The sequence below is a fragment of the Megalopta genalis genome, unplaced genomic scaffold (genome assembly GCF_051020955.1).
Source record: "Megalopta genalis isolate 19385.01 unplaced genomic scaffold, iyMegGena1_principal scaffold0022, whole genome shotgun sequence".
Classification (NCBI taxonomy): domain Eukaryota; kingdom Metazoa; phylum Arthropoda; class Insecta; order Hymenoptera; family Halictidae; genus Megalopta; species Megalopta genalis.
The window spans coordinates 1,034,167-1,106,255 of NW_027476092.1; the positions used below are offsets into that span (position 1 = coordinate 1,034,167).

General features: G+C 39.3%; 2 protein-coding genes and 1 long non-coding RNA gene across 3 annotated transcripts; 1 reads left to right on the forward strand and 2 right to left on the reverse strand.

The window, feature by feature from the left end:
• The first annotated feature begins 14,630 nt into the window (after window positions 1-14,630).
• On the forward strand, window positions 14,631-16,545 carry LOC143260866 (uncharacterized). Its single transcript, XM_076527453.1, has 4 exons — window positions 14,631-15,059; window positions 15,143-15,177; window positions 15,245-15,719; window positions 15,817-16,545. Exons 1-4 carry the CDS (start codon window positions 14,631-14,633, stop codon window positions 16,543-16,545), a joined length of 1,668 nt encoding a protein of 555 aa, XP_076383568.1.
• An 8,209-nt stretch (window positions 16,546-24,754) lies between these two features.
• Window positions 24,755-26,344, reverse strand: LOC143260867 (death-associated inhibitor of apoptosis 1-like). The gene is made up of 4 exons (XM_076527454.1): window positions 26,330-26,344; window positions 25,404-25,532; window positions 24,986-25,338; window positions 24,755-24,912 (listed from the first exon to the last, which is right to left on the reverse strand). Exons 1-4 carry the CDS (start codon window positions 26,342-26,344, stop codon window positions 24,900-24,902), a joined length of 510 nt encoding a protein of 169 aa, XP_076383569.1. The 3' UTR covers window positions 24,755-24,899.
• A 21,919-nt stretch (window positions 26,345-48,263) lies between these two features.
• On the reverse strand, window positions 48,264-55,961 carry LOC143260869 (uncharacterized). The gene is made up of 2 exons (XR_013035134.1): window positions 55,749-55,961; window positions 48,264-51,005 (listed from the first exon to the last, which is right to left on the reverse strand). It is a non-coding gene; the product is annotated as an uncharacterized LOC143260869 (long non-coding RNA).
• Window positions 55,962-72,089: the final 16,128 nt, after the last annotated feature.

The window sequence follows — 72,089 nt, forward strand, 5'->3', positions numbered from 1 at the left end:
AGTACGAGAACATTATGCAGGCTTACTTCTTGACCCTTCTTATGGACGGTATCTGAAAAATACTTCATTTATTCTTAAAAGTTTGGAGCATTAGGAGAAATAACAGTTTTCACAGGTGATTTCATAGACTTTTATTTTTGCTATTAAAACAGATCAAATACGTAAATTGCTATTGCCTTAAAAGAAATTACTACTTATATAATTGTATGATCGCGAATATTTTATAATTCCTACATGGAATAATCTCCATAGATATTGATTCTTGTCTCTCAATTTATTCTCTCTCAGTGATCTACTAAGAACACCTACCCTATTTCAGTGAACAGTGGATCGCTATCTAAATCTACAGCGATTCATACACATTTAATTTTTTTAATTTAATTAACATTTTGAAGATCTCGATAACTTGTATGCATACTAAAAATTTCATCGAAATCGGTTCACGTCGATATGAACTACGGAAAATTAAAAATTCCAAAACATCGTAGTTTTTTTATAACTTTCGACCGATAACTGTAAGAAATCTCGGAATTTTGCATTGTGTAATTGTTTGTAGTTCCTAACAATGTTATTCGATGAAATTATCGATTAATTACCGAGATCTTTGTTTCTTTCTTTATTTCTTATATTTTCATTATTGTCTCAGATAAAAACGTTGTCATTTTTTCATTTCGTAATCATCTTATCGAATTGCAAATGTTTAAAACAATTTTTTAGTCATTGTCCAGTAAACTAGTTCCACCATCATTCCAACAAAATTTTGATCGCTGAGCCTAGTTAAAAGAAAGTTTCCCGTTTTAAAAAGTGTACAAAATACGTTTCATCCACTATAGATGTTTGAAAGATTTAGTTCCGACGTGATGTCAACACCTATTGCCGATCGCTATATTTTATTAGATTCTAATCAGTAATTATTCAAAAGACCGTATATAATAGATACGATTCAGTGTTTCGACCGTTTCAGTATAAATCTGCAAAATTTACCCTGATGAAATGCTTAAAGTAGTCGAAGGGTTAAAAACGAGTAAGAACGAATATTTTATCTTATTATTAGTCGCGAGCTTGTCTGCATGTCCATATATATATACGTAGCATGTTGACTATTGAAATTTCTATGAGAGGTATTTTTCTGAAAAACATTCAACGTATATTTATCTTATCGGCCGCCATGGATGTTGAAAAGCTAAAAACAACCCTTATAATTTGGAAATAGAAAGTACATTTAATTTAATTTTTGGTCATCGATGAGAAATCATGGTTTGCAAAAGGTGTAATGATTGCACACACTAACTAAATCATATTCACAATATGTTCTTTCGCGAAGGAATATGACAATTTTTTCACATTTGGCGACTATTTGGCGTCGAACTTACATATCTATCTACCGCAATAGCCGCGTTGTGTCATAAACCCGGAACACTAAATCCATTCCAATTGTTCCTTAGCACGTAAACATAAATGAACAGTTTGGTAAGAAGAGACACGATTATTCGAGCTTTTTGGCTCGTCGTTTTTGTAGTCGCCGACTGTCAACAACTATAAGAACGAGTTGTCGGGTTCTCAAATTGTCCATTTTTGTTTACAAGCTGAGGAATAATTAGAGAGAATTTTCTGTATTTCCGAAGAGTTATCTGAAATCGAGCGCGTAACAGCATCCGAAGCTACGAAAAATTAATCTAGAAGAATTCCCGTGATATTGTCGAACGCCGCGGTGACTGCACGGCCATGCGAATAACAGTCCCATCTTCTCCAAGATAAGACCTGCTTGGGGAGAGGTCGGAACACGACGGAAGATTTGTGGATCATCCGTTAAGAAGGAGCTGACTTGGAAAATGTAATGTTCGGTGAAATCCAATCAACGTACTTCTTCTGCATGAAAATGAAAGCCCTTAACGGGGTTGTTAGGTATTACCTCGAATGTCTCGTGACTCGATCTATGACAACACGGATCATCAATCGGGTAACGAGGGGTAGATAGCAACAGGATTGCCAGGGATGCTTGCAACTTTTGTCATTGGTCGTGTTGCGTTGGTCGACTACACTGCCGTGTTCAACAGTTCATCCGTAACGTCACAAATGGAGGCAGATGACATTTGAGTGAACCCCTGGCAACCTCGGTTCAGGAACGAACTTCCAAAACACGAGAACACTTACATATAGCGAGGAGATTGCATCAAATTGGATCCGATTGTCCAAAATTAGTTTGGTGGGCAATATTTCGGCGACACGGGAATCAATGTGTCCGCGATCGACTGTTTTAGGCCCGATTCGGGCCTTACAAAGCCAGATTTTAACGCTTTACAGGCCGCACAGTTTTTCCTGGATTAAACTGCTATTTTACAAACAAACAAAATTATAATTAAAGCATAACTTGTAAATCAACAATCAATCGCCCCAGGTAAATGCTTTCACAAATATTTAAATTTAAGGAATTCGTAACATTAAATAAAAATGCATGTACCTGATGGAAGATTAAAGAAATAGAGATAATTTACGATTTCGCACTCGTTCTCAGTATTTTCGGATCCGATTCGAAGTAGTCAAACTCTTTTCGTAGCAAGACGAAGAGTACCTCGAATTGCGATAGGATAGAAGGAATTTAGAAAATAGGAATTATTTATTATACGTGTATCTTGTATACTTCACTCGTATGACGGACGAAATTAAATTTAATAAATACACAAGTAATATTTACACTTCTTTCAATCACTCACAACACAAGTATTGCGGGTAGAATTGATTCAAGCACAGTAGAGCTAACACGAACAGCGAAGTACATTAATTAGCATGATGATCAGAAAAAAAACACGGTACAAAATCGAATGACCGTAGCACATTTGCATATATTGTCTACGAATTTGTCATGCGAGAGAGAGATTGAGTGAAAGAGAGAGAGAGAGAGAGAGAGAGGGAGGGAGAAAGCGGCAGGGGTCCGTGAGCAGAGATAGCAAGGATCAAGAATACAAAGTGCAGAGCGCAGGAACGTGGAAGTCGCGAGGCGATAAGTCGACTGGTCGCGTGGTGGCTTGGAAGTAGATGCTCAAACGAATAAGCCTTCCAGGACTCGGGGTTTAGCAAGCGTGGAGGCACGTCTCGCCCCTACGACACTGCCCGTTCCCGGAAGGGAACGTTTCACGAGGTTTCGTGTGGTCTCCGTCATGCACGAAAGATTTCCTCGGGGACTTTGCGTTGAAAGGAGAAGTGTTGTGATCAACGATATCTAACGTCTTCGTCTAGCTTGGGGATTCCGGTATGATTCGCGACCTTGGTTAAGAATACAGATCCTATAATTTCGAAGGACTCGGGAATCCTCGCAGTGTCGGCGCTTGCGAGCCGACTTTCCGTTGGCCGTCGCCGCGCTTTCGTGCACCTCCCGTTATCGTAGGCGGAGTCGACGGTTAGATTATAATGGCGACCTACACCTGTGCTTTGGTAGTCACGGATTTGGTGCCTATCTATCGTACTGTCGCCCCGGGGAAATTACTACAACTGCTCACCGCGGATATAATAATCTAAACATTGTAAAAGATGCGAGTATTGGGTGCAGCCGCGTGGCTGCGCAACGTGAAGCAATTACTCGATTAAAGTCTGATTTAGAGTCTACTTTCGTGCCTTAAAAATGTCCGCGAAATCCGCCAGCGGTACGGGTAACTCTCCCCTATTCCCGTGATCGAATCCTAGACCACTATCCTGTAGATCTATCTTGCGCCAATCGGTTACTGACGTAGCCGCAGTAAAAAGTATCTCGCGTTTCGTGTGGCACTCTTCTGGTGCCGGGCGTACGGACTTGATATCGTGCGTCACGTCGGATTTCTCGTGAACCAAATTTTGTGGCCTAAACGTCTTAAAATTCCGGAGTCGCATCGGTCCGCGTCCGGGGACTCGCATAGGTCAGGGCAGCATCACTAGTTATTAAACACTATATTATTATAAAAATTATAAAGATGTACAAAATATATTTAATTACATATTAACATTGTCTTTATATATAACTATTAAACACTATATAATTATAATAATTATAAAGATAGACGTCCTGCTCTATCGAATCGAATACTTGTTGCCAATGGTGACATCAACCCTATAACAGTTGCATTCACATTTCACAGTACGTCTGAATGCAAATTTCTTTTAACTTCAGTGCAACTCAATAGAATTATGCGGACATTATATGTCTGGTCGAAACCGCTCCTGATTGGTCGAGTCACTGTACCGAAACAGTCACCGAAGCGTGAAGCGTGATCACGGCTATATATACTGAAAATTTTGACAAATGTGTCATTTGACGCCTTGTATCTATTTCAGCAAGATGGAAAACTTCAGGACTTTCCTTGATGTGATCGGAGTGCTCGACCCTAACAAGGTAGATTTTATTTCCGTACTTCCACCAGAGGTGTCGCAGTTGATCCTACGTATGTTGGATCCTCGGTCCCTGTTTTGCGCTGGTAGAGTGTCAGGTAAGTGGTTGAATGTCTGCAAGGATGATCCTGTCCTGAAACGAACCGCAAAACACTATAAGCAGCGCATAATACAGAGACAGTTGCACCTCATGTACAAGCCCGACCAGGTACAAGGGGGACTCTGTGCTGCGTTCGAATCAATGAACAAGTCACGGAGCATGAACTTTCGATATCTTTTTTACCATGTGATAGTGATAATTTTAAGAAAAACGCTGTTCATTTTTATTTCAGAATATCTGAATAATATTTACGAACTTTTCGGACCCGAAATAATAATTAGTTTAACCGTGACAGCCGTTTTAATTTTCTGGTGTGCATGACACCTCATGTGTACCATATGAAATTTTTATGCAAGGTGTACACAGTGAAGATTAACAAAGTTCGCAAATGATATTTTAATTTAAATAATTCCGTGTCCGAACATAATTCAACGAATGATTTGCAAAGCTGATTTAATAATAAATAATCGCGATAAGGGACGTAAAGAATTTGTTTATTAGAGAAATATGAAAAATATTATCGATAAGAAACTGACCCATTGAGTTGAGGATGCATTTGCTGACTCGTACGCACTGATCTCGTACAACGAACAGCTGATCCCAGGTCGATGACCGCAATATTCAAGGTATACTGTCGGAGGAACCTCTGGTATAGTTACTTACGAAGTTCACTCACACTGCACTGTCACCAAACACTGATCAATTAATTAATCACTGATAATCCGAATCACTTGTTGATAGTACGAAAAATCACTGAGACTCGTTCGCTGATAATCGTTTATTCGACGCGTTCGTTCGGGAGTCGACGTTTCACTGCCGAAAAATTCAGGTCTCGGCCGTGGGCCCTTGTCCTTCGTCGTTCGGCCGTCCGAGAAAATGAACCAGATGTGCAGAGACGTAATCTACGGCCGACCCGTTGTCACAAAATGATACCCGATACCATTTTCCTCAAACGGCCGTTAATTACGTTCTAAAAGCGCAGAATACCGTCGGTGACAGCGGGTAGTACTACAATACTACGAAGAAAGTATGAACTGCTCAGATTGTCCTAAAAAATTGACAAATTTTTAAGATGAGACGCGATTATTCGTGCCTTGCGTTCTGTTTTTACTGTTATTTCTGAGTTTTCGAGCGCAATCGAGACAATTCTTATGCGCGACCTCAGCGCGAATTAGGGTGAAATTATTGCATATGCCTTTAAATAATATAACTATAACTTTTAATAAATATAACTATATTACAGATAATGATATATAACAATATTATAATATAATACAATATTATTATAATATTTTATAGTTACGAATTGTTAACGATAAATAAAAACGAGCGGCAACGCTCAAATAATCGTATCTCCTCTTTCTAAATTGTTCGCTTCTGTGGACCATCTGTGCGTCAGTTAGGGAGACATTACTGTACGTCGTTCGAAAGAATGTATTAGTGAAGTTATGCTATTCGGAGAACAGATGCCTCTATCCGACGGATATTCGACAAGCCTACGCGTTCGACGGACAGTGTGAAGAAACAGTTTACCCTATTTTTCGATCAACCCTAGAATTTTAAGCAATCTTGGAGTAAGAGTAATCGAACGGCAAAGAAAGAACGACACCGTTTAGATACGCAACAAATGGGTTGCAGATGTGACGACGAAGAACAATGGCTATATAAATACAACGGTAATGTTCATGAGGCAATGAAACCAATATCGAAGCAAATGTTAATTTGTCTCGATGGCTCTGTTCAGAAAAATGTCACGAAAACATGGGACAATAGCCTAAAGAAAGCAGGTATAAGATCGCGAAAAGAGCGCACTTGGTCATCCGTGATCCGCCGGCGCAACCCCCACCCCCACCCTCCGGTAAAACTCATTACCGAGATACTTTATCATAGCGAAAAATGCTAATCGTTGATTGGTGCGCACTTCGGCCACAAAATATGTATAAAGATGGCTCAAAAAGGAAAAGTACCAATTTGATTATCAACTGTCGTTGCGAGTGGTCACGTACATTTAAAGTTCCGCAGTTCTGACTCTCATCGAAACAGATCGTTATAGTTTCTTACGAGTATTATTCGCGTCTAGTGTCAAGTGTTGCTATCGGTGACGATAAATAGTGATATATAAATTGTGAGAATTATGGCACCAACAAGGAAATCGGAGAGACTGCAACGCTTGTATATCTTAAGGAAACTACGAAAATTGTCTTCTGTACAAACTAGAGGGAACAGTAGAGCTGGCTTCGGAACGGTCCAGCGTATTCAAAGAGTTGCGTCAAGAACTCCTGGGCTTGCGAATATAAATATACGCAAACTTAAACGACCAAGTATAGCAAGTCCGCAATACGATCAAGTAGATACAGAGTTATTGTCGTGGATCGAAGAAAGAAGAACACGTGACGAGCGCGTAACCAACAATCAAATATTAAAAAAGGCAAGGGAACTGAGAGAAGATTTGCTATTGTGTTCGCGATTTGGTCCGAGTCGCGAGTGGTTGCAACAATTTAAACAGCGTCATGGCATAGAATGGGAAATCATGTACAGTTATCAAGATGTAATTAATGATAAGTATGCAGTTAATTTTAAAAGAATGTTACTGCAGGAAAACTTAAATTTAGAAAATGTTTACAATATGGACGAAAGCGCGTTGCTATGGGACACGCTTCCAAAGGAGATATCGTCTGCAACGGAAGAAAATTCTCTTAGCGGACACACGCGGAAAAACAAAAGTATTACAATTGGCTTATGTGTAAATGCGGCTGGCACACATAAGCTTAAGCCTCTTGTAATTTACGAATTGAAAGAAACAAGAACTGTGAGAGACAAGATTGCATTACCTACATTATTTAAATCGGTGCCGAACGCACGAATGACCAAAGCATTATTATTCGATTTGTCCATCTGTAAAAAGATATCATGCACAGAGAGGAATATCTGGATAAGTAATTCTATTGTTGGACAATTCCGAAGCCCATAAAATTCTTCAACCGATGGAGCGAGGGATTATGGGGGGAACGAAAAGAATTTTCCGTCATGAATTCTTGAAACGAGTTTTGGAGTGTAATGCAGAGATGAATAATTATGATTTTGATTGCAATTACACGTTTAAAGTCTGCATGCACATCTTATCGCCTTCCTGGGTATCAATTAGAATGGGTTATATCCAATATGCATGGAATAATCTCATTAATCCTTCTAACTTTTCTATTCGGTCAAACCTAATAAATATGGAACCTGATTGGTCAGACATAGTAAATGCGATAACAGGGAAACAATGCACCATGACACATGTTAGAAAATATTTATTAGAATGTGACGAGGAAGAAAAAAGAAATGGAAACGAAGTACAGAGAGAACCTGGTGAATCTGATTTTTATGATAACAGTACTATGAGTGCTGAATCACTTATCCGGGGGGGGGAGGGTATCTTATCCGGGAATTAAAAATGATTATTGAAACTACCCCACCTGACATACAAAAATGGACGGGGTTAGTAATATTACATATCATGAGGAAGGAGCGACCATATAAGTAAGTACATACCTATTCATATAATGGTAAAAATTTTTCAACCAATTTGAAAATATGAATTATTTACAAATTAATTTTTCTTTTTTTAGGTTATTGGTTCCTAAAAGATGCAGGAAAACCATCGCCTTCGACCACAGCTATTCCAAGGATGATACGCAACGGAACGATTCGTTGCAAAATGCTATTTTCCACGTACCTAATTATAAACAATGTCAATGAAGATTTTAATATTGTATATATTTAATGTTGATATTAATGTTGGAATCGAATGAATTTCATAGTAAATGTTGAATAAATAAATGTACATAATCAAAATTATAACGTGTTCGATCTTATTTTTATCGGAAATACCTGTCCAAACTGCATTGCGCGCACTGTCAGCAATATGTAAAATAAAAGATCGGTGTTAAAATGTTAAAATTAAAAAAAGTTATCTCATTGTATTATGGAATTCGAGTCAAAGAAATCGCGGCACACGTGTTCACTGACTTCGTAGAACATCGGCTTAGAGAGAAAATCAATGAATTAGAGGGCCGTGACAATGTCATAGCGCGAATCCCAGAATACCGAAGTTCGTCAAATCCCGGAGAAATTACGGTATTTGTTTTCTATGATAACGTTACACAAACTTATAAACGAAACACACGAATAGTTAAAATTTTCGAAATTGATTCTATCAAAGCAACACGTTTTATTCAACATATTTTATATTTTCAATTCTTTGCAAAAAATCGCAAGCTTTCAGATTGTATTACCCTTGGACCATATATGGTCTAAGATATTGTCAATGGGGTGAGAACCTACGTATAGTATACAGTTTACAGGATGTAGCGAGATTAATTGTACAAGTAAAAATATGATTCTACATGTTATTTAAAATAAAAAGTGTAGAACATTTTTATGCCGCATGTATAAGCATTTTCCTAATAGAATTGTAGTTTTATAACTGCATTTCTATTTTATAATAGAAAGAAAATGTGAATTTATTATAAATCGAGATCGTAACCATAAGTACTGGACAGTGAATTGTATTCTAATACACGTGGTTCAACGAATGGTCCTATTCCATTCATTCATAACGACGCTTTCGCCAGGAAAATTTGATTTTATAATTTTTATCAATTTTTGCATGTAAAATCATCTCGCGTTCTACCATAACACAGGATCCACCATATCTTCATTAATTTCTTTCCAATATACTTACCAATTATGTGCTATTGAAGAAACAAACTTATGCGGATGTACATATCTAGTTTACACCCTTATTTATACATTTGCCTGTTGTAATCCCCGTTTTCTCACATTTAGAATAGAGTTAGCAAAGTTTAGTCTAGCAATAGCACAAACTACACTACACGTAGAACAACAAAATCTTTGTTCAGGACATTATGCTGTCAAATTGGCAATTACTAACTTATTTTTGGTTTACATAAAAAGAACTTAAATAAAAATATAACGAAGAAATAATTATTCCAAATATGTAAAATCTAGTAAAAGCGAAAAGTATTATTGTTACACTTGTTATATCGTTAATTAATATTCTAAAAGTTAATTAATCCAATATTTCGTTAAGCACTTTGAGCAATATTGATTTTTAAAAAAACGTGTCCCTAAACATTTGATTTATTTGAAATCAGGAATAATATATTCAAAGTTCTTGAAAAATGTTCTCTGTACCGGATAACAAATAGATGTTCCTATACAAATAACACTTTAGACGTGTTGTGGAATGTGTGTGATATGCACCCCCTGTGAATGTGTCCTGGTGGCTTGCAGACTCAGACCAGGAGGATCATTCTCACAACTCTGGCCGTCTTAACATCAGAAAGCTATTAGGTAAGAGTTTGTTAAAATAACGAACATTATTGTTGACTTTTTACGTTTTCACAAGAATTTACAAAATATGACAACACTTGCTTTCTTTGCATTAGTTTAATTATTTAACCATGAATGAGCATTATGAAAAGTAGTCTGTTTTTTCAGAATGTAGAGTATTAATGTTAAATTATTAATGTTATCATCGGTTACATCTCTGTAATAATTTCATTCGCATACGATAGCAAAGACTATATTATTGTTTCTCTCAGAACTAGTTAATGTAATCTAGAATTTGATTTATATTCGTTTATACAATAGAATAGTGTAACCGTACATCTAAAGCTAAAGAATTCGTAGACTAACTTGGTCTAAATTGTAAATTAATGTTTAAAAATTCTAGTTACAATTAATCTTGTTAATCAACAAGAAATACGTCGATACTTTTATTGTATATATATCCAGGATGGAATGTTTACACAGGAATACTTGAATGTCGCTGTTAATTATAATTATACATATGAAAACATCGTTTGAAACGAATCATGATTTTCCTTCTTTTGTAAAGTTTCAAAGTCATCTATGTTCTTTAAATGTAGAAACCATATCATTTACTTCCATAGTCTTACAAGTATTATTGCTACGCTAAACTCTAGTAAAATTGATATTAATTTGCTCAGAACAATGAAAGATAAAAGTGTTACCATGAATTACACATAAATGAACAACAAAAAATAATTTTCTATTTTGGAAAGGCATAATGTCGAAATGATTTTCCTCTGTTAGACTTCGAGGCTGGTGAAGACGGGGATGATAGTAGTGGCGGTGGAAACTCCTGGCGGGAAGAACTTCAACGTCGCTATCAGCAAGAGAACGATTTCCTGGCCGAATTGCGTGCACGTAACGTTAATATGACGCAGACACCGTCGGCCACTCCATCCAGCGAGCAAGAACAAGAAAGAGGCGAGAGAGAAGATGCGGATGGAGAAAAGCAGGAAGAGAACGAATTCAACTGGACAGAACCTGTGGAGCGATGGGTTAATCGATAAGTTTAATTTAAAAGTATTTATATGTACTTGAATAACGGCTTAGAAACTGCTATCTAATCGAAACGCAAATAAATTATTATAGCACCATGAGCTATTTATAATGAGCATATATCTAGGTGTTAGTGTGAAATAACTATAAACATTCGTATTAGACTTTGGACAGTATTTAAAACTTAAAAACTTGCATTTTCAAAACAATACTTTTAATCAAAAGAATTGTCAGCTCGGTGAAAACGAAACGCCATTATAGTAATATCACCGTATCAATTTTAAGGGAACCATCAGATCAATAACATTGTTTGTAGACGAACCGAACTTTTTATCAGACGTTTACAATATTTATAAAATGCGGAGAGGTCGTTTGTTGCTTTCAACGTCATTGTATCATCGCTAAGTACCTACACAGATTAATTGCAGTCGCATATATGAATTCCAATCCTTTTCTATTGCAGGAGAATGTATCGTTGTTTCTTTCTTCCTACGTTTACATTCACATATTATTAAACGTTGTAACGCTCTAAATGATCCACACCACCATTGCACATAACACATCTATGGGCCTAAACAGATAAGAACCGATATCATACTTAGATTAGAGATATAGAGAAAACAAAAACTTCGTTTGCTTGTTCAAGGTTAAATCATTTGTGTAAGTTTCACACACACACACAAATATAATAACGAAGAGACGTTTTTCTTTCAACACTAAGTGCTCAATAAGAAACTTTTTAGTCTACAACGTGTAGGTGAACGAAATAGACAAGAAATTTTGCACAAATCAAATGTTTGACCAAACTTTGTATAAGAAGGTAAGTGAATGTAATTAATGGACTTTTTAAAATATTTAATAAAAGGTCTTTCCGTCCTTCCTTTGGGCCGTGTTCCTCCAGTGCCTCTGGCCTTGCTGTCACCTGGGAGACCATCGTGTCCAGCCTCACCCCATGGTTCATCCACATGAACAGGTTCCGCTGCCTCAGGATTGGGGGTGCCTCTTTCCTATGCAACCACTTTTATCCTCCCTTCTCTCTTCTTCTAAAATCAGCTCTGACTCTAGTTTCGTGTTTCTTGTTCCAGAACCAGATTGGAATATGTCTCTCTAATTGACACTCAGATTGTCCACAGAACTGGACACTTTGGGAAGAGGAGATACGATTATTCGAGCCTTGCAGTTAGTGTTTATAGTTACGAATTGTCAACAACTATAAAAAACGAGCTACAATCTTAGCGTCAGTAAGGGAGACATTACTGTACTCTTGAACTTCGCTGTCCACAATACTCATTTGCAGTTATTGTGAGTTCGGTGCAACCTCCAGTTCCTTGTGGATCCAATCTTATGAACCCAAGCTTCAGCTGGGAGTCATCCTCGCCTTGGACCCATGACCCAAAGTTCCACTGCTCTGGGGAATTATCATAATTATATTTCATGTTGTCTATATCGAACCAGTGAATTCAAACAGCCCTGCAGGCTGGTTCAGACACAGTAATCCAGTCGAGTGACTAGTAATGAGTCAAATGTACTCTATTCTAAGTTACTAAATTACTCGACTAAATTGCTGGCTGCGTTTGAACCAGCCTTTATAGATGAAGTATAATACTTGGACACACACACACACTCCGTAGTAGTAGTAGTAGTATAAGTACTATAATACTTGGACTCTCACCTTTTCTGAGGTGTCCAGTACGGTTCAATCATATTCAGCCATCCGTTGTTCACCCAAATGCTCACCTACCCACGTCATGGTCTTGTAGATATACATTGCGGTCCTAAAATTGTGGTACTTCTGGTTAATGAGGGAATCCTGAGGTTGATTGAAGTAGTTTTTTCCTTTAGAACCAAACTACTATAATCATAGTGCTCAGAGATGTGTTGCGGTCCATGGCAGCAGCTGCTAGAGGCACGTTGGACACGAAACCATAAATATAAATCGTCTTCACCGGGTTGATGAATTTTTACATTTTTACATTGTAGGAGATGTTTTGGGGTGAGAGGGAGGGATAGACACATCGTATCGGTTTCTCTCTGCCGCTCGATCGTTTTTCGTCATCGACGAAACGTGGTTTTTTGGAGTGTGAGAGAGAGGTGTAGACGCGTCCCAACGGTTCTCTCTCTCTCTCTCTCTCTCTCTCTCTCTCTCTCTCTCTCTCTCTCTCTCTCTCTCTCTCTCTCCTCCGCACGGTCCGCTATGAACGAAGCGCGGTTTTTGGAGTGTGAGAGAGAGGTGTAGACGCATCGCAACGGTTTCTCTCTCTTCGGCACGGTCCGCTATGAACGACGTGTGGTTTCACATTTCGTTTGGATTGAGATAGAGGGGTAGATTCGTCGAAATTTAACTATCTAGCGTTTTCTTATCGCGCGCGCATTTTTGAGAGAGATAGAGAGGGGTAAAAGTAAAAGATTTAATAACATATTTATTTGAGAAAGAATCCAAGCCATAATCCCAATAGGTTGTTGAAAAAAGAAACTTTAGCCTCGGACAAAAATTAATCTATAGTTTACTTTGGATCGAGATTCGAAAATATTAGCTTACGTTTCCGCCCGGTTCCGTCAGCGCGTACCGACGGTAATGTAAACTATATCTAAGATACCGCGATATGCCATCGGCGGTTGCATTTTTACATTGTAGGAGATGTTCGGGGGGGGGGGAGAGGGAGGGTAGACGCATCGGTTTCTCTCTTCCGCAGCATTTTGTAACGAGTCTGCACACGTTTTTTCTACAGCGGTCTTCTTGTCTTATTGAAATTTAATTATGCTGCATTTTCTTATCGCGCTGAAACAGTGGCGATGAGAATGCCGAACCGCGGAGCAAAGGGAGTTAAGGCTTTTTCGCGAATTTGCGGTTTCGAATCCCGGATAACTCTCGGACGCGTTATCTTCCCACGGTGTCAGTTTTCTCATCTTATTGAATTTTCTTTCGCTAAATTCGCTATTCAGTCGCGAATCGTTATGGAAGTTTGTTCGTTTGCAATATCCATCGCGAGCATGCCGTCCTTGAACACGGTGTTCATAATTTTTCGGATTCGACAGAACGGATTTTTAGCCGATATTGCAACGTTCTTTCGTGCAACGTTTACGCGATACTAGATACCATCGGGATGGGAGAGAGTCGCAACGGTTGGTTGATGCAAAGTTTAGTTAAATTTGTTAAAACTGGTAATTTAACCGAAGACGTTAAATTGAAATTGAAAAATTTGCTTCGTAAGCAAATTTTCGTAAGATGACGCAAGTGTGCAAGGATATGTTACAATTATTGACTCGTATGTCGACGTAGATCCGAACTGTCGACGAGTATCGCGAATGGACGAAATCGTACATCGAGTGTTTGCGGTTGCGTAGAAAATACATGAACATCGAGAAAATAAACCGAGGATCCACGAGTGTAAAATCGAGCTTACTCTCGATCGTGTGTCGCATGAAAACACTGAACGCCGCGCTGTGTCATCGGTTTTCGTCTCGCGTTGGCAGAGGTTTGTACGGAAGCGTTGGCGCGAGAGCATCGACTCTTCGTTGGGAGAACATCGAGTCGGCGTTTCAGAATCGCATATCGACCGGCATCGTGATCAACGTCGAACATATCGATCCGCGTTATTTCTTGCAACACGCGAAGCGAATAGTTACGAGTCGCGTTACGGAACTCTTGAACGATCATTCGTTTTTGAAAGTGAACGTAGTATTGGAGGTGAAATTTGTGTTGCGCGACGAGGTTTCGGTGAAAAGTTTTAAAACGCGAAACCTCGCGCTCTTCCGATCGTCCAATCTACGTCACTGATACGCGAAAGATTTTATGCCTACGCTTCTGGCCTCGATCCAGGAGTTTCAAGAACGGGACAGCGGATGGGCGTTGTCGAAGATCTTGCACTTGATGGTGAATTCTAACAAGTATCAACCATTGCAAGTAGGTTGCGGGATACCCGTGCCCCGAGCAGTGCAACTGAAGAGAGTCATCGTCAACATGAACAGTAAGGACGACGCGTGTTTCTATTGGGCAGTGGTGTCAAGTCTGTATCCAGTTAAAGATCATTCGTATCGCGCATCATCCTATCTGCATGACAGCGATGTGCTCCGTACCGAGGGATTCCAAATGCCGGTGTCGTTCAAAGACATACCGAAGTTCGAAGAGGCGAACGACGTTTCCGTGAACGTGTTCGAATGGGATAGGAAACGAGAAAGCTGTCAAACATTGCAACCAACCTCGAGGAAACGGGAGAAACACGCAAATTTGTTGTTTCTACAGGATACGATAAATTTGTGGAATTATTACGTCAGTATAAGGAATTTATCCCGTCATGTTTCCAGCTCAGCACGCACCATCATAAGTATATTTGCAATCGGTAAGTACTGTACTCGAATTTATTTTTGTTTCGAAGAAGAAAATTATAGCATGGCTTTCTCTTCCAGGTGTCTGCAATATTTCAGATCGCAGGAAAAATTGGACATTCACGTCGTCGACTGCGGTCGAATGAACGAATGCGCTTTGATCCTTCCGACGGAAGACGACAAGTGGCTGAAGTTCAAGAACCACGCGTATAAGAAACCGGCACCGTTCGTTATCTACGCAGACTTGGAATGTCTGCTGGAGAAACAGAAAGATCAAGGTCATGGAACTTGTCGCAGATATCAGCATCACCGTGCCTTCAGTGTAGGCTACTACCTTCATTGTCGATACGACAGCTCCCTGTGCGAGTATCGGACTTATCGCAACGAGAAAGATTGTATCGCGTGGTTCGCATCGGAGTTTTACAAGTTGAGCCTTAAATTGCAGCCGGCGTTCGATCGGGCGGTTCCGATGGCTACAATGACTGTCGCGCAAATTTCGGAATTCCATACCGCCACGCATTGCCACGTGTGCGAAGAACCGTTAGGCGATCGTGACGTATGAGTGCGCGATCATTGTCATTTCACGGGCGCGTATCGTGGTCCGGCACACAACAATTGCAATTTGGGCTATCGTTCTTCGTTCGTGGTTCCAGTTTTTTCACAACTTGTCCTGCTACGACGCACACTTCATCATCAAGGAGTTAGCTAACGCGTTCGAAGGTAAAATAGATGTGCTACCTCTTACGAAAGAGAACTACATTTCTTTTACGAAACACGCGAAGAACGTGGGCAAATCATGGAAGAAACATATAAAGTTCCGATTCGTCGATTCCTTCAAGTTTTTGAACTCCAGTCTGGACAAGCTGTCGTCGTCTCTTGACAAGAGCGATTTGCGGATCTTGAGGAATCAATTCGGGCAAATTTGTGACGACGATTTCCATCTGCTAACCAGGAAAGGTGTTTTCCCGTACGACTACGTAGCGTCCTACGATAAATTAAGCGACACCCGTTTACCGCCGCGCGAAGCATTTTACAGCGAGCTGTACGACAGCGAGATATCCGATGTCGACTACCGCCACGCGAGCGAAGTTTGGTCACGTTTCAACATACAAACGTTAGGGCAGTACAGCGACCTGTACTTGAAAGTAGACGTGCTGTTGTTGGCGAACGTGTTTGAAAATTTTCGCGAAATGTCGCTCGATAATTACAGCCTCGATCCAGCGCATTATTACACGTTGCCCGGTTTCGCGTGGGACGCGATGCTCACCGACATGGACATGCTTTTGTTCGTGGAGCGGGGATTACAGGGTGGGTTGAGTCAATGTTCGCATCGTTACGCGCGCGCGAATAACAAGTACATGTCGATGTACAATTGGAACTAATCGTCCACCTATCTGATGTATTTCAACGTTAATAATTTGTTGGGCCATGTCGCAACCTTTGACGCCCAGAGGTTTCCGATGGGTCGACGATGCGAGTGATTTCAACGTCGAATCTCCGTGCCTATCGTCAGCCCCGTCGGATACATTTTAGAGGTCGACTTGGAGTACCACCAGGCAATTCACAATTCTCACTCAGATTTTCCGTTTTGTCCGATTCACGAAGTTAGAGCGTCGCAAAAGAAATTGCTAGCAATGGTTAGCGACAAGAACCGTTACGTTCTCCATTATCGATACCTCCAGCAACGTTTGAAGCATAATTTAAAATTGAAGGGAATCCATCGGATACTGGAAGCTATCGAGCTGGTTACGTGCTTACATAGATTTAAACGCAAGATTGCGCGCCAGCGCGAACACAGATTTCTCGAGGAATCTGTTTAAACTGATGACACCGCGGTTTTCGGAAAGACGATGGAGAACGTGCGAGATCGCGTGAACGTGATGTTGCTCTCGCGATGGAGCGGTCGACATGGTGCAGAACGTTTAATATCCCGACCAAATTTCCACAGCTGTACCGTATTCTCCGAGGATTTTATTGTGATTCAAATGAAACAGCTTTCCATTAAACTTTATAAACCCGTTTACATAGGCATGTCGGTGTTGGACATGTCGAAATTACGTTTGTACGACTTTTTGAAAATTTTGTACACGGACACGGATAGTTTGATTTATCCGATTGCTTGTGACTATGCGTACGAGACGATAAAACGTGACATTGACCGACACGATACCAGCAATTATGATAGAGACAACGCGCATGGTGTTCCAATCGCTAACAACAAAGTCATCGGATTGATGAAGGACGAGAACAGGGGCAAAATCATGAGAGTTTGTGGGTCTTCGCTCGAAAATGTACCCGATTCAGGTACAGAACAAAAACGATGTGAAAAAAAATTAAAGGAATTAGGACCAACGCGACGATCAAAAGTATAACTTTTGACGACTATGGCATGCCTTTACGATCACTTGGAAAAGTCGGTTTGCATTAAATTGATAAAATCTGTAAAGCATAGCGTGTATTCGATATCGCAGATGAAGTTAGCGCTGAGTCCGTACGACGATAAACGCTACATTACCAGTAATTCGATCTATACTCTTCCTTGGGGACATTACGATATCGCTAGGAGAGAGAAAACGGTTACTACTCCATGATCTCATCCAACTTTTCCTCCATCTGACGAATTCCAAGTTGCGCGCGCACTCATTTATACGAGTGGAACGGGGACGTATACGCTTCTTAATCTTGTGTGTAGGGAGGGGAGGCAAAATGGTTGGATAATTGCATATAAAAACTCAAACATTGCGAACAGCGAGTACTGCGTTCTACAGACAGCTCATTGCACAGTCATTCATCGGTGTTATTATTATATACGTACATACCATGTTAAATCAAACCGATAATTTTGTGTAAAAAAATGGATTTGACAACAACTTCAACGACGATGACGACGACGGTGGTGGTGCAAACAAACGAAAAAACTATGGGTAAGTAAAAAGCATTCCTTTGGGTAGAAGGAATTACGAGTTATGAAGGTAATGTGGTTTTTTTATAGACACTTCACTCCAATGAAACGAACGTTTCAGCAGCAGCAGCTGCCGATACGATGCAACGCGCGAATCTTGGGTAGAAGATACTCCATAGCTGGCAACTATTTCAAGTTCCTCGAAATTTGCGTGCGAGTGGATGAAAATATGAGCATCGAATTCATCTTGTGGGACAATCGTAGAGCAGAGATTTCTTTTTCGATGTCTACGTGGAAACTGCTGATAAAAACTAGAGATTATATAAACAGTTGCTTCGACACGGACAAGAAGGAGAAACGAATCGACTAGAATTTATCGTTACAGATAGTTAATTTTAATGAAATGAATCTAGTCAAGTTGTTCAATTTTCCTACATCGATCTATGTTACCAAACAGACGATGTATAATTTGTACATATTAGAGTTATGCATCGATCATATGCATTCATGGTTACTGGAAAATATTCCGGAAATTCGGGATAGATTCGTAAAGCTCGTCGATATTGTAAGAAGTATCGAGAATAGTAATAATAAGAATAACGCTGCCGCGATTATCGCAAACGAATCGTTCCAACAAAATTGTTTAATCGATTGTGAACTGCTATAGCTCTATGTTTAGATTCAATCGTGTGGAAAGCTAATCGTTGAAAGTGTGGGAGAGACGAATCATTTTACGTTTATTTCATTTCCTTTTCTACGCAATACTTTTTCCACTAAATACACGTCGGCATACTTGGCAGCGCGCATCTCGTGTTCGTAAAATCCCCCGGCGATAGGTCTGTTCTTTGAGTCGGTCAACAGGTATGTGACGGGATTGGTTCGCTTCATCGCAATGATCCTAAATACTTCCGTCGTCTACGTGCTTATGCGCACGTAGTCGCCAACATTGAATTTCGCAGGACCGGCGATCTTAACGTTGCTGTAGACGGTGGACAAGAGAGTCTTCGCATTTTTACTGGTCGCATACGGATTGTACGGTGTTTTCGATTATTATAATTTTCTATCAATGCGGGAAGCTCGTCGATCCATCGATACTTTCCGCTCAACGAGAAGAATTTCCACACGTTGTTCTTCAGCGTACGATTGAATCGCTCGACTATGGATGCTTTCATGGTGCTGTACGTGGAATAATGTTTGACGTTCTGTTTTCTCAGATATTCTTGAAAATCTTTATTGTAGAAATCTTTCCCCAAATCGGTCTGCAATTTGTTCGGTATTCTACCGTACTTTCTCAACACCGACGCGAAAGCTTTGCACACGTCGTTGGCATTTTTACTTTTCAGAGGGACTGCCCAAGCATATTTGCTAAATGCATCGATTATTGTGAGAATGTATCGATGTCCTCTATTATCTCTAGCATATCGTTGAACCTCGACGATGTCGGCTTGCCAAAGACCGTGAAGTCCTCGCACGATCACTCGCCTGCGTGGGAAGAAGCGTCTCGCTGGAGCATGCAGTTCGTTCACCAACTTTACTTTCTCATCGCTCATGATTACCACTGATACCTCTCTCTCTCTCTCATTCATCTTTCGACTTCGCATCCATTTTCCCAACCTTCAGGGCTAAACTCTTTTTACGTATGTCGTCACTGGTCTTGGCTATTTCTTTGGTGATCACGGCTCGCCGGTTTTCCTTAGACCGACGCATATCGAGCGGTACGATACGACTCCGACGACTCTTGCGGTCCAAATGAGCCTCCGATCACAGCACGATGAATTCGTTAAATCCACGCCGGTAACGACCACGATTCGCAGAGCTGTCTTTGCCGATTACGATGAATCCATACTTGTTTCGCCAACACCTTCTACAAAGTGTGTTGAACGTTTCGAACGACATATCTGTATTCACATGATCCTAATGAACATGTCGCAGATTCGTGACATCTTGATTGAATAGAATCACTAGATTCGCAATGTCGTGAATCAAATGTTTGGGTATTCTCGCGTACGATTGCGACTGTCTGCCCATCGCGAAATATTCTCTCATGGCATCCTGTTCGTCGCAAGCAACGTCGTCAAAGATAAATATTGAATTCGGTCGAGCATCTGCCGGGGGAATCACGTCCGCGTTGTCCGAGTAGGCAAAATAACCTACATCCCCCACGAACGAGAGCAAGTTGCTCAAGTATTGATGCTTTGGTTGACGCAGCGATTTCGAATACACATACACGTTTGCGAATCGCAGCCCATTCGGACTCTCCAACAGACTAATCATAACGTTCGTTTTACTTGTTATGAGCCGAGGGACAGGCAGATTGGGTGGCCGGAGGTTGCATGCAATTGGAATTTTTGGTTGAGATGCGTTGACCAGCCGATGTTTATTTCGACACGGGTGGCTACCTTCAAGGAGGTAAGGATGAGGTGCGTAGACCAGCCGATGTTTATTTCGACACGGGTGGCAACCTTTAAGGTTATGATAAGGTGTTTGGAGAAATTGATATTAGGGTGCCTCATAACTTTGTTAGAAAAGAAATAAAGATATACCTCGAGCGGTGAAGATATATCTTGGTGGGTTATACCAACTACTGGTTAGAAACAGGAGATGGAAATGATTAAACTTGAAACCAAGGAAAACTGGCAAAAACTAATTTATTACGCGTTGGGTTTTACAACTGTATATAGTGTTCGCGGACTCTAACGCGCTCTCAGCTTTTCGCACTGAATCGGCGGGGGCTTCTGACTTGATGTCTATTTACCTATTAGATTGCTCGAAGGAGAATTGAAACTCGATCTTACTAACGTTTCCGCGACGACGAATGACTCGAAACTAGCCCGATTCCAGGTCACGTTTGGGTCCTTTATATAGTCAGATTTTCTGTGGAATAAAGGTAGTGGGGGTGGTCCTATGTGGTCCGATTCCAGAAACGTTCGAGGTACTCGAATCGCGATATACAAATGAACCCCCGGCTGGCTGGCGCCAGCCTTATATGCCTTCAGGAAGGAATATAAAAAATTCGTGGGAAGATTCTCCGTACATTACATAACACATCCTGACGGGCCGCTTATCACGCACCGTATAGTACTCGTTAGCAACGATCCGTGTTTCCGAATTATCTCATCGCGGTCGTCGAACGTGCGGCAGGTCGGAATCCAGATATCAAGGACTGTCGTACGAAACGCATGCCCCCCTCGCTCTGTTTTCTAGTGATAAAATTCCCTCTCGAACGACAAAGTATTTATACGAGAGCTCGAACATCATAGATATCAGTCTCCCCGTATTCCAATGATAGAGCGCATCTCCATGTAAGCTGACGTACACACATTTTTTCATTTTTCGTAATCAACAGAAAAATGAAACCAACCTTGGCGTAATAGCTGCCTATACCATTTACAGACTGTATACCGTAAAAACAGCTCTGTATACCGTTACACACTGATAAAACAGCTCTGTATACCGTTACAGATTGGTAAAAACAGATCTGTATACCGTTACAGACTGGTAAAAACAGCTCTGTATGCCGTTTACAGACTGGTAAAAACAGCTCTGTATACCGTTACAGACTGGTAAAAACAGCGCTGTATACCGCGCGTTACAGACTGGTAAAAACAGCACTGTATACCATTAGAGACTGGTAAAAACTGTTGAAAACTGAAGAAAAAGAAGGAGGAGGACCGACGAGCAGTTAAAGGAAAGAGAAAGAATGGTGGAAGAAACAGTGTCAAAAGAATTCTACCGATCGCCAAACGAGGCGGTTTTCTACCGCTGTTGTTACCTGCTTTGGGAGCTTTGGGAGCGTTGACAGGAGGCGCTGCTGGGGTGATCAAAACGATAAACGATGCGAAAGCTGCGAAGAAACAATTAGAAGAAGCGCGACGACACAATCGCGCTATGGAGGGTCGCGGAGTGTATCCCATACCATACAAACGTGGAAGAGGAATGAAGAAGAAAAAAAGACAAAAGACAGGAAAAAGATAACTCGACGACGGACGTTGAATTGAAAATCGCCTGTAAAAAATCGCCTGTACCGCGTTTCGCGAAGTTTTCATGCGCGATGAATTGCCGAAACAAGTATGGGCAAACGAACGAGGAATAGTGAATTTGGATAGCGGTGATGCTTCAGGAACGTACTGGGTCGCGTATATAAAGCATGGTTCGCAAGTCAGTTACTTCGATAGTTTTGGAGATCCTCGACCACCGATCGAATTGATTCGTTATTTCGGATCGAACGCGGCGATCTCGTACAATCACAAGATTTATCAAAGTTACGACGAAAGCGTGTGCGGGCAATTGTGTGTGAAATTCCTGCGAGGAGCTCTGATATAGTTCGTCGCAAGAATGTCATACACGTTCACATTATCGGAAAGAAGTAGCGTGTTATCGTCCAAGTACTTCCCGCCTATAGATTTCAACAATGCTGATTACGAACTGGGCCTGCTCGATTTGCAAACTTATTGCACGATGCCAAACATCAGTTCAAATATCGGAAACAATAAATTCTATTTCGGTGACGAGGGTGAGGAGATAATCATCCCGGACGGTTCGTACGAACTAAAGGCGATCAAAGTTTACTTGAGGTGTGACATAAGCGCGCGGTGTCCTTCTCCAACCAAAGATAACAACGATATAGAATATCCACTGATCCTACAAGCGAACAACAACACTATGAAAAGCGAAATTAAAAGTGCATATAAGATAGATTTTACGAAACCTGACACCGTGGGTCCTATCCTAGGATTCTCTAGAAATCGCATTCCATCACCGAACTCGTGGCATGTATCGGACACTTCCGTGAATATCATTAACACGAATATTATTCGAATGGAATGCAACGTAACCACCGGTTCGTACGATAACGGGAAACTGGTTCACATGATACACGAATTCGCACCCAACGTGTCGTCGGGGTATAAAATATCAGAAACGCCAGCACGAGTCATTTATCTTCGAATCGTTACACGATCAATGGATGATTTAACAATTCGCATCGTGGACCAGTCTGAACGTTTGATTGATTTTCGAAACGAAGAAATCACGGTACAGCTGCACGTTCGTCGAACCGTCTCATAACCTTGACATAACCGTTATGTTAATTCATAATAATAATAATACGATATCGAATATGTCGAACATAGCAAACGGTGCGCCGTTTCGAAATAACAACAACAATAAGGACAAGAAGAAGACGAGAAAACTAACCGCGCGAAACGTGGAATATCTACGATCTTTGGGATTCATCGTTACCAAGTAATCGAACTCGCTTCACCACCATGTCCGACGACATTTTCAACATCTCCGAAGCACCGATCTTCGACAATCGAATAACAAAGATCGACCTGCATACCTACAATTCGTACGTCAACACTACGTTTGGAAACAGCGATGAGATAAGAATACCCATTCAACAACAAGACTTGTACACTCTTCCGTGTAAAAGCTTCCTATACGTGGAGGGAAGACTCAACCTACCGGGAGGATTGGCCAACGACACGGTAGCTCTAGACAACAATGCGGTAGCGTTTATGTTCGACGAGATACGTTACGAACTGAACGGAGTGGAAATCGATCGATCCAGAAATCCCGGTACAACGACGACCTTGAAGAATTACATCAGTCTAAACATTACGAAGAACAACGCGCTGTCCAACGCGGGCTGGATGTACAGAAACGATGATCAATGGAGGGAAAATCTCATCGCAACGCCTACGATTTTTCGAAATTTCAACTTTTGTATGCCTATGAACACATTGCTAGGCTTCTGCGAAGATTACAAACGCGTTGTAATAAATGCTCGGCACGTATTGATTTTGATTCGCGCGCGCAACGACGCTATCGCGCTACGAAGCTGGTCCGACAATGTGAAACCTGTCCTGGATTTGCATAAAATTCAATAGAGAATGCCGCACGTTACTTTGGACGAAATACACAAGTTGTCGATGCTGCGTATTCTTGAGAGCGAAATATCGATCAGCATGAGTTTCCGTTCGTGGGAACTGTACGAATATCCGATGCTGCAAACAACCACGAAGCACACGTGGGCGATAAAAACGGCTCCGCAAATGGAAAAACCGCGATACGTGATATTCGCGTTACAAACCGAAAGGAAAAATTATTTAAAGAAAAACGCTACCCAATTCGATTCCTGCTTCTTATCCAATATTCGACTTTACTTGAACTCGGAAATGTATCCCTACGACGATTTAGACATCGATTTCGAAAAGGATAAATACGCGTTGCTCTACGACATGTGCGCGAAATTTCAAGAGTCCTATTATGGAAACGATGGCGAGGTGCTACTGAATACAATCGACTTTCTACTGTATGGACCGTTCGTAGTCATCGATTGCTCGCGACAAAACGAAGCGCTGAAAAATGCAACCACCGATGTGCGAATCGAATTCGAATGTCGAAAGGATTTCCTACCTTCGACGGCTCCATACTGCTTGATTATACACGACTGCATCGTGGAATACAACCCGTTGACGAGCATTGTTAGAAAAATTATATAGATGTGAAAAAATAATATTGTAAACTAATATGATTTTGAAAATATATATATGTCCTATCATAAAAAATGTTCTCTCTTCCCCCTGAACAAACCGCTAACCGAGTAGCTACAATAAGAAATAACTATAATTTTTAGAGAAATTTTGGATAGGATTGTGGGTATTTTAAAAAAATGTATATTAATGTATGTTTTCCTAAATCTTTTTTTATTAAAATTTCGAAATATGATCAACATCAATATATAATCTTCTTCTTCTTCTTCTTCCTCTTCTTTCGCCGACGCGCCGTTGATGACAATCGCAAGCCTCCTCCTCTTCCTCCTTCTCCTCTTCAGGATGACGCTCTTAATTTTAAAAAAATAATAATTATTAAAAGATAAATTTTAATTTCTTTAAAATAACATTTGTTATACACACCTCTTCTCATCCATGGTATAATCGTAGATACCGCACTCGTCCACACCTCTTCTTGATGGTGGTAGTGATATTGAAATGATTGTTGGATGAGCACCGATCGGCACGTTGCTGCAATTTCTCCCCAGTACATATGGGCAATTTCTTGACCAGAAATGATGCTCCGACATAGCCTTGTCGTTATGCTGCCACCGATGCAATTCGATGTCGCATGCAAAACATGCGACAAAATCGTCCTGCCCCAGATAGCAAAATCCTGCGGCTGCAAGCTCCTCCGGCTGAATATATTCAATTGGCCAAAATTCAAAACTTCGAAGCCTATCCTCCTCGCGTCGATAATCCATCATGATCTCTTTCTGCAAAAAAAGGAACCATGGAAATGAAAAATAATAGTAACTAAAAAAGGAAAAAAATACGTTACCTTCCATGAACTACTTCCAAAAGACGCGCTCCTCGCTGAGGGCACAGTGATACTGAGCCGTTGATGGCAATCGCAAGCCTTCTCCTCCTCCTCCTCCTCCTCCTCCTCCTCCTCCTCTTCAAGAAGACGCTGTTAATTAAAAAATAATCATTATTAAAAAAAATAAATTTTAATTTTTTAAATAACAATTATTATACATACTTCTTCTCATCTATCGTATCAGCACCGATCGGCACGTTGTTACAATTTTTTCTCCCGAGGACATAACCTCGACCAAAAAAAGATTCGCACAGGCTTACGTTTTCTCTCTCTCCTCTCTCTCTTTCTGCAAAAAGGCACCATAGAAATGAAAAATAATAAAAAATTACCTTGCAAGTACCATTTGCGAAAGATTCGCACCTCACTGAGGGCACAGTGGTATTGTGGTGCCTTCCGCTTCGATGTTGAATTAAACGTCCAACAATGAAGCCTGCATGGTGGGTCTATTGGCCCATACTTCGGGTCCGCGATTAAAGATTCGAATTTAGGGCAAACAAAAGATTCTAAATTTACATGCCGTACGTCAATTTCGCGCAATAAATCCCCCTTATACGCGATTACGGGATCCTTGAAACCGCGAATAAAAAGTTTAACTAACATTCTAATGTGTTTTTGTTTATAATTATCTTGCCCGGAAAATTTTTTGAATGGAATCCCGTGTATAAAACTCGAGACATACCATGCAGATTTGCTGTCAGCATTGCTCAAATCACTGTATTGGACGTCTAATTCAAACTCATAGCGGGCAGCGTAGCCTGTGGGCACGTTCGCGATCGCAATTTCTTTACAAACAAATATTTTTATGGATATTTAATCCATCCATATCAATGATAAAGTCAACTTTTGACATATTTTAAAATATTTTTCAGTAGAAGGTGCGTGCTCACATCGTTATAATCCATCTCACTCTCTCTCCAAAACGATAAAGTAGAAAAATACATCTCTCCATCCATATCGTTGCAAGATAGAGAAACTGCTGCAAAAGAGAATGCGGTGCAAGAGAAAAAACCGAGATAAAAAAACCTTACTTTAATAAATCTCAACGAGACCAAAATCCTGATATCGCTTCGCAAGCGACTTTCCGGGTAAAGCATCCGCGAGTCTCTCCGGATACAAAACCACAAACTTCTTCGATGTTGCAAACGATTGCAACAATGACACTTTCAAATTCCATATCAATTCCCAACTCAGTAGCGAATAAAATGTTCGCTGCAGAGGGAAAGGCAAATATGCAAAAAACAGTAAACGAGAGAGAGAAAAAAATGTCTCTTTCTCTCTGTCCACATCGTTGCTGCAAAGAAAAAACCGGGGAAAGGAGACTTCCTAATCATGGAAAGGATGTGGCAACAAACCGTTGCAAGGTGGAAAAAATACATCTCTCTCTCTGTCCGCATCGTTTTTGCAAGAGAGAGAACAACCGCTGCATCCCCCCCCTCTCTCTCTAACTCCCTACAATATTATACCGTCTCTCTCCAAAAACACTTCCTCAACGTGCGCGAGGAACATCGTTTTTGCAAGAGAGAGAACAACCGCTGAATCCCCTCTCTCTCGCTCTCTACAATATTATACCGAGATAAAAAAATGTTACTTTAAGAAATCTTAATGAGACCAAAATCACGGGTAAAGCATCCGCGAGTCTCTCCGGATACAAAACCACAAACTTCTATAAATGCGTCGCGCCTAACGCGCGCAAGAAAAATCCTGCATCGTTTGCAAGAGAGATAACAACCGCTGCATCCCCCCCACTCTCGCTCTCTACAATATTATACCGAGATAAAAAAATGTTACTTTAAGAAATCTTAATGAGACCAAAATCACGGGTAAAGCATCCGCGAGTCTCTCCGAATACAAAACCACAAACTTTTATAAATGCATCGCGCCTAACGCGCGCAAGAAAAATCCTGCATCATTTTTGCAAGAGAGAGAACAACCTCTGCATCCTCCCCTCTCTCTCGCTCTCTACAATATTATACCGAGATAAAAAAACTTAAGAAATCTAATAAACGAGACCAAAATCCCTGATATCGCTTCGCAAGATAAGCAACTTCCGGGTAAGGCATCCGAGATCACGGCCGGTAATCCGGAGATGGCTGCAATAGCCATCAGAAACCCGGATCTAACCGTGGTTAAGGTGTCTAACTTTTGCGACACGCATATATCCTGTGCTAGCATTTCAGGCTCGTTTGGGAGTTTCTTTCTGATCAGCCAGTACTTCCAATGCTCTGAAGAAGTTGAATCCGGTCTGGCACGATTGGGGAGAGCTCTCAATGCACTGAGGCACAGCCGAGTCATTATCTCTGCCGACGTCAACACAAAATCAACCCTGTGGGGTAGCGCGAAGACGGACGCGAGAGGCCGTAAACTCGAAGAGTTTATCGTGAGCCATGGCTTGGTTGACTTGAACGAGGCTGGAAACGCTCAGCCGTTTTCCAGCCCTAGTGGACAGTCTTACATCGACGTCACACTAGCTACACTTGATGTATGCGACAAAGTGCGAGGTTGGAAAGTCCGCAAGGATCTGAAGACTAGTGATCACCAAGTGATAGTTTTCTTTGAAGATAGGCATTGACGAAACCGAGATACCGGCTCGAAAGCGCAAACAAGTCCGATAAGGCGCTGCTGTAATGCAAGAGGAATCTATCCGCAGTTCCACTGAATAGAGGGGAAGTCGAACTTCTTGCACAGAAGATCAAAAGACGATCATCCAAGCGTGTAATTCCTCAATGCCAACCAAGCGATGGCACTCAAAATCCGTCCCATGTTGGACTGCAGACTTGACAAGACAGAAGAGGCGAGTCCGCAAACTTAGACGAGCCTCCCAGAATCAGGCATGTTCGGATAAGCAGAAGGTGGCCACGAGGACCGAGTATCTTAAACAGAGAAAGACCTACAAAGCCGCTATTAGAGCTACTAGAACCTTGCGTCGTTATGTATAAGATCACAAGGCAGAAGATGACCGTTGGCGCAGTCGTCTCTAACATTCGTACTGCCCTGGGTTTCACGACAGACTGGGACTCCACCGCTAATTCCAGACGACTCGACCGAGAACGACTCTCTGAATCATGTGCGCGTCAGGAGGGAAGCTGCTTCCGCGCCGGTAAGAGAGAACGCAACTCCTTTCACTCACTCGATGCTCAGCGCGGCGGTCAACCCGACTGAAGAGCGGAAAGTATCTGGACCTTCACCGAATTGAGCCGGAGGTTTCAAAACGCTCGAGTCGAATGATCCGCCATGAACTCCTCCGACTCTACAACGGATGCCTGGAACACGGAATCTTTCCTGCTAGATGGAAATTTAGGTCCATTATTACGAAACTGAGAGGGACTGACAGACCTAGGACGCAGTCCTACAGGCCAGTCTGCTTACTCTCGGTAGTAGGTAAAGTCTTGGAGAAGCTGATCGTGATGCGATTAACTAACTTGTTCTGGCACCCAGACTACGCCTCCGATCAGCAATACGGATTCAGGCCGCAGCGATCCATGACTGATGCCGTGGTAAAGCTGAGGGAGCTTGTGTCCAGTCGTGAAGAAAAGTATGTCATGGGTCTGCTCTTCGACATCGCTGAAGCCTTTGACAATGTCTGGTGGCCGAGCATACTCAACGCAATGAGGAAGAAAGTCAACAAAGGTTGTCCACACGGATCGATTCTCGGTGCGAGCTATGGGAACTGAATCTTCGATAAGGTTTTGCATCTCCTATCGAACACCGGGCCTTCTTGCGGGCTCGTAGCCTATGCAGACTATCTGCTCGTCCTGGTCTACGCGAATAACAGTGCAGATCTAGAAAGCATTCTCCAATTGGTGGCGGACATCATTTCTCGCTGGTGCGACCAGCAAAAATTGTCGATGTCTGCAGCCTAAACCAAGGTGGTGTTCTTGAAAGGCTAGTTCAATAGAGAAACGCTGCCTTTTGTAAAAGTAGGTGATCGGAGTATCGCCAAGAAAGATTCCGTGAGGTATCATAATGTGTACTTCGATTACGGACTGGAAACTCATTCCAATGTTGAGTACTTGAGTGCTAAGTCTGTGCGAACGCTGAATACGCTAGCAAAGATTGCCAAGTCGAACTGGGGATTGAGACATCGGGCCATGCGTACTATATATATGTACCGCAGACTGTCCCTTCCAATCGTAACGTATGCTGCTGCGGGCTAGGCAGACCATCTTACCTCTGGGACGAGTATGTTGCTCACTCCTTCATGCCCTGGTCAAGTTTTACAACCTATTAGTGCAGTTCGGATCCTACACAACACAATTGGGGGGGGAGGGGGGTAGAACCACTCTCATACCAAAACCAGGTAAAGATTCTAAAGATGTGCAAAACCGGCGGCTTATTGCTATAGAATTGCTACTGGGTAGGATATTTTCTCGCCCACTAGAAAAAATATTACGAACCAAAATTACGAACAGCACTAGACACAAGAGATTCACAAAAAAGGATGGTTGTAAGCTTAACATTTCCATATTGGCCAGGGTCATGAGAGTGACGAAAGAGAAAAGAGGTGACGTGGTGACTATGGTCAATACAGCCAAAGCATTTGATACCGTCCCCCATTCAGCTAAGGAGAATAGGCTGGTGCTTAAGGGCATTCCGGCAATCATCAGAAAGTATATTAGGGACATGTACGATGACTGGTCCTGAACAGAGGGGTCAAGCAGACCTTTAGCATCATAGCCGACTCATATAATGAAGACCACAGACGAGACAACGGAGGGCGTTATGATGGGTGACGAAAATGTTTCTATCTCGGCCTTTGCTGACAATCCGGTGCAGGTGGCCGAAGAAATGGAGGTAGCAAGAAAAAAAAAACAGAATAACTCCATAGCTACCAATGCACCACCTTTCAAATCGTCCGTAAAAAAAAACCCGGGCTCAGATTTTTTTTTTTTCTAGCAGGACTAGTCAACAAGATTTCCCAACACAAGTTTCATCTTTCCTGCAAAACACCAATTGATCAACTAACAAACAATTTAGGACTGATAAGTGGTTTATATATCTATACGAACACACCACCCCACGGTTATGGCTCCCAGGGACCAAAAGTTGTTGAGACTGTCAACCGAGCTTATGCATATAACAAAAAAAAGAGTAACAAAGTGTTGGAGATTAATGGATACAATATTGAGAGATTAAATTGGGAGGTAGAGGATGGTGACTTTCCGATGAATGAGACTCATGCAAATTTTATGCCGGACGAGTTGAAGAAAATGGCCATGATATTTCTCCAAAATAACATTTCAGCCATAGACAGTTGTGTAGAAAGGACCATGGAACATGCCTTGCATACTAATTCAGACATCTTAACAAAGGGTAGACTTGATTGTTTCACTCACCAAAGTGTAGCAGCTAGTGTTGCTTATAAACGAATGTATGATTTCTATAGAAATACTTTTTCAGTGGGCTCCATAAGTTGTTTGGAATGGATCAGATATTTCTTTTTGGCTATGCAAGAAAAAGAGTTAACGGCACCTGCAATAATTGAAACTACAAGTATAGAAGAAAAATATGATAGAGTGCTCAAACTGAGAGTTCAAAAGGAGAAAAAGCATAGTAAATGGGTAAATAAAACACTAACAGGTGAAGCTTGTAGGAAACAGATGATGGATTACGCTAGATCATTTGCTTCTTATTTAAAACACAAAGAAGGAGGGAAATTGAATAGAAGAGCTATAGCGTCAGCAAACATGATTCTTCGAATTTGCTTATACATCATAGAAGATTTTCACTTATCATTAGGGAAAATTATTCAAGGCTCCACTATTTTGGTAGGAGGGGAAGAAAAGAAAGCAAAGATAATAAATAACTTAGGAGATATAGGCTTGTCCGAAACTGGTACAGTTGTTGAGATCCAAGGAACAGAAGATGCAACTAAATAGAATGAATGTCTATCACCAGCAGCTTTTGGCATGATGCATAAAGTCTTCTTTGAACCTCAAATTCGCTTGTACTTAGGTCTCACTAAACCCTCCGAATTTGCACTCATTTTTCAGGAAATAGCATTATCAGCTCATTTGATTATGGCTGTAAAAAGAATACAAATGGGTGTTGGGCCGATCGCTGTCAATGATTTTTACTACAATAGGTTAAACTGGAAAACTGATTCTTTAGATCGATTTAACTTAGAAACTAAAAATTGGTTGAAGGACACCAGAGAAAGAATAGACACAGAAAACTACTTGGAAGCTAGCCCTGGCATGCTCATGGGAATGTTAAATGCAGGAAGTACGACATTAGGTTTATTAGCAACAGGATATGCCTTAGATCACAAAGCCCAACAAGCTAAAACTCTCCGATCAAGTGATGATTCAACTACAATTTATGTTGGGGCAGACACTCAATCCCTCATTGAATGTATAGAGATAAATCGAAGAGCTTTAGCAGCAATAGGAATTAATTTGAGTTTGGAAAAGATTTTCTTTTATGAAAAATTCTATTCAGAGTACACTTCATGGTATCAAGACCAAGGTTTTGTAAGTCAATTTGGAGTCGAGACTAGTGCTATTAGACCTCAGGGAAAAAATCCTCCAGATGACTTTTACAGTGTAGCAAAAGGGACAGCGACCAGCTTAAGTACTTTGACTTTAAACCATATAGGTGCTACGATGAGACTAACACTGGGAATAGATGGAGTAAGAAGAATTTGGAGGATAAAAAGAAATCCTTATGTAAGAGAAGGGATATCTGAAAAAGTTCTGGTCTTATCCGATGGAGGAGTCAATCCCTGGGATGCATGCAACTGTCATTTAGCGGAAATAGCTTTTAGAGAGACACACACTCAGTGTGAGGACGAAATATACTTAAGAAAAATTTGCAACCCAAATAACCCATTTGCTCCAAAACCACTTGAGGATATTACTTATTCAAAAGATACAGGTAGATTAACCACAAGTGAAATTGAGACGCCTAGAACAATTTTTCATTATATGAAAAGGTCCAATCGCACGGTGAATAACTCAATGAAAGAGCAAATGTTCAAAACTGAGAAAATTAATGCTGAAACAACAAAACTACACCACACAAGTCCTCACTGGACATGGGAATTTCCGTTCGCGCCTCTTCGCGTACGGGGTTGCCGACAGTGAGGCGTGTGGGTGTGGTCACGGGTCGGACACGGTAGACCACTTCCTTCTCCACTGCAAGGACTTCGACCCGCAGAGAGAGGCTCTGCGGGACATCACCCCTAGCGGAAGCTGGAAATGGCCTGAGGCGGCACAACACTTCGTGTCGTCGGAAAAGGTCTTCCAGGTATTCGCATCCTTCTGCCGGGAAACCCTTTGGTTAAAGGGCTTCCGGTAGGAAAAATCCTGATTCCAACACCCATCCCGATTTCCTAGGTCTTCGCTTAGTGGACGCGAGGCGTCGCGTCACGAGTTCGCCTGCCCGTGGTTCCCCGTGGGCGCCAGCAGATGGATGGAAACTGAAATTCGCTGGCGGCTAAAGAACTCGTCCATTGTAAACGTCTCAATGGCACGTGCGGATTTTTCCTCGGCCCTTTCCCTTGATTGTGGGGCCGCTGGAAGTAGATGGAAATTTAGTTGTGTATGCCCGAACGGGCGAGGAAGCATATCCGCGTCACCTTCGTGGTGGCCGGATTCACACTAAACTGTCCCTATCTACGTGGCGCAGGGCGCTGAACACAGGCAGAAAGGCGGGTAGGATACGGCTTGCCGGGTCCTATTCTGCTGATTCCTTAAGTACTAGGCGTTGTAGAGTAGCGACTACACGACCCCGAAGCGCTAGCCGACCAGTGCTGGAGATGCGGTGTCTCCGAACATGGTAGTAGCGTAGCTACGACAGGTCCTACCAGTCGGCCTTCTAAATACTGGTACCTCGGGTGTCGGCGTGCCCACGAAGTCCCGGCCATCTGGCTCGGGATACCTCGGGCCGGCAGTGGGTAGGCCCATCGAGGGGGCAGTGGTAAATGGCTAAAGCTGGCCAGAGGCTCCTTCCTTTCCTTTCCTTACCTCTTCCCTCCCTCCTTGTTCTGTCCCCCTCTCAATTTGTTAGGGGCCTCGACGGGTGAGCTGCGGTATTCAGCTCGGGAACCAACCTGCTGAGCCGGTAGAGCATAGAAAGGGCTCGGCACCACCAGTTGTCTGCTGATGAGAGTCCGCGTCCTCGTAGTAACTGGTAGCTCCTGCATGGCTTGGCATGTGGGAGCGCGCTTATTGAGCGTATCTCAATTCCGCGCCCATGGGGGCCGTGTGGATAAGCCTTTGGGCAGGTGCCGCACGTAAAAATCACTAGAGACTTCTGTCCCTATCTACGACTGTCGCCGCATGAAGAAGAGGGTACTCTCGGACACTGACTCCGAGACCGTTGCCACCTCTGACCAGACCTTCCGACCGCCAATGGAGACCAGCCGGAAGAAGACAAAGAAGAAAAGGAAGGACAAACAACCGACCCAGGACCAGACACCAGAGCGATCGCCGGACAAAGCGTCAGAGGAGGACACCAATGCGGTCGCGTTCAGGGCAAGCGCGACCAAGGCGTACCGGCAGCTCATGCATACCATCACGTTGCCGCAGAACGAGATCTCGCCCTCCGTGGTGCACGCCCTGTGCACGCAGGCTACCAAGTTGCACGACTACCTGGTAAAAACGCTTGTGTATTGCAGTAAGCTGGAGGGATGCCTCGATGAAGCCGAGCAGCAGACAAAGGCGCACTCGCGCTCCTGCCAAGCCCTCCAGGAGCAAGCCGCCGCCGTCGCCGTCGCCGCCGCCGCCACTATAAGGAAGCCCCCCACGTACGCGGAGCGTGTTGGGGTCAAGTCGGCGATTGCTGCGAGGTCAACCCAAAAGCAGGACCCGCCGAACGTCGTAATCATAACACCGACGGACCAGACGAAGTTCGACGACAGCGACAAGACCAAAGAGGCCGTCTTCCAGCTGGTGTCCCCAAGGTCCCATGGCCTCCGGATCAAGGGAGTTTGGAAAACCCAGGGCTCCGGCGAAGAGGAACCCCAGGATCATCATCTTCGACGTTCCCCGGACCCAGGACGATAAGGAAATCGTCGCAGACGTAGCCGATCAAAACCTCGGGAAGGAAGAGGCCGCCGCGGTCAAGAAGGAGATGAACCTGGTGTTCAAGAGTGGAGACAAGGCCAGAGACAGGTGCAACCTGGTGTTTGAAGTCTCCAGACGCGCCCGCAACCTCCTGGTGCCCAAGGAGAGGCTTTACATTGGCTGGACCTGCTGTCGAGTCCAAGACCACCTCACTGTGACGAGATGCTACAAGTGTCAGGGCTTCGGACACCCAGCTAAATTCTGCAGGGCAGAAAAGGAGGTCTGCGGCCACTGCGCCGAAGCGGGACCCAATTTCAAGGCGTGCCCGAAGAAGGACAGGCAAGCCACCTGCGCCAACTGCTCAAGGGCAGGAAAGAGCTCCGCACACTGTGTCACGAGCAAAGACTGCCCTGCGTACATCACAGCCATAAATCTGTCGCTCACACGCACGGGTTATGGTTATTAAGCCCCACACCAAAAGCATCCCGGGCATCACGATCATGCAACACAACATGAGGCGCTCGCGTCTGGTGTCACTGGAGGTCGACAAACTGATGGCGGACAGGCGCATCGACACTGCGTCAGAGGGAGACTCGTGGGCATTAACTCCTCAGCCACGATCATCACCGGGGCGAGAGACGGCGCGAGGGCCATGGCAGCTGTCGTCGTGCGTAACCCCAACATAGCGGCGCTCAAGATTGCGCACCTCAGTGACGAGCACTGTGTCTGTGCGGAAATCACCGGCCCCTTCGGCCGCCTGTACGTGGCCTCGGTCTACTTCCAGTGCTCGGACAGCGTGGTCCCGTACCTGGACAGAGTGGACAGACTGGCAGCCCTGCTTCCGGGACAGAAACTGGTTCTGGGGGCCGACGTGAACGCCAAGTCCGCCCTCTGGCACTCCCAGGAACACCCACCGCACCGGACGGACGAGAGGGGCGAACTTCTCGAGGACAGGATCGCACAGTGGGGCCTAACGGTCCTGAACGAGCCTGGCACCCCACCTACCTACAAGTCCCACAGAGGCGCCTCAAATATTGACGTCACGCTCGCCTCGGGCGGGGTCCTCCCGATGGTCAGGGACTGGGGCGTCAGGGAGGGATGGACTGCCAGCGACCACGCTGTCATCCTACTGCGTCTGGGACCCGACGGGGTCGCCCCGAGCCGCGGGCGGGATAGGAGGTTCAACGTCGCCGCGGCCGACTGGAAGCGCTATCGGAACGCCCTGACCGAGCTGAGGAGGGGCCAGGACTTGACTGGACAGCTGAGCGCCCACCTTGGGATTGCGCGGGCCGTCCGTGCGATACAGGACCTGGTGATCGCGGCATACAGGGTCGTGATGAGGACCAAGACGCTTCGTGCAAGAACTGCCCCTTGGTGGACCCCCGAGCTCAACACAGCGAAGAGGGCCACGTACTCGGCCAGGAAGCGTTACCAGCGGGAGACCAACCCGGACCTGAGGTCCGAGAAGAGGGCGACCTACCTGCGGCTTAGGCGCTCGTACCAGGACTCGGTCCATGAGGCGAAAAAGGCCAGCTGGCGGTCTTTCGTCACGGACGCTGGGAACCGCGACCCCTGGGGCGTGGTTTACAAGCTCTGTACGAGGAGATTCACCCCCGACATGGCCCTGGCAACCACGGGCGCGACTGACGTCGCCCCAACATGGGGAGCCTCCGCGAGGGTCCTCCTTGACGCCCTCGTGCCGGACGACACCTCGGACACCACTCTGGAGCAGGAGCACCGGCGCGCCGAGGCGCTCACCCCTGCATCTGCGCCGGACACGCCCCCGTTCACGGAGGGGGAGCTTCGGGTCGCGGTCTCGGGCATGAGTAACGGTAAGGCCCCCGGCATAGATGGTATTGAGGTGGAGGTCCTCAAGGCCTCGTACGGGATCATGCACGGTGACCCCCTGGAGGTTTACAACGCGTGGTAAGTACGCAGGTGAGTGTAAAATAGCCGAGAGTCGAAAATGTGGCTTCGGACTCGTTGCGAGGCGCGCCTGAAATTCGAGTATATGGCTCGAAGCGCGAGCAGCCAAAGCGACGACGGTTTTTCCGCGAAAAATTCTAATGAAAATTTCGTCTTTCGTTCGCTAGTCCCGCATGTTCCTCGGCCGTCGCGTGTCACTCAACGAGATCGGTAGAAAAGCGATCGACTTTTCGGTTAGCGAAATTTGTGTTTAAGATGTTCCGCGTACAAAGAAAACACTGGACGACGTCGCGTAGCCGTCGCACTCGACAATTCGGCCGAAGAAATTTCACGGATATCGGGACTTTGCGGGGAATGTCTTCGATAAATTCCTTCTCTTTCATAGCTGGATCTAAAATCCAGAAATTGACTTACCGCGTCTAAACCACTAGATTGGCATAATCGGTAAAATTGTTTCCTATCATGCTATATACTTGATTGTTGTTCATTTCATTGGCATTCTTATTTTTGTACAGGTCCGAGTTGTAGTAAAGGCCGCAACAGTGGAGAAAATAGGTAGTATTTTTGCAATATCTAGAACATTGGAATGCTCTAGAAGAATTAATGAACTAAAATTTAAGACTTTCGATAATATGGTGAGTAGACTCGTTAATGACAGAAGAAACAATCCAAGTGTTAACATTGACATTGAACAATGTATCAAGTTACAGTGTTAACCATGGGTGTTTGGAAACCATTATCGGCTGGCGTTATATTTTGCCAGCAAGAAGATCTTTGTTGGCCATTTGTCGAGAACAAAAAGTTGAAAGAATTATTCGATGAAATATTTAACGGTGAAAATTTCAATAAAGCATTCGAACCCATTACAAATGATATGAAAGAATTAATTAGGACCTCGAAATTACTTCGGGAGGAACAAAATTCCTGTCGCATAATTGTTAACACTGTAACTTGATACACTGTACTGTATCAATGTTAACACTTCGATTGTTTCTCGATACGACCGTTCTTCTTAACAATCTCACTAATCTGCATACCAATGAACCCAGTATGCCGCAACTAGAATCCTCGCCTCAAGAGCAGTCGTGCTCTACAAAATTTAACTCAACCTCTAGTCTACAAATCTCCTAATTCTCAGATATCCCTAAACTCTGAGATAGTAAAACTCAAACCAATTGTTACGTCCTCCGACGTATTGAATTAGTCGCATAAGAACATATATACTCGAATAGCAATAAGTAGTAATAGTAAGACCATATTATACGAAACACGTATAGAATAAGTTAGCGATATCGAGTATAGCATATAACCACGTTAACATAAGTTAGTATAGTCGTACCTCTCGAATCTACTGTATAGAACGAATTATTCTAAGTCCGAAATTCCGCCCGAGCGCGTCAAAGACACGCTCCTAGTTCTGACGTCACCCGCTCAACGCGGCCGCCCCACTCCGGCGACCGCCCCACCAGGACCTACCGGCAAGATGGCCGCCGAGGACCGTTCCGACTCGTTCAGGGCTCCAGCGAGGGAAGTCATCTCCTCCTGCAAGCCATTCCCCTAATTCAACTCAAGTCTCTTTTCTATTTCAAAGTCTCATTCAAACTCAAATCACCGCGTTAGTAACTAAGTCCTTGTATCGTTAATATCTTAGAATATATTTTAGTTATTACTACTTCTACAATCATTAATTACCTAGACTCTCTCCCTACTCGGCAATACATTCGTACATATTCACTTAGAAACTATTCCGCCTTCGTGTGTACCGATCTCACCCCGAATGATCTGCACGAATGCGTAATACAATTAACGACATTATTCCCAAAGCGCTTGTACCGATCTCACCCCGAATGATCTGGGCGCAGCAGGGATAAGACCGTCCTTCTTACATTCTTGCTTAACAAATAACGAATGCCGAAACGCGCCGGTCGTCGCCATCAACTAAGAAAGCTGGCGAAAGCTTTCGTTTACGGGCCGTATCGTTCGAAGCACCAGTACTCCGAACGCGTCATCGAGGTAATCTCGCACACCTTCGTCGCCGATCCAGCCACCGGAGTCTGCACCGAACATCAATCTACGGCCGTCCTGAGAGAGCGAACAGCACCCCGAAATTCCTGACGACCATTGCGAACCGGCGTGCGATCGACCGACAAATTAGGTTCTCCGATAAAGGTTAGAGTTTGAATTGTACACCCGTCGCAGCACGTTATTCGTGAAGCCCAGTGGATACGCGAAAGAACCGCGTCGCGTGCCCCAAAAGTTGCGATCTACGTCTTAGCCGCGGTAATCGCGCGATATATTATATATTTTACGCGTCGAGACTCGCGGGACGTAACACAATCCAGACTTTTACTAAAAAAATCTCCTGCTAACACGAAACTCAAAAATTCTAAAAAAAACACATTATAGCTGAATCCAGTACTAAATTCAAACCAGCACGTAATAATACCGATCAAGATTCAAATGATTTCAACATTAACTTCCCCGTTCTTCCTAACATTCCTATTCATAATCGTTTCGCGTTTTTCACCGCGCTCGACAATCCAAACGACTCCAGTAACGCTAGTTCTTTCAACAACAAGCCCGTAGTCAATACATCTGCTGTTGCCAAGCCACACGCCTCGACAACACATTGCAAAACTTCAAACGATTCTAGACAATTCTAGAAAAAATTGTTGCAAATCCGGAGGCTCCAACACAAAAACCACCTCCCATTTATATTTACAACTTCTCAAATATTCAGCTGATAAATTCGAAAAAGAATTAACTGCCTATTATGGCAACAGTTTTTCACTAAAATATAACAGAAAGAATGTCCACATTTAACTTTCAACCATCAAAGATTTCAAAAAACTAAAATTAGGTCTTCAAGCTAAAAATATCACCTTCTACATATTCACAATCGAGAACGAAAGAGCAATGGCAATGGTCCTCAAAGGTCTTCCAAACTGCACACCCGAGGAAATAATCCAACAAATTATTTTGCAAGGAATAAATCCCACAGCCTGCTTTCTCATTGAAGACTCAACCGCCTACAGAGTCAACTTCTCAATGGGCACCTCAAACCAGGATATTTACAAAATTAAATTCCTATTCAAGGCCAGGGACAAGTACATGTCCAGGATCAAGCACACTTAGTTACTACAGATGCCAAGCTTTTGGCCATTATTCTTCTAATTGCAATCGGCCCCCGGAACGTGTTAAATGCGCAAGGCCTCACCTCTCCAAAGATTGTTCGAAATCATATGAAGCCATCCCTAAATGGATCAACGGGGACCCACGCCTGCATCATGCTCCTCAGGTCGAACCCTTTAGTCAGCCGTATCTATCTGCCACCGGACAACCCCCTCAACCTTCTCATCGACGACTGCATGGACCTAGAGACAACGAACGATGGATATTCGAGATACAACCCGTTATTAGGAAAAAGGTAAGCATCTTCTGTCTCGTCAGACATCTCGCCGATATTCGATCCAGTATGAAAAAGGACAAGGATGGAAGAAACGTCCTTGCTTCAAAGAGAAGATAATCTACGCATCCCAACTTCCGAAGCTCAAGAAGTACCGTCACAACCTGAAATCCCTGTCGAACAATTATTGACGAACGATATAATAAATTCTAGTCCTAAAAATTATGATGAAATGTTAAATAGAAAACGACGACGAAATTCAAATTTGCAAATTAAAGAAGTTTATGAACCATTAGATTTAATTTATCTTATGAAAGAATCTAAAATAGGAAAATTTTGTAACCAATATAGTGGTCCACACAAAGTTGTAGAAATCTTGCCGAATAGAAATACTAATTGAAGGTAATCTACGTATAGTACACACTAACAAATTGAAAATTGCACATGTAAGATCTAAATTTAATTAACAAATAACGGTACAATTAAAAATAATGCCACATATGTATTACGTATCAACGAATATTCATTAGACTTTAACACTTTAACGACCGCTCACACAACATGTGTGTGATAGCCGGAACAACCGTTACCGACCGCTCACACAACATGTGTGTGATGCTGCCGCCGAAGGTTGTTGGCCAGTACCACACTCTTTGTGTGATAATTTATGAATGTAAACAAGTGTGGATATTGCTATTGGCTTCATATTTCATTGTCACGTCTTTGATTATAGGTAATTATTGCCTATTTTTAATTTTTGATTAAACTACGGTTGTGTACCATGTAAATTGTGAAGCAAATATCGGCGGTCGACGTTGGTGTAGTACGCTAAGCTGCCGTATAAGCGCTAGTGTAGCGCGCGTTTTCTAGTTCAAAATGTTGAAACAGCGCTAGGTTCACTTGTGTTTCGTTGAAGCAAGAACAAGTAACAATACGACAACAATAAATACAATACGACAATATTAGCAAGTTTTATTTTGGCAAGTTTGGTGCAGATATTTCGACGATCATTCTACGAAGGAAAAGGTATGCTTATATAAGACGAATGTGCGGATAATTTATTTGATATTCTAATTGAATTTCTGGATTTTGGAGAAATAGAAAAGTTTGCAACTTTGCATCTTTTAGAGAAACAAATTGAAACGGAACTTTCGAAATTTTCAACTCTTGGAAACCTCGCGAAACCCCTCGAAACCTGGTTTAGAATGGAAGACGAAGTGTTTGAGGAAGAATACGCAGATAATTTTTCTGACGTTCCCAGTGATGCCGAAGACAAAGAAGGCAGCGATAGTAATGGTGAAGAAAATATTGAAAGAGGGGAAGTGGAAGATTCTTTCCCACAGCTAAGAGGAAATAACAGTGTACGGATATCAAGCAGCCGACGGATATCAAACAGTGACGATGGAGAAAGCGATGAGGATCCTTTCCCGCCACCAAGAAAAAAGCGCCGTGTACTTCGTATACGTAGTAGCAGTGAGGAAGAAGAAGAAGAAGAAAAGGAGAATCCTTTCCCACCCCCAAGAAGAAATCTCTGTCGACATCGCACGTCAAACAGCAGTGACGAAGACGAAAACGAGGAGGATACAATTGGCTGGTCTGACATTGATAGACCACGTGATAATGAAGCTTTCGAAGGTGCCACGGGACCACGTGTCAGCGTCAGCCACTGTGATTCGGTTGAAGAGGTCGTAAATTGTTTCGTCGGAGATGATCTTCTAGAGTTCATCGCGGTAGAAACGAATAAATATCATGCTCAGAATTACAGGAAATTTAAAAGAGGGAAAAAATGCGGAACGTGGCGTGATGTTACGATATTATCTCAACTAAAAAATTTTTTTGGATTAGTAATAATTATGGGGCTGGTCAAAAAAGCAAGAATTAGCGACTATTGGTCCACTATCCCCATTATTGAAACACCAATTTTTTCAAAAACCATGGCCGTAATAGATTTCGAGAAATCCTGACATATTTACATTTTTCCGATAACGAAAAAATGCCTCCAAACGCTGACAGGCTATACAAAGTGCAATATCTTCTCGATTACTTTTGCAAAAAATTTGAAGAGAACTTTTATCCAGGACAGAATATATCCGTCGATGAGGGCATGATACCGTGGCGCGGACGACTCAATTTCAAAGTATACAATCCAAGCAAAATGACTAAATACGGTTTACTTGTTAGAATGGCGTGTGATGCTGTTACCGGTTACATATCGAGCTTCAAATTATATTCCGGTACGGGACAAAAAATAGAGAAAACTATAATGGATTTGTTGAAAAACTACTTCAATAAGTGGCATCACGTATATATGGACTTAATTTTATATAAAATTAGGTTATGCGGAGCAATTAGGATACATCGGGGTTTACCAGAATTCTTGAAAAAAGTTAAATTGAAAGTGATGGAAAGCATATTTGCTCGTCAGGGTAATATATTGCTGCAGTTATATAAAACTAATAAAAAAAGGGACATTAGAATGATATCAACTATTCATAATGCAGATATTTGTGATACCGGGAAAAAGGATAAAAATGGTGATGCAATCTTGAACCCAAAATGCATTATTGACTACAACCAGTATATGAAAGGGGTCGACCGCGCGGACCAATACCTGAGTTATTATCCCATTTATAGAAAAACAAAAAGGTGGGCCGAGAAAGTTTCGTTGTATTTCATAAATTGTGCAATATTTAACTCGTTTTGTATATATCGACATTTGTGTGTGTGAACAGGGAGTACATTCGGAAATTAAATTACCACGATTTTTTAATTAAATTAGGAACTGCGTGGATTAAAACTACTAATGATAGTGATCCTACTACATCTCGCGTCGTTCGTTCCAATCCAGTGGAAAGATTAACTGGAGGAATAAAACATCAATTAGTTAAAATATCGGAAATAAAAAAGGGTGTACGAAGGGATTGCCATGTTTGCTATGCTAATAAAATTAGAAAACCTACTTATTTTATGTGTAAGACATGTAAAATACCATTACATGTAGGTGATTGCTTTAATAATTATCATACAAAGGAAAAATATTAAATTTGTTTATAATTAATATTGAAAAATATTAAATTTTTGTTGTTTTTTGTTTTATGTTAACTTTTTCGTGAATTTAAAAAGGTTCTTCAAAATTAATTCTTCAAAAATACTGCCGGCCCCTGGCGACGTTTGACTGCGTAGATGTGCGGTCGTTAAAGTGTTAACAGTACCAAGACAAGGTAAATTCTCAGAAATTTCTTGGAATTCAACGAACCAATGGATGATGTCATTCTACCAAATCACGACGAACCTCGCTGAAGCCTACCACAATCAAAGCCGTTATCTGTATCCGATGAGACGACTCGACAACTTCCGTGATGGTAGCAGATAGTTGTTGAGTGTCATGAAAACATCAGAACCACATTTCGAAACGTACCAGTAGAAAAGAGCGTCCGATATAGCAACGATAAAAATAGCATCTATAGAATACGATATAATAGAGAAGTAAAATTCGCCCCAGGAGTTCATTCGCATTAACTTGATTAATTATATCAAAGATAATTTATTATTTTTGATTAAAGAGAAATAAGATTTTTGAATATTCTAACTATTTAAATTACTGTCCTAAATAAAATACAATGTTTTAAATAATCTATGAGGTTCACAAAATTCGAAAATGTCAAAATTACTTAAAAAATATTGTCATTCCGAAACTAGTCTCGAACGCATTTCCGAAACTCGATCAAGCCCAAATTATGCAAATAACTTCATTTCACATAGAAACAATGTTAGCGAGAAGGATTTTTTGAAATTGGAATGTTACGACCCAAAATATTGCGAGAAATCTATTGCACTGTTATGTAAACAATAAACATTTACCATTTCTGTCTTTTTTAAAAACGTTTACAAAACCTCCAATAAGAATGAAAAATTACTTTCCTGACCGAGTCTTTTCCATACTTCAACCTAAACCAATGCAGTGTCTCACAATCAGTGATAGTACCAAATTGCAGGTTCGAAATACACAGCGTTCGTATTCAAGCACATAATATACAACGCGATTTCATTTCACAAGAATAACTGCGATAAATACTATCCGATATAAATCACAGACCTGTTTAAACTAATAACACTACTATGAAAAACCTCAGAAATAAGTTTATTAATTAACTCTGTAATACTATAAATGCTTGAGTTTGCTCGAAAAGATTCGACATACCTACTTTTTAACTTTGCAGCTTACTTAATAGAAAACAACAAGGTTATATCCTCGCAAAATTTGCTACAACTAGAAAATCTGCATTATCAATTTCATCGAATGAATGTTCCAAATTGATCATATAAACATGGATTTTTATAAATCTAGAGTATTTGATTTAATCGTGTCAGAATCGGAAGCAGACAGTAAATTGATCAACGTACTCAAGAAAGCAATATCTCTAGTGGCAGTAGGATTTGAATGTAGAAATAAGTAGCAAGGCAATCAATCCTCTGAAGCTGTATTGCTTGTTATCCAAATATGGTTGCAAGTTTTTAACTAATGGAAAGCAACAGCAAATAATGACGTGTAAATAAAAATTACCGATTCAGATTTCAAGTTTGCTTCTACATGACTTTAAGTGCCATTACTGCACAATTTGATTCATAGATAATATACACGACTTCGCACAATCACTTCCGATCCTGTTCACCCCGAGAAGTAAATGTTTCAAACTGTTAACCAAATCCAGGAAAGTTCGGTATATCAAATCTGAAATCGTTGCTCCAAAAGTACATCGAAATTCAGATCAATGTAGTCTTCCTTTTCTTGTTGATTACTTCCGCAATCGCGCCATACAAAGTCTCAAGCAGAAGAACCAGTCTTCTAGATATCTGCTGAACACTGCCGTGAATCTTGGAATGAAAACTGCATCACTCAATCTCCATATTGATCCAATCGGTTTTTGCTGACGATTAAAGCCGTAAATCTTCAAGCAAACAAATTCCTGCTTTCTATATTTCCACTTGAATGCTTAGTAGGAATCGTGCAATCTTGGTATTTTTCATTATGTGATTAATATTTGTTGCCGGTTTATTGAGAATTTATCCACTGCAGGTTACATTTCTGGTTATGTATATCACACTATTTGAAATTTTGGAACCAAATTTCGAAATACTTTGGAAATTGAGGTTGATAGTTGTGACCATGCTTTGTGAAAATGGCTATATTTACCTATAATTAATATCGAAAGATATGAGATAATTAATAGCCCAGCCATAGTTGTCTTCGACTACTGAAACCAAGCTGCAGTAGTATCATTAATGCATTTCGAATAATTTGGTTTCGATGAATAACATAAGAGTGGGTGTTGTACTGCTTTTCTTCCTCCATATATTATAACCATTACAGAAACACATTTAGTTATTTCGGGCGCGTAGAGTACAAGAAATGTCCTGCAAACTACCAAGAATGCACAGCTCTGCAGTAATAAAAAATGGAGTATTCTCAATCTGAATGTTCCATTTAATGCAACTCTTCATTTGTGGTGAAATTAGATGTTGGCGATTCCGTTGCTGATTCCGAATATTGGAAATTTGTCAAGCAACAACCCGACCCAACTATAAATTTTCCAATACAGATCCAGTGCACTGAAGAAAATAGCCCCGTGTGTCTAAAATCAAATCGATCAATTTTAAATCGCCAGTCGATTACCTCCTCTTTACTGGTATCACTTGGATCGATGCATAAGAATTCTAGCGCGACCATTATTTATTTTCCGTCGTTTCCCATACAACGTTGTTCGTTAGGACATTGCCCTCGTGCACTGTAACGAACATTCAGTGCTGCTTAGTTTTCAATATTCACAACGAAATAAATAGGCCCTCACACCGCGACCGTGGCTTGTTTCCATTTGTCATCTCAGTTATCAGCTACTGTTACGTAGATACATATAGTTACGCTTGAAATTCTTCTCTGCTCTTGAGCGCGCAATTCACATTACGCTTGTAATACTTTTGCGCTTGCAGCCTAGCTTCGCTACAATCGATTGCGCTTGCAAATTTCGATACAGCTTTATAGCCATAAATTGATCGCTTAATCGTATCATTCATGACCTTCACGACACATCATCACATTTCATCATTCTATTGTATATCATCTATAACCTCCTCTGTACGAATCTTATTGGTTAAAACATATTTAGCGTTATTACACCAGCGTTTTTTACCATTCAGTCCACTATCCAATTCATCCTTCCAATCCTTCCTCCAATTCATCCTTCCCAACGAAAAGATACATTTGCAACATATTTGGAAATTTGAGAAGAATAACAAACTAGTAATTTTGGAAATTGTCGAACATTTAACTTATTTCTGCACTTTATGAGCCTTCCCGGGTACTACATATTTCCAAAACTTCATCCTCCGGTTACGTAAATACATACAACTGTGAGATGTAGATGGTTCATTCTATTATATAATATTTCACATAAAACATTATGATTCAGATTCTGATAATACTCTACATTGATGTTTAAACCCACGATTTAAAAAAGTGATGAAAAAAGTGATGTCAATTTTGCAGGTTGTCTTCGCTATAGTAAGCATGAAAGTAGTATAATAATACTTTACTATCCACACTTTAATTATGCATGATTCATACTCAAGCCGCTATATGCACTATTCAGATTTGACGATGAGATGACTACAAACAGTGCGGGCATGTTCGTCGCAAAAGTCTTCTCGTTAGCTTTAAACTATACGATAGTAGGAGTTATGAATTGTACATTAAACTTAATATAACAATTTTCGTTCAAATTTTTTCGAGCAAACTTATTATCATACAAACAAATACACTATATGTTACCGTGTTCGTTTGAACAGTTCAAACATATATATGTATAATTCTTATAGTTCAATACTGTGCATAGTACAAACAGAATTAAGTCTCATTACGAATTGATAGAATTAAGAATTAACTTTCCTACCTCGAGTATAATGATATAAAAAAATGATCACGTTTTCAGCTGGCATTTATGCATTACTGTCCTACAAATGTAAATTTCATAAATAACGCTAAATATTTATTACTAAAAATAAGATCAAATTAAATAAAACTAATGAAAACAAACACTATGTGGCATTACAACATAGTATAATATAAAGAGTATTTTCCCGAAACTACAGAGATTTAAATTATTATATTATCATTAAAAAGAATTTTCTCAGCTACTTTTAAAGTACACCTATGAGATGATTTATTATGTGTACAACATTATTTAAAATACCAAAATTATGAAATCCTTTTTCGAAAATCATCGGTTAGTGTGAAATTGGTTTAGTCAAGTGTATATAAACCAGTGTATTACAAAAGATGAAAAGTAACATTCTCTATTATTCCGAAAATGTCTAGTCATATAAGTCAACATAATCAAAAACATGGAGAATACTTAGGCGTGTTTCGTCCAAATGTTAATAGGAGTTTGTAGACAAATGTTTTATTTTATTTTCTTCTCATAGTTATTCTGGGGTTTTAATAATGTCAAGTAGAAAGTTGATTAAAGTCATAGAAAATGCTCACTGGAAGTGTGACATACGAAGAACATTCCTGACATATTTTTCATAGCTTATCTTCCACATACTTTAAATTCGCTCAAGAATAATTATTCTGCCACAGGAAAAAAATGTCGAACATAACGTCGAAAACGTGGGAATTTAAGACAGCGTTAAATTCATTTAAGTCATCCACAACCCACACTCTCAATGAGAGCCAAACGTCCAAATAGCGAAATAACCAAATCGACGACCCAAGCATCTTTTGCAAACGCAATTCAATAGATGAAACTGTGATAACAGCGAAGCCAAGATTAGAAGAAACAATGATGCAAACTCCACTCATCTACAATTTCCCAGGAGCCTCATCTACGCCATTACATCTACCAATAATCTCACTTGCCAAGATCAGTGAACCAAGTATAACTTAGTCTATACCTGATTACGAATCTAAATCCCAGGAGAACAGCAATTCAACTGATGGAGACGAACCAGATATTAGCCCAGTTTTGCCACAACCTACGAACACGGATAACATTGTCACACCAGTAGATGAAATTCGATGAAAATTAATAGAAGAAGCTCGCAGTAGATTAATCGCAGGTCACAAGGGTGTAACGGAAACCTTAAATCAATTAACCCTTTCGGTACTACCGCCGCCTATTGGCGGCATCCACGGAAAGTTATGTGGGCACTTTATGTGGGCACCGTTAACAGCACCAACGGAAAGTTATGTGGGTATGATTACTCTCTATAGTACACATTACTTTACTATTCTGTGTTTAAAATTCCCGGCTGTTCTAATCGTTCCATTATAATATATAATTAGTAACAGTCAACAGCGTGCCTTAATTATATATGTTTTATAATATATAGATAAGCTACGAAAAACAAATTGGAATGTTTGCTTATATCGTTAATTTTTTTAATGTATAACTTACAATTTGAATTTAGTTCCCTTCAGGATGAGTGTAAAACGCTTGAAAGGAGAACAATGGATAAAGGAAATCATTGATTCCAAAAGAGATTCTGATGAAGAAAATCAATATAATTTAGCATTTCGCAAAAGGAGGAACAATCGAGCACGTGTACTTAGCACCTCGGTATCTGAAGAAGCAGTAGAGCCTGAAGTACGAATTGATACTCCTTCTAGCATCAAATGGACATCAAAGAAGCTTAGTCCAAAAATTCATGATTTTACGCCACATCATTCGGGAGTAGTAGGGAACAATTTAAATCGTTCGTCGAGAATTTTGGACTACTTCAGACTGCTTTTTTCTAAAGATTTAGTTAAATTGATTGTGCAAAAAACAAACTATTACCGGTGTCGACAGCTCAAAAGAGATCACTTGAACGCTTCAGAAGGGATGGAAGTGGATGAATTATATTGTTTTATTGCTGCGTCGTTATTAATGACGCGAACCAAAAAGCTATCCTTAAATGAAAATTGGTCTAAAGATAAGTTTCTCCGAAGCGATATTTTCAGTAAAATTATGTGTAGAGATCGCTACTTTTCATTATTGAAAATGTTGCATTTTACGGACATAGTCGGCCACACTGCCGATCGTTTACACAAAATAAATGAAGTAGTGGAAATGCTACGAACATCTTTTTATCAATGCATTTCAGCCATACCAGCGGTTATGTATAGACGAAAGTCTACTCCTCTACAAAGGCCGTCTCTCGTTTAAACAATATATTCCCTCGAAGAGGAGTAGGTTTGGCATAAAATCATTCCTACTTTGTGACTGCAAGACGGGTTATATCCAAGATATAATCATTTATTGTGGGGCTAGTGCTACTGTAGCTACCGAATATCAATATATTGGAAAGCCAGGGAACATTGTAATGTCGCTTTTGCAACCTTTTCTGAACAAAGGCCATTGGGTTGGCAACTAAGACTATTGTATTTATCTGGACAACTGGTTTTCCAGTCCCATATTGTTCAACCTACTCCACGAAAAAAGTACGGACGCTTGTGGCACTGTACAAAGAAGACGGAAAGAGATGCTTAAAATAACTGATAAATTGAAAAAAGAAGAGGCAGTGTTCCGCTCATCTGAAAATCTGTTTGCAATGAAAATGGTTTGATAGAAAGAAATTTTATATGCTTTTCACACTATCCATACCGCAGAATTTGCAGAAGTACCTAAGAAGTCAAGAAAAAATGAAATTATTCTAAAGCCCAAATGCGTAATAGATTATAACTCTTCAATGAGTACAATCGATAAATCAGATATGGTGATAATTACTATCGATGCAACTCGCGCGCGCAAAAGTTTAAAGTGGTATCGCAAATACTCTCTCTCTCTCTTTTTCCACTTGATCGACATTTGCGTGTGGAACGCATACTGCCTATATAAGCACACCACAAAAAAACAAATCTCAATGGCGAAATTTCACCTTCAGTTGATTAAGGAAATATTAGAAAAATAACACAAGAATCATGAATATCATCGGTGCAGCAAGTCAAGAAGTAATTATCCCACAAGGCTCACAGGGGGACATTTTCCTTCGATATATCAGTCGGTGGTGTGGGACGTGAATCCAAGTATCAGTGCGAACAATGTAATGTGGGCTTGCGCGTTTCCCCTTGTTTCGAAAACTATCACACCAAGTTACACTATTAGTTTTGTCGTTGATTATATTTCACTATTAGTTTTATTATTTATTATGTTACACTATTAATTTTATTATTTATTTTAATTTTGTAATATTGGACCATATTATTTATATCAATGCCATTTACTTTAATTAATGTACTGTAAAGAAAAAGATATGATTTTAAAACGTTAAGCGCCATGCCTGTTTTGTCTGTCCTTCCGTCTGATCCGCGAGATAAGATACCGTCGAAATCTCGGTTTTCTGCCGAGGATTGGTTTAGGTTACGACAAAGCAGTATAAACATTTTAGAAATGTTTTTCAAACACGTTAAATTCCGCGTCAGTAACCGATGTCGCGGTCCGAATGAAAAGTTTAGTGTCAATCACGCTCGAGATCTCTATGAATGCCGCAAAACATGTTTTCGCGGTTTACGCTGTCGGACAGTGCAACCACTCTTGCGAAAAACTTCCTCGTTCCACGAATGTATAACCGCGGCCAGGTCCTCCGTACCGAAAGGGTTAAAAGAAAAATATGACTGCCCCGAAATGAGAAAAGATTCACAAGAATTCGTTCGTTCACTTATCAGAACAAAACCCGTCAACCCGTGATTATTACGGACACATCTCTGGAACCTTTTGACGAACTTGCCATCGACACATTTGGACTACTTCCAAAAACAATCAATGGAAATCGCTACATTTTAACTATGCGAGACAATTTAAAAAAGTATTGGTTAGCAGTTGTTTTATCAGATATTAAAGCCATGATAATAGCTGACGCGTCCGCGAGTCATTTCATTGCAATATGTGAGACACCAAAATCCATTTCGATAGATGAAAACACTAGTTTCTTGGGAAACTAATGCTACATGTTGCCGAGATGGATCGTTAAAAAGGAGCCATATATTGTATTAACAGAACATCTAAAACAATACATCGAGTCATATGAAGAATGGGACCTCTACTTACCATTTGCCATGATTTCATATAAATACCTCCGTCCACGAAGCTACGAATTTCACATCCCACGAATTAATCTTCGGGAATTACGATAAGTGAGCTAATCCGACATAACTTATGGTGGAGTAATACGTCCATGTGTAAAAAGAACCTGAAACAAGTAAATTCGATCCACGTTACATCGGGCCATACGAGATAGTAGATGTCGGATATAAATAATGCAATTTTAAAAACAGATGCGACCGGACACCTAATCGCGAAACATCAGGATAAATTAAAACACTCCTTCGTCTTCGATAGTTCGTCCGACACAAATTAAAAATTGGAATCACTTCCAGGATGAAGTAAATCCCGCTGATTATCCAGAGGTGCACGAGGATCTCTTAATATGCTAATGTATAAGGAAAATGCAACTCGTGTTTGAAGCTGAAGAATACAAATTGTGTGAAAAATGTTGGTCTCGAGTGGCAGCAGAAGAAAGAGAATTATTTCCTGAAGGCTGCTGGCATACCATCGCAGGAAACCACAGAAGTGAGGCAGATTGTCATTGTGAAGGATATGGTTCTGTAATCCTGGAAACATCAAACGCTAGTCGATGCCGAGAATGCATCGAAGAATACATATTTCGAAATGTAACTGGAGACATTACAGTAATTAAAACATGGCAAGGCCATTGATGTGGTTACTCAGTGGTAGCATCATGACCGTTGACAGCAACACACGCACATATATACTGCAAATAATTAATTTATACAAGCAGGAGAGTCATCGGATGAGAGCATTAATACTTTTGAAGAAATACTTCAATGTAGCAAGGAAAAAAATGTAGACCTTATATTTCATTGTGGAGATTTATTTCACGATGCGAAACCAACAACTTCTGATGAATTAAAATGTATGGAATTGTTAAATAAATACTATATGGGTCCCAGGTTAGCAAGATATGATAATATCAATATAAGATGGTATTTGAAGTACGACAAATATTAATGATTGTCTTTTCATCAGAGCAATTAACATCCAATTTTTGAGCGAGCCAGAATTAACATTCCCACACTGTACTTTTAAAACTGTAAATTTTTAGGATCCAAATTTTAATATTGACATGCTAATATTTTCCATTCACGGGAAAAATGACCATCCAAGTAAGAAATATAATATCAATAGTTTAAGTACAGTGATTTTTCAACATTGATTCAGCCATTAGTAATTATAATCAAAATTATAGGTTGTGGAATAAATGGGCCAAATGGACTTGTTGTCTGTGTCTGGTTTCATAAATTATTTTGGAAAATGGACAGCCACCCCTAAAATGATCATTCCTCCACTGATGATAAAAATGGGTAATACCCATGTTGCAATTTTTGGTTTAAGCTGCATGAACGATGATAAATTAATACGGATGTTGAACGATTTTAAGGTGAACTTATGAGATCCATATATGTATTGAGAGGTCTTTCCATTTTTTTTTATTGCACATGATTTTCATTCATAGGTGAAATGCTTTAATTTGTTTGTTTTACATAAAAAACGTGCACCATGTCTTAAACGTGGATATACTTCGGAAGCCCACCTTCCCTCTTTTGTTGACTTTGTCGTGTGGGGAGGGGAACAGGAATGTTGTATCACACACGTGTTTAACTCTAAAAGACAATACTACATTTCTCAAACAGGTATATTTTTAGATTTATTTATTAATTATGATGCATGAAAAATAAGAAACTACTGCTTAAGAAACGCACTTACAGATTGCGATTTCTTTATGCGAAGGCGAATCAAAGGCCAAACACATTGTCATACTTAGCGTAAACGGTAATAAGTTTAAGTTGAAGAAATTGAAATTGAAAACCGTTAGACCATTTGTGTTTGACACTCTGGTCCTTAATGATACAAATATAAAAAGTAACAATGATAGATTGCTATCAGAATCAGTTTTTAATATCGTCGACCGACGCATAGAAAATGAATTGATTCCTAGTACCACGGAACAATTGTCAAATCATCCGAAGCAACCGGTCTTGCCATATATTCGATTGAAAGTAATTTACTTGAAAGATAAAGAACGGTTTGATTCGACCAGGTAAGATTCTATTAGTATATTAACGAATACAAGTAATAAATGGAAATAAATAATATGTGTATTTTAGATTGGCACAGAAATATTATGATAAAGTTGCTAATTCTCACGAATTAATTGTATTCTGTAAAACAAGAAGTTCTGGTAAGTACTCCAGGATACGACTGACATTATGAGCTATACTGAGGTAAACAAAAATTGCGATATTCTACAAGGTGCTCGAAGGTAAAATTTGTGTTTGGTTTTTTAATTAGGAGAATTAAGGTTTTGTGGAAACCACATACAAGCAAAACTAAAAGGACACCAGTTTGGTTGAAAATAAAAACCTATGAACAATACTAACAGTGAATGATCTAAATAAAGCATTAGGTAAATTTGTTAACAAAAATAACACTAACGCTTTTAATAACCTACAGAGGTCAAGCATATACAATGTAATATTTCAAAATATTGATTTGCCATTATAAGCTCGATTGTATTGTTACAATTAATTCTTTACATATAGTCGTGAAATAAAAGAACTTGTGCTATGTTTGGAAACTACTGAAACAACTGCAGATATTGGAAATATCAGGAAAGAAATTAAAAATTATTGTGATAAGAGAAAGGAGGAAGCACAAAAAGAAAAGACAGAAGTATATGTATACTTGCAAACAAACTCATTTAAAAATGATAATATACTATCAGATTTGACAGATTGGATAATCGCATGCTATTTTATAGATGCAAACATTATTTGCTAATAGACTGGTAAAACCCTTCAATAATGACGAGATAATAGTTATTGACAGTAGTAGTAACAATGAAGAAGAAGCGGAAAAAACAGATAAAGCTAATGGCAGTGGAGCATGTAACAAAAGCAAAGAAACCGATAAAAATAATGAAAATCATACAAATTCTGTTGGTATAACATCTGAGAGGTAATTTACTTCAACTCAAAAACAGACAACAGCGCAGGTACATCATCGAACTCTATTAAACGATTCACAGTTTATATGCATAGGTCTTTGATTTACTATTATCCATGACATTTTATCATTTGCTACAGGATGAAGCATTGGGCGGTGATGTAATAAAGAAAATAAATTGAGGGAAGCCTAATAAAATACGGTTCCTACGCAATTTCGATTCCAATTTAGATTAGTTTGTCCAGGTCCGAACCCTTGTTTATACACTACTTGTAAAACATTATATTAAACAAATACTTTTCATTAAATCTTGAAATATTTGATAATATATAATATATATTATATATAATTCGGACATTCAAGTTGCAACAAAAAAAAAATACATACTATAAACAAATCTTAAAATAGTATAAAATAGAGATTTAAAAACGACATCAATCTTAAATAAATACTAATGATAGAACAACTAGTACAAGAACTAGTAAAACACCGTTTATCTGGACTGTGTTTATCCAACATAGTAACCCGTTACCAACAATTGGATGTCAGGAACGACGCGACATACCCATTATACAACACACTGTTTTTGTTTCTTAGTTAGAAATTCTAGCATAGTCTTCCTGCATAGAATGTAAGATAAGTAACGATTTAATTCAGTTACTTGTATGTATGTGATTCGTCCAGAAACTATATTCTCATTACGTCTTCACACAAATCAAACGAAAAGAGAAAAAGATTGGTGCTTTGTATTGAAGAAAAATTTGAAATTAATAGACGCTTCAGAAACAATTAATTTCTTGTCTCGTAAATATAACATTGGTAGATTTACTGTATATATCATAAAAAAATTATAAAGATAACATATTAAAATGCAAAGAAGATGATGCAGCAAACACGAATAGAGGAATAAAAATGAATAACAGCTTCTAAAAGTGGGTGAAAGTAATTCATCTTTGCATGAAAGATCAGATAGCGAACAAACCGTAATCACAAAGTTATATGTATAATGTCGCAAGGTGCATTTCGCACTGCGTAGAGTACGATGTAGAAAATGTGATTAAAAATGATGGAAATGATAAAGGATTTCATATTCTTAACGACAATAAAATAATATCTCAAGTTATAGAGGATCAATCTGAAGTGAATGTATAATCAGGTACGCTATACAGTATGTTATACAATACTTACATTAAACAACTTAAAAAACAGTTTCAGATATCTAGAAATAAAGAAATAAATACAAGACATGCCCATAAAGCGACATTTTATTAGAAAATAAGCTTACATATTGCAAAGAAAATATATTAGGAATTGTAGATCTCGATAAGTTACATGCATGCCGAAAATTTCATCGAAATCAGTTAACGCAAGGTCATAGTTACGAGCATTAAACAAATTTTAAAACAGCAACTTTCTCACAATTATTGGACAGAAATATTAAAAATCAGGACAAAACTGCGATTTTTGCGATCTTTAATTGTTTACCGCTTATACCAAAGTCAACCGATTCCGCTGAAATTTTCAATATGCATATAAATTACCGAGATCTACGAAATGCATTTCTTAAATCATCGTTATATATATTTCGTCATATATTATTTTCTTTAATCATTCGAAAGCAATAACAAAATTCAAGTTGTTCAGTCCAGTTCTAAGCAAGTTATGGCGTTTTAAAAGTTGTCCGAATATTAATATAAATAAATATGGCCGCGACGCCATATATCCGCAAGAACCGATTGCCCACGTGGAAGACACGTGCTTCCAGTTTCGCAAGCTTTCTCGAGACGCCATATGCGTAACGCACGTGGCGTGTAATAATTCGCACTGGCGAATAATTAGCCCATCCGAGAGAAGGTGTCCGAGCCATTGAAATGTAAATGAAGAAATTCGTACTGATAATGAGACTTACCGAAAAACCGATCAGAAATTCCCAGTTACGAATGCGGCTTCTGGCCGGTCACTAGTCTTGACATATCTTTGGAACGGTCGCTGCCAGTTGTTGCCAGCACTGTCCTTTATTATTTCGCCTGCTGCCCTATGGTCTTTAGCGGCTATCTTCCTTCATTTCGTATGAATTAATCTCGGCTCGAATTGTCACAGTTACACTTATTTCTTCCAAACACCCAACGCTACGGTCAACGCGACAGTGATCCTCGTTCTCGGCAGATCGCTTCCTCAGCCAGAAACGAGGCATTCCCCACTCCCCAGACTCACGGCTCGGCACGACGCACAAACTCTACGCGCACTCGCCGCTGCTCAGGGCCGGCACCATTCGACTCAGCCCACGCTCCGAGCGTCCTAGATCTCGCGGCATAATTCAGTGACTGTAGAGAATACCGCAACATGTTACAATTTCAAGAAATTTCAGTTTATGCAAATACGATAAGCTCAATAAATGGAAAACCAAGAAAGGAATTGGTGGCCAGAACTTTAAAGGACAAACATCTCGAAAGTGAAAACATGTGACATTCAGTGTTTTTTCTTCCAGCCGCAGAATTTCCTTCTTTCCTGATTTTGTTAAAAGACTTACTAATCACTTTGCAAATAAAGATAAAAAAAATACAAAAATCATGCTTTCCACAAAACAAAAAAATAAATTATTATATTCAAAAAACTCTACCAAATTTCAGAAAAACAGTCTAGACTGAGCCCTCTTACAGCAAACTACGTGTTACATTTAAGATTACTTTTTCTGTCCGTGAAATGTGTATACGCTGTACGTGATTGTACTGAACATGTGTAATAAATTATGATACCCAAAGCTCATACAATTTTCGAAGTTTAGTATTTACCTAGCACTCTTTATAGTGATTAGATCAGTGCACAGAGATTGACATATAGTAATTAGATGAGTGTGCAGATGATAACTAGAAAAGGCTCAGTAAATGAGCCGTTCAGTGCACACATCGCTTAACTCCATAAAAGAAAAAGTTGAGAAACGCGATGAAACGATGTACATTGTTTTCTAAAATTCCTGTTATAATATAGATTCACACATATAATGTAGAATGCATAAATACAGATATAGCTTTCATCTGACGCTGTATAAAATTAATAAGAAAGAATAGCCAAAAAATAATCGTCAGTAATGTTACAGCTTTTATGTGACTGGTGGAGTTAATCAATTTGGCAACTGAAAAAAAGTAGTAAAGTTAAATTCAGTCTTTAAATTTTTAAGTTTTTTATTACAGATAAAGTTAGTTATTATATATTTTTATTACAGCTTTTGCATAAACATGAATGTTCACAGTTCTGTTATATTATATTATTTGTAATTAATTCATCAGAAATATTATAAATAATGTCTTCTTCATCAGCTGGATGTGAGGATTCGTCATTTCGATTTGTTGTCAAGTTTTTATAGTAATCATGTTCAACAGGAGGAATGTATTTTAGCAGGTCCATCATGCCTCTCCATTTTTCCCTTGTCACAGTTCTGCCTTTAGGATATAATAAAGGCTGATATATATTTTTCAAACTTTGCGGTCTACCTGATACAGATTTTCTTAAATTAATGGCTTTAAATTCTGTATCTTCATTATAATCACATTTGAATTGTATGAGATGGGGTTTGGACCTTTCTAATTTTATCCAGCGTATTTTAAGCCAATTTACTGGAAAGCCTGTGACGGTTACTTTTCTGTTAATGATTGATTGTTCTAAAGGTTTTGTTGAAAAAATATCTTGGTGGGTCATTTGGATTAGATGAAATGGAGCTTTCTTTTTACATGTTTTGATTATATTGTACCAATCATCTGGTGAAAAAATGTTTTGATTTTTTTTCGTACGTGACTCAATAATGGCAAAATCTGAGTCATTAGGCAAATAGCTGTGCCCACTTACCAAAAATTTCATTTCAATTGACTCAGCTCTTATTTCCATACTCTGAACAAGTTTCAATAAACTTAAGACAGTTTTAATATTTCTGTTTTGCCCGGTACACGAATCCGAATATGTTATTATTTTTTCAAAGTTTGTAGCGTAAGTCTTTATGTACTTTATTAGACAAGATGAAATTTCTTGAGACCCACGAGATCCTTCAGTTTCTGGCCAAACAAACATGTGGCTTATATTTTTACTGAATTCATGACATCCGAAATTATAAACATATAAATTACGCTTATAATAAGCTACGGATGTGGTCAGCTTGGGAAAGGTCAAAGCTTCTTCCAAGTCGAAAGAAAATAAGAAAACTTTTTCTGATGTTGCCATTCGGTCGGCAGCCATTTGACTGCGAGCCCGTTCAGCCTCTTCTAAGTGAGTTTCCTTTTCAATTTCTGCCATCTTCTTTCCCTCACCGTCTGAGGATTGAATTTTTATTTGCAAAGCATCACAATTTTGACACGTATCCTTTGATGGTTGTTTAAAATGTAAATTAAATTTTGTAGAGAACACATTATAGTAATACTTTTCTTTCACTGGTACTATATTTTCCTTTTCACATTCTGTGACGTATAGTTCATACATCTTCTTAATATTTAAGTCAGGATCTAAATATTGTCGTCTTGGATTATGAGCTCTAGTGTAGTGACTACGGTAGGCTGGAAATAACTTTATATGTTTTATAACACTTGTGTCATCTATTTTATTGCTTGCAACATGGCCTTTGCGCAGATCAACCAAAGATGTAACTTGTTCTTTAGGACAACATTTGTATATCCGCCCATCGCTCACCTGATAAGTGTCTCTAAAATATTTTTTGCAAACGGGAATATCACGTATGTCTTTTCAAAAGTAATATGTAAAAGAATGTGATCTTCGTTCTTTAGTTTCATTCGTGGGGCGCCTTCTTTTTATTTCGTTGACTTTAATACAACCTCTTAAGAAAATATTTTGGTCAAGCTGACTATGTAATCTATAAAATGCCTTCATGGCAGTCTCTCTCTCATTTGAAAAAATTTTTTGGTTGCACTTTTGGCGGCATCTGCATTTTATATCGACAAATGTTTTTGCAGGTATTAAATTTCCTCCCCTATTCCTATATGCCAAACCTTTTGTTCTGTTATGCTTTTGTAAATTTCGTGTCCATTTATCAGGATTACAACTTCTTTTCCTCCCAATCAACGTGTTTGTTGCGAAATTTGTACTGTTGCAATCAGATGAATCCGAGGAAAACGATAAACGTCTTCTTGAACCACACTTTCTGTTAATAAATCGTATTGAAGAACCATCACTGTTTTCGACATCCACGTTGTTATTAGTCTCACTCATCTTGGTTATAACGGTATAATATTTATTTCTTTAAAAACAATCTGGGAGTAATGATGAAAAGACCAAGAAAATATGTAGGCCGTGCAATAATGGTGAAGTAGACAGTAACATTCAGCGTGCGAGATCACTGTTATACTAACTACCGTTTGCGTTGCGCTTTTTTTTAATCTGTTTGTCGATGCGATTTTATTACCAATATTATTGAGAGGGGGGAAAGCATCTTCGGCTGTTTAAAACAAAGCGTTGATGCATGACAATAAAGCAACGATTACATTAGGGAATGGAGTTAATCAAAATGACTTCTGAAATAAATTACTTATTTTTCAATGGCCAAAAAAATGTTGCCGTTTAATGGTGTTAATTTTTATTATTCAGGGAAGTTATTATAAATATAAAAAGTTATGACTATAGCAAGTGCTTTGACACATAAATTTAAGATTTTTCAAAAAGTGGAGTTAATCGATGTATGCACTGAACGGCTCAAATAGCACGCAGTAGTAAACTTTTCATTCTTACAAGGCACAGTAACTCGATCGAAAACTACTATTTATATTTTGTTAAATATTTTATGTTCCTTATATATTTCAATTATAATAAAATTTGTAGTTATGTAAAAGACATCAACATATATGACATCAACAACATAAAAGACATCAACATAGAAAACCATATAATTTATCGAAAACTTCAGACGCCATTTTAATGGGCACAGTAAGTGACATACTAATCCTATCTGGCTATCATACAGAACTGAAAATTTACAGTTATGGACCTATATACATAATATCGATTTTAAATGTCGGCATTCAACTATCACATTTCTCCTTGGTGCTCGAAGACATCGTCGCTACTCGGTAGTTATTTTGTGTGCGTTGAGTTTTTTGTTTCAATTGATGGGTCAAACAGCGCGTTCTAGTCAGTCCTTTATGTCGCATAAAGGACATAAAATAGCAACTGTGCATACTTCGAATAAAATATCATTATTTAATTGGATACGCGGTATTGCTTTTTGTTTATTTCCATCATTAAACAATGGAAACTGTTTGATGAGAATTTTTGGATTCTCCATAATTCTTTCACGAACTGAAACCGATGTCATAATTGTTTTCAATCTCTGCTTTATGAAGGTATATTCAAGAATGTAAAAGTTTGAATCTTCAAAATTCTGGCAAAAGTTATCCGCAAATCTATTCGTAGCCTTCATATAAAGATAAAGATAAAAGATGAAAATTATATTCAACGCCACGGATAAATACGCTTTGAATAAAAAATGTATGTATTGGAAATGGATGTAAAAAGAAATGTGCACTGATACTTTCTGGTAGAAAAATATCTTTACTTCGCGACATGTGAAGAAGCTCAAAGAAGAAGAAACTCAACGAGCTACAGTGCCGGACGAATAGATAGCACACTTTAAAATTAACGTAATTTGGATTTATTTAAGGTAATAACCGAGATTCTAATACTATACAGATTTGTAAATTACTGTTATGAACATACACAAATAAAATAAAATTACGTTACGCCAGTTTAAACAATTTTACTTAGAAAAAAAGAATTTTTATGGAAATACGGTGGAAAATAATGATGGCATATTTCACTAAGAATTATGTTGCGACTCCATGTAATTCCAAATAAAAAAAAACATGAAAAAAGTGTAAAATAATATTTTTTTGTTTAGGATTTAGTTTTCGAGAAAATCGAGATTGAAAATTTGCTAAGCGCTGTACATCGCTTATAGCCGGAAAAGCGTATGTACAAAGCAAGGTTTAAAACCTGGTTTTCTCAAAAACGAAATCCTAAAAAAAAAAGAAGTCACTCTATATCTATTTCATTTCTTTTTTATGAAAAATAACCCGGTGACCGCTTGTATATAGTTTCAGGAATACCCTGTACATATTTTTCAACAGGGTGATGCCGCGAATTTTTTTCTCGAGGATTAATCAGCAAGATCATATCGTTGAAAATTGTTGCGAAAATCATAACCATGCATTATGCAAATGGCAGATAATTTCAAAAGATTGTCGAATGATAAAAATGTATTTAAGATGATAAGAAACAATTAGAACAAAAAACTAATAAAGAAACTTCGTAGATAATGACGACTGTTAATAAGTGGAAAGATGAAGCCACAAAACATTAGGCATTCAATATTATTGCTTGATTTATTGACATACATAATTTTTAGTTAAGTGTGCTAACATTTTGTCCGACTGTATTTCCATAAAAATTCTCTTTTTTTAAATAAAATTGTTTACACTTGCGAAATGCAATTTTATTTCATTTGTGTATGTTTATAGTGGTATTTTGCAAATTTATATAGAAACAGTATTTTAGTTGTAATGTTACATAAATAAAAATTACATTAGTTTTAAAGTATGTTATCTTTTTGTTAGATACTGTATTACCCCGAAATGAAAACTAGAGAGCATAATCGGAAACTTGAGACCAAGCATCCACATATTCGACACTTTCCTATCTTTATTTGAAAAACGATTCTATGAATATTGATTTGTTTTTGTTCTGGAACAATGTAGTTACGTGTTGATAATTAAGTGGTATTTTTATTTGTCGGACAAATTCTCGACTAATAAAATTATTTATTTCAAACACATCGAATAAAGATACTTATTTTATTAGGACCCTCCACAATATTGCATAAAGATGAAGAAATATCTTTTCTTCGTAACGTTTCTATAATTTATTATCTAAATAATGTACAAATCTGCTAGGTTGTCATTTGTTTCGCAATTACAAGATGCAAATGAATTTCAGCATAAATTATACTGCAAAAATATCGTACAGTATTTATGATGAAATAGTTGAAAATGTTAAATGCTAGATGTTTTTAATCGAGTAGTACATATATTTAATCGATCCAAAAGTTTCAGTCGTATTACTACGAGATCGATTAATATTGTATTAAAAAATAATGCACCGTCAGACATAATAAAATTCGTTTATTAGAAGTAAGTTAAAAAGATTAAATATTTAAATTATGGAAAAAATTATAACTTAAATTACATTGCACACACACACACACACAGCTACTGCAGTAACTCGAAATTTTATATTATTTTCACGATTCCCTTAGTTTCGTTAATATCATTTAGTTCAAGTAGACTAATAAATATACGATCAAACCCTACCAGAAAATCTGAAAAATTTAAAACACTGATTGCAATAGATTATGTATTGAGGAACAGTCTTTTCTCTATTCCTGCGAAAAAGAAACATATCGATTATTTTTCTTCCTCATTATTTTGAACCACAATTTTCAACAAAGAAGAAGCTGACAAAATTCTTTAATATATTAGGAAAGGTCTATGGTTTATTTAGAAATGGTTTCATAAAAAAGAAACGAAACACGTCGAGATACACCATATGCTGTGCAATGCTTCGAAATTCTCGTTTACGATAAGCATAGTTTCAGGACAGTCCTTCCGTCCTTGACAGTAATTGCAGGGAATACTATTTTATGGCACCTTCAAGTGGCTTTCTCGTTTAGGGTCTCCGACGAGAAGAATCAAGCCGTCAGAGGAATGACTTACAGACGACTCGAGACAATAGATACGAACATGTGTACGCTAGAGGCGAGCAGGACAAGGATGGCTCGCAACATCGAGATCCCATTGAATTAGGAAAGGACGAAAGAAATAGTATAAGCTTCTGATAGAATTGTTCGGTACCTACGAATGCGTAGAAACATACGCCGCTTAAGTTATATAATCACTTTTAATGAAAAACAGCGATGTATCATTGACTGTAGTTTTCATAACAGTCTAATAAGATGTTGGATAACCCTTGGATTTGAGGACTGCATTGCATCTGTGTGGCATAAATTCAGTCGGAATTTCTGATCATATTTTCGTGATTGTTTCCATTAATTCTGCTTTATTGTTAAAAGATCCCATTCCCTTGTGATAAATAACCAATTGTCGGATTTCAAAAGATGTATTTCTTCCTTTTCATCCCATTTTCACAAGTAAAGCGTCTGATATCACCAATAATTTCTGTGGTACCGAGTTCTTACAACGAATTTTTATTTATTTATAAGCAATATGTGTTAGCGTCGTCCTCAATGTAATACAATATTTTACTCTGGCATCTAAGATGTTGTGTCCGAATATTTTTGCGACGGTAAATTCTGTCACAATCTTGTTTATCGCTTGTTATACAAAAGAACATGTGCAATAAATAAACAAAATTTATTTTTCTACTTACTTTAAGAAGTGCTTTATTATATGAGAAAACGATTCAATAATACTGCCATAAACAATAAAAGGGAGCAATAATTTTTCTAATAATATCGTGTCCGAATATTAATGGGAGTCACATGTATCTATTTAATATAAAGAATGTGAAATAAAACTGTAATAAGAAGTATATACATTCGGGTAAACGATGGAATAAAAAATGCTCAAAAATTACTTTTGCCTATATCTTTATCCGAAATATATTTAAAACATTAAGAACTTAATTTTGAAAAAAATCGAGAAAGAGCAATACTTATGAAAAAAAATTAGCCTCTTCGGCGCTCGCACAACGTTCAAAAGACTCGTATCTCGCTCGCTCCATCAACCAACGACGTTGTAATCATAACGAAGATTTTATATATCACGCATATCATAGTTTCATATCTTGAATTTCGTGTTCCTAGTTAAGTAATCGTTTCTTTAAATGTAAAACCGTTTAATACTGCATAATATACTTATTAAGTGGACAATATTATACTTAACCAAGTTAAGTATGGAGAAAATGTCGAAAGTTTGGTTTTTATTTTTTATAACATTGTTTCACCCCCACAAAAAATCTGGCAGAGATTGCTGACAACATCAGAGATTGCTGCTTTTGGCAATATCCTCCGATAGAATTAAAATGGCGAAGACAAGATGTGTCATTTCCGAAAAATTTGCAACTTTCCGTTTTGTTTTTACGTTCTCTATTTTTTGTGATCACATTTTACGATCGAAAAATCTGAAAAAATTCTCTAACATGTGGCCTGTTATACAAAATGGATCAAATCTTTTTAAAAATTTTAAAATGCCATTGTTCATCAGTTGGTAAATATGAACAAAACTTTGAAACTGTTTTAAGTAATTATATTTAATTACATATTTTGAGGTTAGCAATCTGTTGTTAAGAAGTTAAAAATTTTTAGGTTAAATCACTGCATACTACGTCGACGTATTTTTCGTTTGCTCTCTAATGCGGCTCGGTTTGCGCCGAATGACGTGTTTATGATTAATCTATTAATTTAATCATTTTCCAGTTATTTTACCTTATTATTAATAAAAATATTAATACATAGGCTTACCATACGTCCCGGTTTGACCGGGATAGTCCCGGTTTGAGATCCCAGTCCCGGCGTCCCGGTAGGCTTACCATACGTCCCGGTTTGAGATCCCAGTCCCGGCGTCCCGGTCAAACTTGAACAGCACCGACACCCCAACCAATCGTTCCCCCGCGCCCCGCCGCGCCGCCCGTGCCACCCGCGCCAAAGACGAAACAAAAGCGAGCGAGAACGAGTGATACTGACTGCGTGCGTGAGTGTGAAAGTTTATTACCTCAGTCAGTTGTGCACATGCAAGCTTGTCTACTGCACGTGTCCACTATTAAACCGTGTTGCGTTCAGTTTTTTTTTTACGTCGTCGTCGCCCGCCTGTGTTGTATTTAGTGTCTATTGTATTGACTTTTTTTCGTCGAAACAGATATTTATCGTACGATTTTTCCTGGCCCAGCATGCCAAAACGAAATTGTACATTCACAAAAGAACTTGAAAATGACTATCCGTTTCTTAAAAAGCTCTGCGGTCATAACGACAGAGTGAAATGTCAACAGTGTTTATCAGAGTTTTCAATAGCACACGGTGGAAGAGCGGACATCAAGGATCATCTAAAGTGCTCGAAACACAAGGCCAGCGTACGTGTCATTGCAAGCTCATCTACCATAACATCGTTTTTCAAAAATGTCGAACCCGCAGAAAATGAACTTTCCATTGCTGCTAAAGAAGCTACTTTTGCATTCCATACAGCAATGCACGATATAAGTTTTAAAACATCTGATTGCTTCTCAAAATTAATATCGAAGCTATTTGAGCCCAAATTCGGGTCTGCGCGTACCAAGTGCGAAGCGATCATCACGGGAGTGATCGCACCGATGGCAAGAGATGAACTACACGATGAGCTAAAAGAATGCAATTTTTTGAGCATTTCAACACATACATCAAACAGACATGATGTTAAATTGGCACCAATAGTTGTGAGGTACTTTGTACCTGTGAGAGGTATATCTGTAAAGTTACTCGATTTTCGATCTGTCGTCGGAGAAACGTCTGAAATCTTGGCAAATCACATAATGTCGATAATCAAAAGACACGAAATAGAAAACAAGGTGGCTGCTTTCTGTGGTGATAACTGTAATACGAATTTCGGAGGGGTAAACAGGCGGGGCACCAACAACGTCTATTCCAGGCTCAAGGAAGGTCTCGGCGTTAACATAAAAGGCATTGGTTGCAGCGCACACATCATTCACAATACAATTCAACATGCAGTTGATGGTCTGCCTGTCGAAATAGAGGCTATCGTTGTTAAAATATACAAATATTTTTGTATATATACTGTACGCGTCACAAACTTAAAAGAGTTTTGTGAGACAGCTGACATCGAGTACAAAAAATTAGTGAAACATGGAAATACAAGATTTCTGTCTTTATTACCAGCTGTGGAAAGGATCCTGCAGCTATACGAAGGCTTGAAATCTTATTTTCTTGCTCAAGTAAACTGTCCGCTCGCATTGCGACAGTTCTTCACAACAGAAATTGGAGCACTTTATTTTTGGTTTGTGCTCGGACAGTTAAATGTATTCAACAAGACCATTGAGTCTATGGAGAAGACTAACTCAACGGCGACAGATGTAGGTATGGAGTTGGCAAAGTTAAAAACCAATCTTCAAAACAGGATGGAAAACAAATTTCTTCCACAAGCAGCTAAACAACTCTTAAATAAATTGAAAGAGTCCATAAATGTCGAAAACTTCATGAGTGACGTTCACGCTTTTTATGAGCGCTGCATATCGTATTTAACATTGTGGGAAAAGAGCTTCGACGGAGCTGAAGATTTTGAGTGGATCTGCTTGAAAAATGAGCTCAACTGGAGTGAAATCGAAAAAGCAGCAGAAAATATAAATAAAATGCAAAAACCTCAATCGAAAACCCAAATAATGATTGATGAGCTGTTTGATGAGGTGTTATTGGCAAAAAGCTTCTTCCAAAATTCTAATGAAGCTAATTACTCCGAGAAATGGGTCCAGCTATTCACCCATTTTCACAAGCAGCATATTGAGGTGCCAAATTTAAAAAAAATTGTGGAGTTTGCTATGTGTCTACCCGGTACTTCAGCGCCAGTGGAAAGAATTTTTTCACAGATAAAAAAAATGTGGTCTGACGATCGGGGGAGGATGGAAGAATGCGTTGTGGAAGCCTTGCTTACGTGCAAACTCAACTTGAACATGTCATGCAGTGAATTTTATGACAAAATTAAGCACGACAAAACGATTCTGAAGAAAGTGCACTCTAGTGAAAAATATAAAGCAAGCGTGGGTGAACAATAAAACCGGGCAAATTTTTTGTGTTGTTTGTATTAATTGTACTTTGTCTCTTTTTCTTTTTAATAAAAAATATATTCACATTTATTAATATGTCTTCAATTCATAATAATTTTGATTGCATTTCAAATATGAAAAACACAAATTAAGCGAAAAGCAAAATGAAAATGAGCCTCTTTCTCTTCTGCGTCCCGGTTTGGCTCTTCGTAATTATGGTAAGCCTATTAATACAACTTCGACAAACACAAAAGTAGACAGCAAATAAAGGATGGATAGCATTATAATGCAATGCGACACTTTTTTATTTCTTATTTTTTCTTAACGGTAATTGTAAGATTTTTCTCACTGTAATTGTGAGGTTTTTGTGATTAAATTAAGATCAAATACAATATAATTTTTGTAAGATTATATCTTATAAAATTGCAAATTTTATAAAAAATATAAATATACTTTTCATATTAATACCTACTTGATTATAATTTATGGTATAAAATTTGTTTGTTCTTATTTTATTCAGAAAAATCTTACAAACACATTTACGCAAATTTTATTTAAAAATAAACAAAAAGAAGGATGTTTCATCTTTGCATTATGTATTTTGTACCTGTTGTCCCATATTCAAACCCGGATTAGATTACGATCCATGTGACTCGTTCGACTTTGAATCTTTTCGGCATGTCAAGGGGAGCCCCCAACCCCCCTCAGTAGTAAGTGAAAAACTACCTAGAACTACCATGCACTTATGCAAACAAAAATTACGTGTTCTAAGCAAAATGACCTATGCAAACGTAATAAGTGGTACCACTCAAGAAGGAATTGAACGAATTTTCAAGAAACCAATCACATTTCAAGATAGGCGTATACAATCCTGTATGAGTGGAGAGTGTTCACAGTCGCGATAACGTGGGAATGATTGGCCTCTCGAATGTATTTAGAATGTTGATTCAATTACGAATTATTTTAATCACGAGTGTAATTGAAATACAATATAATATATATGTATGTATAATTATTTATTGTTTGAAAGTTTAAATGAAAGAGAAAAATAATTACTTATTATTTATATAGATTTAAACAAATTATTTGAAATAATAAAATTTGTTTATTAATTACGAATACGATTTCAATTGTTACTTATTAATTATCATTTAATTGTTAAGTATTTATTATTCATGCGGTATACCGTGTCCAATAAATAATAATTACGTCGTAGTTATTAATAATATTTTAATTTATTTATTAAGTACATTGTAATTCGTAATTAATGTAATTGAAATACTTAGTATTTTGTAATTATACTCCTATTGAATTACAAATCACCTTGTATTTTAATTAAATGGCGATCTCAATTTCGAATTACATTGTAATTGAATTACTTTGTAATTATGATTCCTTGAGAAATTCAAATGTTCGCCAGATCCTTATCCTTAACCGATAAGGATTTGATGAATTGTCCGCGAAAGACCGCAATTTCTAAAAAGCATTCCATAAATCGCTCAAGTACTTTTCCATCTAAGGAAAATCCACTGTAGGTTGGTTCCTCAACTTTCTCAACTCAACTTCCAAAGCTATACAATTACGCTGTAAAGGTCGTGACGAAGAAAGAGAGTCCCGCACAGCGGTGTGGCGCGTCCACCGCGTGAACGTTATAATTTTGAACATTATAACTTTTTCACCCGCTAGACGCGCCACGTCGCTGTGCGGGACTCTCGCACATGCGTCGCTTGTCCTCACTCCTTGCGTAGCCTTTTTCGTGAACAGGTTGGTCGTAACATATAAATTCCTTACAAACAACAAATACATATATAGGAGTGTGGTGACATGAAACAAACGTCTGACTTGCAGAATGTCTTGTCGAGCACTATCGTTCGAGTATGTTCAAGTAGACGCAAGTGTAGCGCGAGGCTACGCCTACTAACAATGCTGCATGCTCGATAATTTCAATCCCCGATTTACATGGATGGATCTCTCGATAGGAGTCATATAGTATTACATAAAAGTCATTGACGTACCATATCAGCCGCAAGTTTCGAATCGTTATCCCATTAAAAATAGTATGTCATTCCCATTCCTAATTAACCCGCACTTTTTTGCTAATTTTCCTTTCATATGTCAAAATTCAAGTGTTTACCCATTATTTCGTCTATAAACACTAATTCTCCGACTCAGGGAGAGATTTGCTTCGCAAATTCCACTCTCTTTGTTTTATTCACTTCAGTGATGTACGGTTGCTTCCTCACAATTTTGCTTTTAAATCCTGCCCAATGTAATCTAAATCGTTCTTGTATGCATTTGATTTTTATTTCGTTCCTGGACTTTTGATACAATCTCAGACGCACTTATATCTGGCTTCTTTTTAATAATCCTAAGAATTTCATGTTTTTGTACTGTTAATTTTTTTGGTCTGCCACTCGGTGCAATATTCTTTCTTTTCTATATTTATTTACTAGGGTAAGTGGGTTATTTGCTGTGTTTGTTCCGGCCGAATCGCGGACCGCGGGTCAACGCACGTTCGATATTCGATGTACGCCGTCTCGCCGTTTTTGTCGTATAAACGGCGAGGCGGCAAGACAATAACACGATCGACGTGCGTTGGCCCGACCGTCAAACGCTCGCCTCGGCCGTTGTAAACACGCGGCGTTTTGCCTTAGGAGGCAATGACCCGGCCTTCGACGCCTGACGATGCTTCTCCTTGAACATCGGCCAGGTGTCTATATATACTGCCGCAAATTTGATAACGGGGGATTTTTGGTAGACAACGTTATCGCTTATAGACCAGTATTATTCAGCGCCCATGCGCCCATACGAAGCCGTGCTTCCATTTCATAGTCTCAGTGAAGCCGTGCTTCACTTCGTAACAAATTCGTAGCCGTGCTGCAATTTATACGTCGAACGGAGCCGTGCTCCAAGAATTGTAAACGAGGACTGCGGAGTCCAACAAATAAATCGTTGTCGTCTCCTCACGACTTCCGGCGGTTATTTTGTGCCGTGCGCAACAGTGTTCATTAAAGTGTCGTCCTAAGTTTTCGACAAATTAAATGGTTTTCTTAACCCTTATCGCAATTCTTAAAATATTTAAAATATATGTTGATTAGTGGTGTGCGTGAACTCGAGATTTCCCGAAACCCGATGCTTGGAACGGGATGAGAAGATGTGTATCGGGTCGGGACGAGATCGGGACGACAATATTCAAGATTCCTGAAAACATTCGATTTCCTATGCTACCAATTATTACAAAACGACACATCGCCGTACCTAGTACAAAATTGACTAGCGAAAAGATGTTTCCAACAATTGGAAATATCGTTGCAATCGAGAGAACCAAGCTATTACATACTGTCATACGTAGAGAATTTTAAATCAAACTATACATATCTTACTTTTCTGGTTTGTTAAAAAATATAAAATTTTGCAAAATAAACTGCAACAATGGAAATCAAAAATTGTTAACTAGGACCGTATTAAAAAAAAGACGCGCTCCCAGTATTTTAAGAAGTCCTAAACATTTTCGGAAAACTCGAAAGTTTCAAGATCCCGTCCTGAACCGTACTCGCACACCTCTAACATTGATGTCTATTATATAATATAAATACAAATTTTATGATAACCGAAATATATAAAGAACACAAAATAATTAACAAAATCTAATATAAAAATCAGTTTTCGATCGAATTACTGCGCTCTTAAAAAATGAAAAGTTAATTACTATGTGCCAGTAACTGAGCCTTTTCTAATTACCATGTGGCAATTTCTGATCACTCATCTAGTTACCGTGTGTCGATTTCTGTGCACTGATCTAATTAGATCTAATTTGATGTAATCAGTTCTAGGTAAATACTAAACTTCGAAAATTGTATGAGCTTTAGGTATCAATTTTGCAATATTATTTTAAAAAAGGAAAGAAAATTACGTGCAGTGTCCATACATTTCACAGACCAAGAAATTAACGTTAAAAGCAATACGCTGTTTGTCATAAGAGGGCTCTGTAATCACAACGCACACATAAAAAAAGACATGAAAACTTAAAACAAGACGTAAATGTATCTAGGCAGTGGATTATTTATTATTTTTCTGTAATTTTGTCGAGTTTTATAGATGTAATAGTTTATTCTTTTGTTTTGGAAAGCATGTTTTTTGTATCTTTTTCGTCTTTATTTGCAACCTGATTCATAGGGCAAAATGACGTCAAACCATTATTAGAAATTTAAGAAGCTAGTTTCCGCATTTCATAAATCTTAGGATGTTAAACTTTTGATTCGGTTGTGAAAATTACAGGTGAAGGGAACTAGTCAAATAAAATGGTTTTCGTTCTGTGACACTATGTTTCCTGAAGCATTCTGTTATATATCTTGAATATATTAGATCAATTGAGAATAAACATAAGAAATTATCGTAAGATCGGCAGTACCCCAAAGTAGCCATGTTGCAGTAACGAGGACAATCGTTTCCGACTTCAAAATGTCGCGGCCACTTAACATATAAGCGACTTTTTAGTCGACATTTCGAGCTCTACATTTAATTATTATACAATGCACTAAAACACTTGACTGAGCATTCATCGCAGGTAGCTGTTAGGATAGCTGTTAAAGTGATAAGGTACCCTGCCAGTTATTGACCTAAAAATATAAAAATAACTGTCTGTTAAATATGAGTTACCTAGAATCATATGATACAGCAACCATTAACTGCTATTGTAAAAAAATACTTAGTACCTAGAACTGTCGTAATGGGAACGTCAACTTCTGCCAATGAAATTCTTATTCAATGAAGAACGGCTCCATTCCATTCGTAAAGTAATACATTCAAAAATAGCATATCAGTCATCCCTTTCACAATACATACCTGGTTTGTGAGAAATAATATCCACAGCCTGTCTGTAATTTAAATGTCCACAAGCGAAAAATAGTTTATCAAGAAACTTATAAGAAACAGGAATGCCTTGCAGCGACACACGGTCGGCGATCAAATATCCATTCGAACTGTCCACTTTCAGATGTCATGGATTAGGTGAGAAATATCTTCCCTGATGTTTATAAGCCTGGAAATGACTTTATTCTCTTACTATTTTCACGTGTACAGCAAACTTCGCTGATGAAAACGTCGCCAGCCGTGTACCGATACGGAATTATAGTCGTCGATTGTCAACAACTATAAAAACAAGTCGAGAGGATTAGCCTAGCTTCCGATGTAGCTGAGTAGAATCCATTCTTCTTTTAGTTTAATAGCGAGGTTAGGACCTCGTCATCCGGTCTGGTAACGGTCAGATGTAGTTCAGAACAACACTTTTCCGTCAGCCCGGCCGTCTTACGGCGAGGCCAAGTCTGTGGACCGTACTGATCTGTTGGTGTGAGTTTTACGATGTACCCGCGGTGACGTTTGTATAAATGGACCTCAAAGGTCGTTACGTTACCTTTCATTTGGCATCCTTACGGGC

What these genes read in the sequence shown, in the direction of transcription:
- LOC143260866 (XM_076527453.1), top strand. Translation starts at nt 14,631, where the DNA reads ATGCCTACGCTTCTGGCCTCGATCCAGGAGTTTCAAGAACGGGACAGC. An exon ending in CATAAGTATATTTGCAATCG is followed by an intron (nt 15,178 to 15,244) that starts GTAAGTACTGTA and finishes TTTCTCTTCCAG; the next exon opens with GTGTCTGCAATATTTCAGAT. An exon ending in AACCGTTAGGCGATCGTGAC is followed by an intron (nt 15,720 to 15,816) that starts GTATGAGTGCGC and finishes TCGTGGTTCCAG; the next exon opens with TTTTTTCACAACTTGTCCTG.
- LOC143260867 (XM_076527454.1), bottom strand. An exon ending in TTGGAAGTAGTTCATGGAAG is followed by an intron (nt 25,339 to 25,403) that starts GTAACGTATTTT and finishes CTTTTTTTGCAG; the next exon opens with AAAGAGATCATGATGGATTA.